Source organism: Pinus tabuliformis, chromosome 5_1 (genome assembly GCF_031772625.1).
Source record: "Pinus tabuliformis cultivar Carrire ecotype Pingquan chromosome 5_1, CPIR1, whole genome shotgun sequence".
NCBI lineage: Eukaryota > Viridiplantae > Streptophyta > Pinopsida > Pinales > Pinaceae > Pinus > Pinus tabuliformis.
The window spans coordinates 303,744,751-303,816,839 of record NC_142305.1 but is presented as its reverse complement, the minus strand read 5'-3'; the positions used below and the strand labels follow the sequence as shown (position 1 = coordinate 303,816,839).

Here is a 72,089-nt window from a genome sequence, read left to right as displayed (position 1 = left end):
CTCCTGGAAAACCAGGATTAACCGGACCGTACTGGGGTTGTTGAGGTTGTTGATAAGTGTACCCAGGATACGGTTGATACTGGTAAACCGGTTGTTGGACAACAGGACCGAATTGGTACTATCCCTGGTACTGTTGATAAGTGAATTGAGGTTGACTTGTTACAACAGTACTTAAACCAGGCTGCCCTACAGGCATCTGAACCGTGGTTTGAATCGTAGATCCGGACAACGGTAAAGATGTCTGAGGAGTGGTTGCAGAGACAGTAGAAACCGGAGCTGTCGATACTCCAGAAGTAAGTGCGGTAGATGTTGTGGTAGTTGCAGCAGTCGTTTGAGATGGAGTACTAGGTGCAATTGGCGGCTGAGTAACTACCGAAGTTACAGAAGTTTGAATATTTCACTGGACAGGTTGCAGTTGCTGGGGTGAACCAGAAACTACGGGTTGTCCAGTTTGAGGTAACAACTGTATACTTGGTTGCAACACCTGTTGACCTTGTGATGGATCCCACACTATCATTCTGGGGTATTGACCCATAACAGGTTGAGGATACTGAGATCCGTAACCAGGTTGAGGGTAAGATTGATAGTTGACAGGTACATTTCCTATACTTTGAACATAAGCTTGACCTTGAGGTGGTAGATAACCTTGAGTCGAGTATTGACCTTGAGGTTGATAACCTTGAGGTAAATACTGATACTGGGGTTGACCTTGACCTTGAGGTTGATACCCTTGAGGTAAATACTGATACTGAGGTTGACCTTGGGGTACATATTGAGGCTGGGGTTGACCTTGAGGAATGTATTGTACTATGGGTACATACTGTCCTTGAGGTTGCCCCCCAGACACAATTTGTGTACCTTGAGGTTGCCCCCCAGGCGTTAATTGAGGCTGCCCCCCAGGCGGTAATTGGCCACCTTGAGGTTGAGAACTAGGAGTTGAACCTGACATCATATAAATGTCTCCTACGGCCAACGGCTTATTACCATTATTTCCAGCTAATAACCCATGTTCAATGGGTTGAGGAGATGCTCCCGCAAAAGTACCAGAAAGTTACTGATACCCGGAAGGAACAGAAGGACCGCCGTACAAGAAAGATTCAGGAGATTGAGTGAACACGGACGACTGACCAGACATATTTACAGGAGTATAAATACCTCCAGGTGGAAAAGGAGTTCGAGGTGGAGAAAAACTTATCCCTGAGTTGTCTAAATAATTGGTTAACGAAAGGTACCAAGTAGTACTTCTAGGAGGACTGTAAAAGATAGATTCACGCTCCCTTAGATCAATAGTAGGTTGATCTTCAAGGATAGATACGCCTAATTCTTCCTCTGGAGCAAGTTCTTCAATAGCTATCAAACCAGTAGGAAGATTTTCGGTGATGACTCTTTCTACCCTAGGTGAATCAGGTGCATTAGAAGTTGGAGTAACAGGTTCAGATACTTCAGGTTCTTCGCCTATATCACTAGTAGATGAAAAACTACCAGCAAGCTCGGAAACCGCAACTGCTTCAGGATTATAACCTGTTTCTAGACCTTGGTAATCTGAATGGACTACCAACGACGATTCTCCTTCTTCAGGTGAACCTACTTTACTGCCACTAGGAGTTACAAGGACCTTTAAACCTTCGTAATGACTCGGGACGTCTTGAGGAGGCTCACCCCGAAGTCTACGGGATTTCCTCAACAATTCGGCCGCAGAAACAATCTCAGGAGACTTGCCCCGAAGTCGACGGGACTGTCTCGGTAATTCCGCCACAGTTAAAAACTTTTAACTACTGCACACGCAAACAAAGTAAAATCTCAAAACAAACCACCTAAAGTCTCTAAAGAACCAAACAAATTTGAATCACACACCTAAAGAATCTAGGGCGTTAAACCATGCACAAACAGTAGCCTTCCGGACCGAAAACACTAGTTGGAGATGAAACCCAACATCGCCGAATTCAGTACAGAAGTGGAGGGTGGAACAGTTACCCCGTCAACCTGCTTAATGAATAGACCGGCACAAGTTCCTCCACTTTAACCGTCTCGAGTGAAGTGAACCCCCCGGAAAATCCAAGTGAGTCTAGCCGACGTCTGCTCCAGGTACAGTGGGATCTTCCCTCCACCGTCACCTTGGTAGAATCCTAAAGATAATGGTCACTAAGGTTACCAACAACAACAAATGCACCTGGGGGAACAGTTTACACTCCGACAACACGCAAGGGCAGAGTATCAAGCTCAATCCCCTTGCCGGCTCCTTGACAATAATCCAAGGTTTACCGAAAAGTGACCCCTGGCTCCTCGACAATGGTTAATCCAAGGTTTACCGTTTGTAATACGTGTGTGTCTGGCGTCGTTCCCAACGAGGGAGGATTGATCCCCTCACTGGTTCGGACACGAGCTCGTGCTTCTCCTTTAAGAGGAGCTTTCCCAGAGTACAAATGAAACAATTGGATTTATCCTACCACAAGATGAGCTACTTGTTTGGTTTTGCTGTCTTGGAGAGTTAATTACTCTCCTACTCCAAGACACTAGCCTAATCTAAATTGGTGTTTCAGAGCCCTAGTAAATAAAAGTTACTAAGTTGATTTTACTTTAAGCGTTAATTTTATGGTTTTTCTTAAAGACAAAAAGGTAGTGGAGATGAAACTGGTGGTGTGTAGACTCGACTCGCAACCACTACAAAGATGCACCTAAGATGATTTACACTACTTTTCTTTTTCAATGAATCTCCTAGCTAAGAGAGTTGGAAAATGCAAATTTTATAGAAAACAACTTTCTTGGCAAAGACAATCAAAGAAACAATTTCTTTATCTTTTCAAAACATATAACTCATGACCACTAATTACTTCACGAAATTTTCTTTTCTCTCCCAAAAGACTACAAATGCTACCAAAGCAAACTTTTTCCAAAAGAATTTTTGTGTTTTTTCTATATTAATAAAGCATGTAAAACTATTTATCAAATCAAATTTAACAAATCTAAGACAATCAAATCAAATTCACTCAAAAGCAAATTAAAAGGAAATTTACCTAAAAGCAAAAATAATGAGGACAAAAGCCTACAAGGATAATTCCCGGATGTTTTACTCAGTCAAAATGCAACTAAGGATCAGTTCATGCAGTATCATAAACTAATCAAAAAACAAAATCGAAATCTTTTTGTTCTTTTTTCTCAAGAATGAAATTCAAAGCTTTAACCAACAAACTTTTTGAGATTCGCAAAGAGAAGACACAAAGACAGGTTTCTCACAAGGGTGAATTCTATGACAGGCCCGACTCCTAAGAGGGTTGAACAAAACCAGGGAGATCCAAAGTTTGACAACCTCTAACGCCAAAGTCACTACAGGACCAGTTAAAAATCAAACCCTAAGGCAAAATCTCTATGAATTCCACCAAAACCCTCGACACTAGCGGGACAAGTTCAGGTGAAGATCTCTGATAGTAAACCAATGGATCTGGGCAGTAAAACAAATTAAAAACAAAATCTAAAGAGCAAAAAGAGGAAAAATGAAATTTTCTCAAATTTGACAGGGGTACGCAGGTGATCAGTTTACACAGGTGTGGGTATGCCCTGTGCACAAAGACGCAGTGCGTACAAGTACGCACTGTGCCTAACTCAGAGGCTGCGTACTGCTGGCAAAGCTAAGAAAAATAAAAATCTAATTTAACTCTAAGCTAACCCACCCAAATACACAGTCAGACAGTCAAAAACCAGAAAATAAGCGATTTTTCTCAGACCAAAATATCAAATCAAAAAGAACTCAAACACATTCATGGATTCCCCAGTATGGTCGCCATTTTGTCATGCGGAAAGAGTCGTTAGTGCAGACACAACCGACCTCCCTAGAAGCCTAAGACTTTCTAGTGACAAACAAGACAAATAAGAGCAATCCTCCTCTAAATATGCATTTACAATATGAGAAATCAAGTGTTTAGATCCTACCTGTAACCCAACGCTGTTGTAGTAGTCCAGCTTCGTTGATCCGGATGAGCTCCTCCTTCTCTTCGAAACCTGCATTCACTAACAATCAAACGATTAAATAGCACCTGAATATCACATAAAATAAAACATATTTAACATATAGACCAAGGAGTATATGAAACAACTCATAAATAACAAATCGTTGAGAAGAATGGACTTATTTGTATTAAAAGGTAACAAAAGGAACCATTACAACCTGAGCCTTCGTGTTGTGCAAGTCCCTCCCAGGGTCCACAAGAGTTCTCCTTTACTCTGATCAGCTCACCCACTTCCAAATGAAACAAGCAAAGATGGTAATCTCTCCTCACAAGTTTCTACAAGGAAGTCCTAATTCCAGCAGCATCTACCCTTAGGAATGTTCAGCTTTCAACCTCCCCTCCCTTTGGCCCAATGCCTGTATTTATAGTGCTCTAGAGGAAGTTATTCAGGTCCACCATCAATGGGATAAGCCCCTCTTTGGATGGGATAGCTCCCCTCTTGATGGGATAAGTTCCTCTTTGGTAGGGATACATGAACCATCTAGAGGCGCTTCATACACGTCAAACAAGCTTCTAGAAGACTCTAGAAATGACCACAAGTAACTTTTTTAAGATGAAACTCGCGCCTTTTGACCTTTACAGGGGTACGCAGCCACCCCTTTACATACAGAGCGTACAAGTACGCAGGTATTGTGAATTTGGGTTGCGTACACGCAGGTAAGGCTAAGAGAAACTGCGTACCAGAGATAATTGACTTTAAATGACTTTTCTCTCTTTCTTGAAGTTTGACATGAAGAGCAGAGGCATGAGACTTGCCAATGAGGATAGTATGACAGTGGATGGAGCCATACTAACTGCAAATAGTCATGGTGACATTTTTTAGTGTAACAATGAGGCTGGTGTATTTTATATGTCAATCATGTAACAAAGACGTCAATAGAGAGAGCAACAACAACAGTAGGAGCAACACGAAGACACATACAATATGATCCGAACATGGCAAGCCAAAGAGAGGGAGAGGGATTTATACCCTTGCCTTATTATTGCAGTGACCCAAGTGCTCTTGAGGAATGTAGGCCTCCTCAAGTACTATGAGGAGGCTACATCCCTGAAGACCCACTTTGTCTTTTTAGCACATATGATCTGCAGATGGAATGTCTAGGAGCAGGCTTTCCATGTCAGTCCTAAGGCAATGTACAGGCCCACTAAGGATGACATATACTTTATCACTGGCCTATCTAGGAGAGGGGATGATTTTGCATAGTTCCTTGATGTCCCCCATGGGATTGCAACTGAGAGTCAACTTGTGTACACTATGAGATATGTCGGCCCTCATGCGGTCCATCCATCAACTTTTCAGGTCCGTGGTGGACAACTATGGATTTATTATTTTGCTACAGAGGAGGTTAGGTGCCTCTCGTTATTAGTCACCACCATTGCACACTCTAGTAGTGATGGGAAACACATTAGTTGCCCTCTTTTGTATTATATTGATTCTTTGATTTAGGTGCCACGTTGCATCAGATGGTCTGCCATTTTTTGAGACAGTTTTGCATGGCTTTAGATATATGTCGTGCATTTATACATGGGAGGGAGACCTTCCCTTTGGCTTCCAAGATTTTTTGTTTATTTTTAGAGATGTTTCTAGAGATGAGGCCTACATTTGTTCATCGCCCTCATAGGCCAATCACTGAGGTCCGGATACACATGTGGGGGCAAATGATGCCCAAGAGGGGCCAGAGTTTCCGGCCAGGATTTCTCGCGAGGCACTAGTGCTACTGGCCAGTGAGGATGATCATGTGTTTGTCATGTTGGCATTTCCATACGCAGGGATTGATTGCAGAGGGTGTCCCAACATCTTCTTCACAATGTCTGAACCTCCAGATGATAGAGGTAATATTAGTGTTTTCTTTAAATTAATCAGTTAGTTTCATTTCCTTGTTTTAATGAATTAGAATAAAATTTATTATATCACGTTATTTAACTTGTTTTATTAATTGTTTTAAATTGTCTAATTATTTATTTGTACTATATATTTTGTAGATATCGACACATTCAATGGCGATGTGCCTCCTCCCCCACCGGGTATTGGAGGAGATAAGGAGATGGTCGAGGCCTAAGAGAGTGAGGCACATCCTTATGGGGGCAGGGGCATCTGGGGTCATAGGCCTGGTTTGCGATTTTGGATGGACTACTGCGATAGATTGGCCAAAGTTTTATTTGATGCGGAAGTTTGCCCTGTGAGGTCTCGAGATATCACTATGGATCCTAGTTTCGCGGGTCTGTACAGGGATTGTCCGCGGGAGATGATGTCTCTTATGCGACATATCATGAGAGCTAGTAGGGTATTGACAACGATGAGGGATGCAGGCCAACATCATGCATAGGCAGATACATTAGAGGAGGGTGGTGATGATGATGATGAGGGTAATGATGATAATGATGATGAGGGTGGTGATCATGATGCTTCTTGTAGTACCACCCCATCAGATCATGGGTGTAAGGGTGTCGGTGATCCTTTTAGTAGTACACCTCATCATTAGTTCCTTGATGATGAGATGCCAAAGCTAGAGGATGTTCCTCATGTTTCTTATGACAGAGAAAACCAACCACCTCCTCCTCCACTTCAAAATTCACCAGACCACGTTCAGGGCGCAAACGTAGTTGACCATCCATTGTCTTCTACTCATGTAGACCAGCCACATCCTTCTCTACTTCAACTAAGTTTGACAAACATTGATCATGTAGTATTCGAACATCCATCGTCTTCTACTGGAGACCAACCTGGTACTACGTTTGTTTTATTGGATATTCGATTGTGCTTATTTGACTTGTATATATATATATATATATATATATATATATATATATATATATATATATATATATATATGGTGCATTTTTTTTGTTCATGTTTATGTACTTAATTTATATGTTGGTGTTGATATGTATATTATTAGGCCATGTTAGATATGTTCATTTAATGTGCTTGCAAATATATGTGTATGTGAATATAACAATTATTTGACATGAGATTTATATTAATTTGAGGATGTGTGTGGTAATGATATTAGATTAGAATGTTTGTGTTTTGTTAGATGTGATCACAATGATTATGCCCTGTTATATTATTAGATTAGTGTGTTAGCTAATGATGTTTATATGTGCTAGAGGTGTATATAATTAGATGATGGTAGTGAATTCGAATTTGTATCTTAGAGGATGCTTATTTTTATGAAATAATATTTATTATAGATCATGTATTGGTGAGAACTTACATCAAACTTTTATATATGAAATTGCACGCAAAACAACTTACTTCAAAAAAATGCAAATATATTTTTATAAATTACAAAGTTTAATATGGTTGAAACTATGATTGTAAAATTAGGCTGATATGGATTTAGGATGGTATAATATATATCTAGTTGACATTAGAATATATTTTTTATATTTCACATTCTCCACATTAAAATGTTAAAAGATGTGCCCTCATAATATTTTCCTATATGTATACATTTAATTATTTTAATTATTAATATTTTGTAAAATATTACATATCAAATCCATATTAAACATTGAAAAATTTATTAATATCCCTCATACATTGAATTAGAAAGCAACTGGTAATGGAATAAGGATTCTCTCAATCTTTCTCACTAAAGTGAAAATATAAGAAATTTTCAATTTAAATTACTTTATCTATATCAAGTATCTATAAAATCATGTTATTTAATATGGACATTGAAATATTTTACTTATGGTGTAAAATATTTTTTGTTATAAATATATTTTTGTTTTAAATATCACATGTAAATGGAACAGAGAATAAATTATACATAATGTAATATCAATAATACTATTTCTTGTCATGTGAAAAAATTATATTTCTTCCTTGCAGTGAAAAGAAAATTATATTTGTTTACTCATTACATTTCTTCCTCATAATAAAAGCTAATTTTTTTATTTTTATTTTTACTTTCGGTTACTTTTTTTTTTCCAAGGAAAAAAAACGGTAACCTTTTATTAAAGAATTAATGAAAAGTTACACTAGCAGATGCAATGAAGCATTCAGTAAGTTGCCACATGGGCTCGAGTGCTTTCGCACCCCACGCAACGTTAGAAGACTAACGTGCACAAAGAATAAGAAAGAGGAGAGAAAAAAGAAAGAAAAAGGGGTAAAAACCTGAATTCCGGTTGTGAGTAAGACTCACGCTTCACGTTTTTCTCCCCTTTTTCTTTTCGACCTTGCGCCACTCTCCTTGAGTGGGCTCGATCGAAGCAATGACTAACTGTGTTGTTGTCTTTAGAGGCCCTGTTTCCTTGTCTGAGTCTGAAGTATCTGAGTGATGATGCCGTTTGATGCCTCCCATGCTTTGATCCACGCTTGTCATCTCTGCCTGATTTTTCTGTGTCTCTGGCTGATTTGAGTGGAACTGAGATGCCTTGTTGTCTGCTACATTTTCCTTCTGGTTCTCTATTTCAACTTCCTCTATGGTGGTATCATCCTCTTCTGCTTCTGTTTCTTCATCTTCTGTTACCGAAGAGGCTTTCTTTTCCACGTCTCTTTTCTTTAGGACATCATCTATATTCTGCCATCCTTTGGGCTTCCTTTGTTGTGTCTTGCTTTTGTTGAGGCTTCTGCATGCATTGAACAGATGGCCTGTTTGTTGACATCCCCTGCATCTGAATGCTGTATTCTCATAATCCAGAGGTTGTTTCCACTGAGAATTGTTGAAGTTCAGAATGATGCTTTCAGGTAATCCTTGGCTAAGATCTACCTCGACACATATCCTAGCAAAAGTAAAGATTCCTTTTATGTGTCTCTCTGAATCAATCTTTAGCATTCTTCCAAGGGTATTCCCTATAGCTGATAAGGTCTTGTAGTGCCAAAAGTGTATTGGAAGATTATGCAGCCTTACCCATACTGGCATCCTTGATACCACCATAGTATTGGCATCAAACTCCGGGAACCATGGGGTAACAAACAATCCCGCATTGCCCCAGAACCATGGTCCTTCATCGAGAATTTTTTCCCTTTCTCCTTCTACGAGGAAGACTACTATGAAGAAACCCTTCGAGCATAGGTGGATCTGGCAGTTTTTTGTCCAGACCGTGTGAAGCCATTGATACAAGGCATCTGTTTTAGGCCAGAGACCGTTAAATCTACAAATAACAACATTTTTTTGTAGATCTGAGAATATGCACTTTACCTCACTTTCGGTTACTTTATATCTCTATATAAAGTTAAATAAGATTAAGGTGTAAATTGAAGTATTGTAATTATGACCAACATTAATTTCTTTTGTTATTACTAATTTTAATTTGTTAATTTTAATTATTATTTTACTATTTTTAAATGTAACGCTATGTGACAAAGAGCACAATTAGTTTAAATTTAATATAACTTAAAAATATATATTTTTATAAATTTAATTTATTGTTAAAGTTATGAAATTTTCAAGCAATTTAAATTTAATATTTATTGCAACTCTTACCAATTTAAATTAAAAATTTCTCTCTCTAAAGATGAGGATAAATAAATGTAACATGATAAGGCTTCATGTGAAGTTAGCTGTAGTTGGAAATTTCCTCTATTGAAGGTTCTCCCTTAAAGAGGCAAGTGATTTTTTTTTCTAGTAATGAAGATATAACAATTTGATGTTATTTTGGTTCTTTATTTGCTACTATACTTGTTTAAATTTAACTCTTTTTAATGATGAATATGAGTTAAATAATACAAAATGATATTAATTTAGATTTAAACTTTTGACAAATAATATATTTGATTATTTCTTAATGAACAACTTTGAAAATATTATTTTTTCCACATACTTATCACGAGATAGTCACTAAAATTGGTTTGCTCATCATCACTAGTATGTTTCTCATCATCAATATAATCATAATTTCAGAAAATATTGAACGTCATTAATACAATATCAATGATATCAGTGAGCACGTCAATGCAATTGGTTTGTTGAAATTACATTATACCAAACAATTATTACCATTGTTGATCCAAAATTGCAATTGGAAGATGTCATGTTCCAATTGGCAGGGTGAAGAAGTTGTCCATTTTTATCTACCAACTGCTTGCAATATGTTGCTCTTGATAAGAGCTTACATTTTTGAAAATATGGAGTGATATTTTCTACATCTGAACTCAATTCTGAATCAAGTTCGTACAAATTTGGATACGTTTTTATTCAAATTGAGATGGATAAAAATAAAAAATAAAAATTAAAGAATCAAAATATAAATAAAATCTAAACGAGATGGAAAGGGAGAACTTCGTGAAGGACTTTGATCAGCAATATGGAATGAGCTAGAATTTGAAGAATTGACCATTTGCAGACATTATTGAGATTTTGTCCTTGCATTTGAGAAAAATCAGAAATAAAAAATTGTATGCATATCCAAAATTAATCTCGACAACCATATAACCAAAATCTGAATTTCAATATAGTTTTCAAACTATTTTTCAAGAATAAGGCGACTTTAAGCAGAAAATGTATACTATGTGTTGTCCTCTGAGATGATTCTAGGTTAATTAATCATGCCATAACATCTAAAATGTTTTGTTTGTTTTAAAGTTTTTGGATGACCAATGTTATGAACAATTTGAAAACAGGTGCTTAAACCTTAACAATTGCCAAATAAAACGAAAGGGTTGTTTAGTTGTCTAAAATAGTTAATTGTTTTTAACTGAGTGAATAACAGAGTTTTAAGAAATTATAGCCTACTAAATATTCAAACAGAATATTTAATTGGCTATAAGAAGGAAAGCAGGTAAACAATGTTTGCCTCGTCAACAAAATGTATTTAATCTAATGCAGATGGGTGTGACAATTTATTGATATAGAGGAGTTTATAATAACAGACAATTTTATAAACTAATCCCTAGTTATTGTTTATAACTTCATAGGGGATTTAAGATGGACTGATACTCAGTTTGATCTTACCCAGATTTCTGCATAAAGACTTAAATACATGAAGAAAAACATAATGAAATGAACACATAAGAAAAACTTACAAGAAGACAAACTATTTGAGGCAAATTCAGAATCCTTTCATTAATTTGAAGCAAATCTCTAGCTCGATTACAATTATGCTTTGAAAGCTCATCCAAGGGTTCAACCCTTAATAACTCGAAGGAAGAGTTATTTATACAAAATGAAAGATCTTCTAGAGACATTTTTAAACAAAGTATAAAAAGAGTACAAAATTATAGGAATTCTAAAACTGTTGAGTGCCGACACTATCTTTAAAGAATCTATTAGTGATCTGGTCCCCAAAAAGTGCTGCCTAGTTGTCTGTCAGTTGGTGATGAAAGTTACTCGATAATTTCACATAGGTGATCCCACCTATCTTCACTTGGTATAGAAAGATTAACCAACTTCCTATAAATTTCATCAACCTCGGTATACTTTTCAAAAGTAGGCTTATTAACAAAAATATGTTTGATTTCATGCTTAATTATTAAATCAAAATCCAAAGCTTCTAAGATTTCCTTCCCTGTAAGGTGACCCTTTGTACCTGCAAATATAGCTTTATCAGTTGCAATTGAATAAAGCTTTTGACAATATTCCTCCAAACTGATCAACTTGTCATCTGGTGCCACTAATCCTGGTAGTCCTCTCTAGTTGAGTAAGTTGAACTTGAAATGAAACCTTTGGAAAACAGTTTTCAAGGCTTGGCACTTAGTCTCCAACTGAGTCACGAGATTATTTTTCTGCAGAACCTTCTTAATCTCCAAAATAGTTTCAGTCCTATCCACAATCTGAATTTGCTCCAACTCAGCTCTGGTTTTTGAATTTAGAACTTTAATCATGTATGTGGATTCACTTGGTTTATCCTTAAGAAGTTCTCTAACTTCTTCAATAGTTGTCTGGCACCTATCTATCATCTCTTCCTGTTCAAAAATAATCTGTATGGAGGGCCAAACTTCAGTTATAGCCTGACTGATATTTGCCCAAATACTTTCCTTGGCTTGGGCCAAGGTCTGAGCCATTAATGACTCATTTTCCAACTCTTCTATCCTTCTGGTCAATCTATGGGTCTTCTGCATCTCTTCAACATAAAGAGTGTCATTTTTAATCTTCTGAGTCTCCAGATTCTTAAATTTCTTGTGAAGCCTTTCATTCTCTTGTTTATGGAAAGACAACTCCTATATGACTTTGTTTAAATCTCTTATTATTGATTTAGACTCTACTGTTGTTGATGTCGATTCCCCTACTCTCCTTGACACTGTAATAGGTATAGTTGTAATTGAAGCTATGGCTAGTTGAGCATATTCCTCTTTTTCTTTAAGTAATTTCTCAATTTTCTCTTCCATTGTCTTTATCTGTACATTTTGCTCAATGACCAGCTTGATCATTTCTTCTTTGTGCTGCTCACTTTCTGTTATCTCTTTGGTTTGAGGATCCTCTATAGAGCGTAGTTTAAGCTGCTTCCTTAATGTTGAAACGTTTGCATTCTTCTTTCTAATAATTTCCTCTGCATCTTTAACATCAGTGGGATCATACCCAATTTTAATTACTAAATCTTGTAATTATTTTACCCTGTTATCCTTTTTCAAAGAGGATATATTTTCTATCTTTAATTGTGACTATACATTTGAAAGAGTTGTCCTGAGTTTTGATAATGCCATAGCAATGTTAGTCATGGTAGAGAAAAGCATCTCACCAGACTGCCTATGCATATCCATCTAATCGATTGGATGTATCTGGTTGGCATCAAAAGAAAATACAGTCTTCTTATAGTCTGAAGAAGCCTTTGGAAAAGGCACTTGGGCTTGTAGGAATGCCATTTGCATCCTGCCTTTTTCACTATCAAAAGTTGTTAATAACCTATGTTGTGAAGTTGATGTCTGTTTCCAAAATTGAGCATATACATTTGCCTTCAAAGATTCATTCTTCTGTTTAATTTCAAGGAAATTAGTGAAGATGTTTGGCTCCTCTTGCTCACTTACTCCTGCAGACTGGGTGATCTCCAACAAATTCTGTGAAACTGAAGAGGAAGATGGAGTGATTACAGTTTCTTCTGTCCCTGTAGAAACCTGTGAATCATCCAAATTGATGATTATAGGCTCTTTTTGACTTAGAGTAGTAGTGCCTTTGGAGTCAGTCCTTGATTTCTTCTGATAATGAATGAATTCTTTTTCACCTTTTGTTGATGATGAAGATTCTTCTTTGGGCCTCTTGTCATGTGTGCTTTGAGAAGTGGGAGTCTGGAGGGTAGAAGGAGGTAAAGTCTGTTCTTCTGCTTCCTGAAGTGTATTCTCCTCCCACTATTCTTGATTTATGTACTTTTCAATATCTGGTCTTGGAGTATGATTGTAAGGTGTCGTTTTGAGTTCCACCCTTATGTTGGATATTATACTCAATGGTTCATAAGACTAGGTGAAACTTGGTTGGAATCCCATCTATTTGAGGATTTAATCTGCTTCAATACCAACTAATATGGTATTGCAAATATATGATCCTACTTGTGACTTGATTTTGAACTAAGACTTACTCTTCCATGAAATGAAATGTAGTTCATCCATATTAATCATTTGCCTAATATATTCCAGAGAGAAAATTCTCATTGGAACATATTTGGGCAATTTGTATGGAGCTAGTTCACAACCCTACACTCTAATCTCTATATAATTCTGGTAAAGATAACAGACCCTGTCTTGGGTTGGTCACTTAGATGCAGGATACTTTTGATTTCTGGACTGATCATAGGCTCGGTTTGGCTGCTGAGAATTTGTGCAACTGGATGAATAATTTAGTGAATGCAATATGAAAACTTGAACTTAGTTGAGTTCCACCTGATCAATGAAGTCCACTGTGTGACTGCTTGAATCACTTGCTGAGCATTCTGCTTATGTAAAGCTATAGGAAACCTGTCTTCCTATTGAAAAAGAAACATATGCACTAGCACAAAGGAATATTTAAACACTCCTTCAGTATTAATTTTCATCAGTTGTTCATGCATACTTTCAGCCAAAAATTGGCTGTAATTATACATGAAACCAGGTTGGTTTTCTTTGGAGAAGATAGATATATAACCTAGGATAGATTCATCTACCCATTTATATGTTCGGTAACCGAACAAGCAAGAAATTAAGGAAATAATGTGTTTAGCTCTCTCAGGGAACATGGATGCTGGATAAGGAGGGTTCTTTTTAGGATGTTCAACATCTTCTGGAAGGAAAATCTCAAAGATTTGAGCTCTTTTGGGGAAGTGAGCTTATGGTATAGATCCATTAAAACAACAATGGAGAAAAAGCTAAGGGAATTGTTTTTAGGGATAAGAAGCATCTTGTTGATAGTTGCAAGGGTGATGGATATCAGAATGTCTCCATTTTGAGCTACCACAGTTCTCTGTAGGGGATTGTACTTTGCTTGACACCACATGACTAAATCAGGAAAAAGATGGGTCTAAGGAAACATGTACATGGGCAATAAAGATTCCCATAAGTTGATTTCATCTTCAGAGTCCTGGTAAGTCTGCTTTAACCAATGGTGCAATTCGAATATGTTGAATTCACACTCTGTGTTTGTAATTTTGAAGAACTGGTCAGCTAAGGGAATGTGATCAAGGTCTGGGGTATCAGAGACTTTGGGATTTTCCTGTGATGAAGTTTGACTAGCAGAGGGCTGGTCTTTTCTTTTAGGAGCCATTATTTGCAGAATTAGGAGGAAGAAATAACAAAAGGTTTAGGAATGAAAATACCTGATAGAGAAGAGGTTTCATTTTGATAGTAATTTTCAGTTATGTCGTAGAGCAGAAACAAGGAACAATCAAATTTAGGAAACCAGTGAATATGAATAAAAGACAAAGTCAGGGAAAATCCTATAACAGGGAATGAAGGGCTTATTTATAACAGAGAATACATTACCATGTGAGGGAAACCATTACTAAATGGGAGGATTGACATTTATGGGAGAAACCATTACTAAACGAATGGATTCTCATTTATGGCCACAAGAAAAATAGTAATGGCTGAAGAAACGGATAGGCAGATAGAACGCAACAGATATGGACACGTGGAGTGAAATGGTTGGGGAATGGAAGGTGCGGGAAAGGGAATGACGTTGGCGGGATGACATATGCATAGAGTGGATAAGTGGATTTCGAGGGGGGTAGTGGTAAGTAGTAATGAGCGCGAGGGGGGGGTGGTGGGTGAGGGAGGGGGGTGTGTGAAGTGAGGAGGAGTTGCCACGTTGTGAGGGGCCCGCATGAATGAAAACCACTTTTCAGACCCCCTTGCCCCCCTGGCCATCATCGGGTAATGATGGGAGGGGGTGCGAAATGGCTTCCCCGCCGTTGATCTGGGCAGGGAAGCAGATCACCGTCCAAAAGTGTCTGGTACTTAACGCTTCACGAAACAATTGGTTTGTCATTTTATGAATTTAGCTTATAACATAATAAAGTTTAAATATGTACAAAAATTAATCACCCTTAAGAGGTAATTATCTACTAATCAATCCAATCCTTAATCTAATATATCTCTTGGCCAAATTTTGAGAATGTTAGACCAAATTTATTCTATTCTATCCTATCTAATAATGTTCTACCAAGATTAAACAATTTGGTGAACTTATTCTCTAATCTAAAACATAAATTTAAATGATTTGATCATGATTAAACAATATGATTCAAATCAAACAAAAGGTTGTGGAATTTAAACAAGCTGCACACAAAACCTTAATTTATTACAATGCAATTTATTTCTTTGTAGTGACATTTAAACAGACTCACTTATACAAATTTTGATTTTCTTTTGATGGGGTTTCATTTCAGCTTTTTTTTTTTTTTTAAATAAAAACTAACATATCAAAAATAAAGGATGTTACAACACTATGAACTACTGCAATTCATGTCGATGCATTCTAAAGGATAAATTTAGGTTAATATGCCATTTTATGTGAAAATAAAATTTTAGATAGCTTTTAAACCAAACCGGTGCGTTTATGAGAACAAAGCGCACTGATGCGTTTAAAAAATTAATAGTACTAGGGCATTCAAATAATACCTGCACCGGTTTCCGGAATTCCAAAAAAAATATGTTATCATATCAATGCTCTTCTACAAAAATGCACCGATGCGTTAAAAATAAACAACACCGCTATGCACATGGTTCCTGATTTTCAAAAATAAAAACGAATTCAACCAACTCGGTGCTCTTATAACAATTAGAACACTGATGCTTTTAAATAGAAACCATATCGTTGTGTTAAAAAAACTAATCCCACTGTTTCGGGATTTGAAAAAAAAATATGTATCATGTCAGTGTGTTGAAAAACTTTGCTGCCCCAACAATGTCGGTGCACTTTTTGTATAAACACACGGTTGTGCTTGACTATTGAACACACTAATGTGTGGAAAATTTGAAAAAAAAAACGTGATTTTTAAAAATAAAAAATAAAAAATGAGTGGCAATTGAGTTTTTAAAATCTAATTTCATAAAGTCTTTTAAATAGTAAAAAGTTATTCACCATTTCATTATTTTACCAAAAATTTCAAGTTAGCTTTGCAAAAGAGACATATTAGGGGCCCCATGCAACAAAAAAATACTTTGGAGCAACAAAACTATTCAGAAGATCGGAAGTTGGAAGGTATGGTGATTCAGTCAAAAAACTGCATACTAAATTTTTTTAATTTTATTGTTTATTTTACCAATATTTTTTTTACAATTTCTGTTAGGGTTTAATTAAAAGATCAAAGGTTGAAAGGTACGGTGATTCACTCAAAACCCTAGATAACAAAAATCTTAAATTTACTGTTAAAATATTTTATAATTTCTCTTAGATTTATTCACAATTCAAAAAAAATAAAATTAAAAACCCTGTATAATAAAAAATTACTATATTTTTTACTAGTAAATTTTTTTACGATCTGATTTTCTATTTGAATTTAATTAAAATTCAGAAAAAATAAAAATAAAAATCAATATTTACCTTAAAACCATTTCTTCTTCCTGCAAAATTTCATCTTAGGGTCGAACTTCTTCTACAACTTCACAATTAGAGTTTTTGAATTTAGAGATTTTAGATTTAATGTGTTTGTGTACTTGCTATATATATGGTGTTTGACATGTAAAGTAGGGAAATCAATTATTGAATTAGATCCAAACCTTATTGACTGTCTTTGTTTTTTTTTAATGGCTATATGTTCCACGGTGTGCCCTCTGCAATATAATGCATCAATGTTCCCTGTGTAATAAAATACACTGGTATATTATAACATTCTTTGTTTTTGTTAATTGTTGCTCCTGGTGTGATATAACGCACCAACGCGGCTCTTCCAAATTGCACCATTAAATCATTTTGGTGTGTTTATTCTTACAAATCAGACCATAATAAATTAAAATTATTTAAAAAATTATTTTTCCATCATGGTGCACCTAAACTATTAAACTCTCAATGCGATTAATGTGCTAAGCACATCGGTGCGTTTATTTAGACAAAATGCACCGGTTACTAGAGTTTTTTTGGCTGAAAATTATTTGATTTATTTGTAAAATATATTTGATGACTTCTATATTGAATGCTACAGGTTGTATATTGATAAAAAAATGTCTCAGAAGGTCTCAAGTAACAAAAATACTGATCGACACAGTGATAGTACATAAAAAAAAAAACAAGTTCTTTGTAAATTCTCTACAAAATTAATATGTTTGAATTATATGTAAGTTTAACTAATATCAATTGGTTGATGTGTGTCACGCAGAGCCGCAAAATGAATAAGGTTGATAAGATTATTTATAATCTAACTGCAGAAGAGCGTAAAAGCACGATAAAAAAATTGCATAATGATGAATTAGGTGAATGAAAAAATGTTATTCAATATGAATTTTTTGTTGTTGTTGAATTTTTATTAATAATATACTTAAGGATATTAGATAACATGTTCCAAACAATCTATTAATTCATATATGTTTAATGTTCTATTGGGAGCAACAACGATGGAAAAGATCAATGTCCTTCTAAGAAAAGAAAAATTATAGAACATGTAAATGAGGATGAATTGGTCCTTAGCTCATCTGGAGTGGTGATGGAGGTTAATGAAAGGGAAGATTTTTTTTACAAAACTATAAGGGATCTAGTGGAATGAATGTATAGACATACTTTCCAATTACAAGACAAAAATGAATCCAATGATTCTAAGAATCAAATTATATTTAAATTACAGGAAATGTTTCCAAAACAATGGTCAATGAGACATGTCACGCTTGCAGTAGCAAAAACATACAACAACAAATAAGAATCATTCATAGTGGCAGCTACGAGGATTGATCCTAGGTCTCCCTTAGATTAGGCTTGGGAGTTACCGATTCACCACTTGGTATAAAAAAAATAAAATAAGAATCATTCAAATGATAATATTCCTAATTATATAAAATGATTTTCTAGAATTATATGTATATATTACTACAAACCATTAATTTATTAATATCGATTTTGTTGTATTTAGCTTTCATATATCATTATAAAAATAGTTTATTACTTTTTCTAGGAAGATTATAAAAATCTCAAATGATTAACGCGTTGATATGCGAAACATGGCAGTAGGAATGTCGAAAAAAGTGTATAAGGAGATAGGAGGAGTCATTTCAACAACAACGTGCTTCAAATGTATGTAATCATGATTGACTTTGTACATATAAAAAAATAATTTAGCATTAAATATTAATTTACAAGTCTTTTCTTGCAGAAAAGAGAACAAGATGGAACTCATTCAAAACATAAAACATGACGATAAGGAAGAAAATGGTTGATTTCAAAGTCTGTGAGTAATTGTTAATATTTTCTTATAACAACTCAAGATTTCATTTCTGTATATTTTAAGTTGTTTTGCAACAACCATCCTTGAATGTCTTCAAATGGGTGCTAACATACAAAGAAGAGCCATCAGAAGAATTGATTAACATTGGGTTAAATAAGGGTTGTGAGTATATATTGACATATCAAAAAAAATAATTGTGGAATTTGTAAGTATCTATGTTGTTTTACTTCTCTGAGTTTATAATTAATGGAACAAAAAAATCTTTTATATTGAATCTATGATTTATAATGGTTTTTAAAACATGCAGGAAACAAAGTATGAAACTATTCTAGCAGAAGACTTGTTGCAACAAGGCATGAGACTTGGTTTTGAAACCATGTGCACTATTTACGAGTCACTTTTTTCTATGGTACATTTCTACTCGATTTACATTGATGTATATTATTTATTTCAATTTTCATTATTCTCAACAATGTAGATACACTCATTACACTTTATTTTAATGTTTACAGATGGAATTGCAAAATCAAGAAGATGAAAACAATCGACATAATAAACAAAATGTTCCTCCAAATAACCCAAGTATGGAAGTAGCTCGCGTAGTGATAACAATTCCAGAGAAAAATGATGATCGATTTGGATACCAATGCAACTTGTTGTATTTTTTGAAATAATTATCTGTGAAAATCATACATTTTATTTAATGTAATGAACATAGTGTCCCAATTGAAAGACATGAGGTTACCAGTAACAATCCCATTTTGTATGATAAAGAGCCTTTTATTGATATATAATAAAATACATTTTAATTTATTCTATTGTGTTATCCAATGTCATTGTGAAATGTTACACCATTGATTAAATATATGGATGATTAAATATTATAATGAAGAGATGCGAAATCTGATAATATAACAAATTAATCCAAACATCATATACAAATGCACTAATGAAATTTTAATTTATATGAATACTATTATAAGATATATGTCGATTTTTCGATGAATAACAGATTTAAAAAATTACAATAATTGCACTGTCACAGGTCGATCTTTCCAAAAAAGAGAAAATCTCATTCAAAAAATCGGTGCATCTATAACATAAAAAATCACCGGTGCCTTGTGTTATATAAAAACACTGTGACAACATATTTTTGCATGCCTGTGCCTTTTAAAAAAATGAGAGCACCGATGCATTTATCACTTCAAGCACCAATCTTGTTTGAGATTAACACCCCGATGCATTGTAATTCTTAACGCACTAGTGCTTTCATATAACTAACTCCCCGATCCTACAAAATATTATTTCCAATCCATTGCTTTATAAAAACTAACAGCACTAGTCCTTTTGTATAACTAATGCACCGAGGTCTTAAAAAAAAATCACCGACACAACAATTTTTTTGCGCGCCTTGGTGTCATTCTTTTGAAGAACGCCCCAAGTTTTTATTTATTTATTTATTTTTATCTCTTGGTACCGTTGTGGCATATATTACACACTGATGTTCTTTGCATTCAACGCCTCAGTTCTTTTAGTTATGTATGCCACCCGGTGCTTTTATGTATGTAGCGCACCAATGCTACTTGTTCCATTAAGCGCAAAAAAAAAAAAAAAAAAAAAAAAAAAAAAACTTCTGTTAAAACCTCCACTATCCCAAATTGATGTTTTAGTGGATGTTTTTTTGACAATTTTTGCCAATTTTATACGACTAAAAATGTTTAATATAACCTCCACTAGAAGATATTTTCCTTGTAGTGATATGACATTTAATGATTTATCTTGATGATTTTTTTACTAATTACCTTGAAATATAAATAAGTAGTAAGGACCATGTGTCAATTGGCTGTAACTCAAGTCATAGAGAATACTTGTTATCTTCCCCACATGAGTTTAATACCATTTGTGACATGTTTTCACTTTGTGAGTTAATTGTTGATTAGAGCTCTTTGCCAGTTAATTGTTGATTGGTGTTCCATACTATGAATCCAATTCTCACCTAGGTGTTAGAGGGTGAGAACATGACAACATGTAAACAAAGCAGTAGGAACCATGTGGTGCTAATAGATTGCCTTAGACGATGTCTTCCCCAAAGCATAAATACATAATGAAGGCTATTTTGTTGCACAAAGAGAACATGGCAATACAGAAACAAAGTAGTAAGGACTATGTTGTGTTAATAGTTTGCCTTAGAGAGTGTTTCCCCAAAACCCAATGAGGGTTATTTTGTTACATAAGAAAATCACAAAGAAGCTAAGTGCATTATACAATCCATTATAGGTGAAATACTTAACATTATAGAATATCGATAAATTAAAATGCGAGATGATGGTGTAAAAGTGAAAATACAAAACTAATTCATAATAGTAAAAAAATAATATTAAAAAATCAACCATAATAATAAAAAATAATATAAGGAAAATGGGCCATAACTATAAAATGAATTGATATAAATTCATTTTAATGTGTGAGGTGGGTTTAATTGATATAAATTCATTTTAATGTGTAAGGTGGGTTTAGTTTGAGCGATTAAAAGGGAAAAATGTTATTATCATTATCCATAAATTAAAATGTAAGATCATGATGTAAAAGTGAAATTACAAAACCAATTCATAATAGTAAAAAAATTAATATTAAAAAATCAATCATAATAATAAAAAATAATATAAGAAATTTTGAGAGTAACAATAAAATGAATTGATATAAATTCTTTTTAACTTGTAAGGCGGGTTTAGTTGATATAAATTCATTTTAATGTGTAAGGTGGGTTTAGTTTAAGTGATTAAAAGGAAACATTGTTATTATCATTACCTAGATTTAAATCCCATTTTCACGTGTGTTGCCTTTCATAGATAATGGGTAGATTCTAGAATGTCATGGATAAATTGGGTGTGATTGGACATGTGAGATATTACTTGTAAAAAAATGATCTTAACCTAGATATTTTAAGTACTAATAAATAAAATAGTAAAACTATTGAAATGATTGAAAAATTAAAATTTATAATAAAAAATAAAAACACAAAAGTTATAAATATAATAAATAGTATAGCAAAGAATCTATAATATAAACAGATCATGATAATAAAATTGGGTATTCTAACCTTTTTTATGTTTTGTGCTTTCATAACACAATTTTGATGAAATCATAGTTTTTTTTGGTTTATTTTAATTGTTTTTATTAAATATATAAATAATAAATAAAATAGTAACTGAAATGATTGAAAAATTAAAATTTATAATAAAAAAATAAAAACACAAAAGTTATAAATATAATAAATAGTATAGCAAAGAAACTATAATATAAATGGATCATGATAATAAAATTGGGTATTCTAACTTTTTTATGTTTTGTGTTTTCATAACACAATTTTGATGAAATCATAGTTTTCTTTGTTATTTTAATTGTTTTTTAATATATAAATAGATTTAATTATCTAAAAAACCTCTAAAATATTTTGATTATGCAAATTTTCCATACTCTAACATTTTTTATATTTTGTTTTGTTTTTTGTTTTAATCTAATAGCCCAATTATGATGAAAACATGATTTTTAATTATTTGAAATGTTTTAATACCTAAATAAATAGAATTATCTCAAAAGCTTCTAGAATATTTTGATTATACAAATTTCATATCAAATTTACAATACTAACAAAACTATACTAAACAAAATTAATAAAAAATTATATATAAAAAAATATAAAATATTAACATACAACTAATAAAATAAATCATCTTATTTTTTTTTTAATTATTAAATAATTCTTTATTATTATTAATTTTTAATTCATTTTAATTATTTAATAATTCTTTATTATTATTAATTTTTAATTCATTTTAATTTCAAGAATATAATATTTAAAATTAAATGATCTTAACAACTGAGTGGAAAATACAATATTTAAAATTAAATGATATTGATGAATAAGTTAATAAGCAAATAATGTCCATTTTTTTCTCCCAATCCAATAAAGAATGTTAAGTTAACTTTTTTAAATTAAAACAAGTTCGATTGATAAAAATTATTTTAGATTTTTTAATATATTTCAATAAAACAGAAATGTAATATCCTAACTTGATAAATAAACAAAATAATAATTTTTATTTACTTTAAATTATATTTTTTATAAAATTCATAAATCAAAATAAAAGTTAAAAATAAATTTATATTATTTTTATAAAAGAATTGACAAATCAAAGTAACCTTTAAAAACCTAATTTTTTTTTATAAACAATTAATCACTGAAAGAGGGTTGCTTGGTTAAACAAATAAGCCATTTATACTGTCCTAAACGAAGCACTTAACATAGTTTTTTCGAGCTTGGTGCAACCGTAATTCAGTGGGAGTTAGGTAGTTGATCAATTTGACCGTACAAAATCAATACCCAAATTGAATTTTATTCACAGATGGTCGAGGTGGGGAATTGTGATTGAACTCCAATGACATCAAGCCACTGCCATCGTCATGATTTTTAATGGAAAACACATTTCAAGATTTGATGCAGTGGATTGTCAGGGCATGAACGCCGTAGCGTATACAAATTAATCTTCAAGTCATGGTTTTCACCTTCAGTACTCAGTTTTTCAATTCCACGTCAAGGTAACAGATGTGCAGGTTTCCGACAGCAAGTCCATGGAAATTCGTGAAGACTCTGAGGAAATTGCGAGACAGATAGAGGTCCACTGGATTCAAAACTATCCAAGCCATTCCTGCTGAAGTGGCCTGGAATTTTTATTTTATTTGCAGTTTTGTCCACAAGTCCAAGCTGTTGCATTTTTCCTTTTTCTTCTGCTCTTTGATTCCCTTTGCTTTTATTTACGCCTTTATTCCCATTTGCCCATGGCCGGTGGCTTTCTCATTGTTTTTTATTCACTGATTGTGAAAAAATTCTGCTGTGATGGCGTTGAAAGCGCCACCCAAATCTGACAGATTTCACCACACAGGATTTAGCGTTTTGTGCGTGTAAAAAACAAATTTTATTCCGCTGTAAGAAAAGTGGGGTCACTGTACACGAGGAACCAGCTCACCATCCTCAGTCACTGTTACGAGATTCCTTCTTATTGCATGCATCATCATTCAGCAATTTTCCAAATAAAAAAACTTCTGCTGCTGTCATTGAAATAAATCCATCCATTATTATTATGCTTGCATGGCTGCTGGTAAGCCACACGAGTTTGCAGCCAATCTTGTCCCTCAAGCCTTCATTCACCTTACCAATACCCATAAGGGCTTTTGTTAAAATTGAACAGTAGTATACCTTCAATGGAAAACTTGTGCCCTTCTCTTGGCTTTTCCTTCAGATGGGCTCCACCGCCTCAATTTTACTATTTTAATCTATGCTATCTCTTTCGCCCATGAAACTTCCTCTATCTTTCTGGAAGCGGGGTCGTAGTAAACACTGAGTTTTGTGGCTAATGGTTGAGTGTCAATAACCATTACATGTCATGCTCTTTCCTTGAAATGGGTTTTTTGTGAATTTCTGACTTTTACCCTGTTATCATCTATTTCTCCTAGTGTTTCCTAGTAAAGTTGAGCATTTCTGCATTTTAGCCCTCCCCATTAATAACCCTTGAAGGTTTTTCTTTTGCTGTTAGTGGGTTCTTGTTTTTTTCCTATTCTTATACCTCAAGCATCTCTTTAATCCAGCATCTTTTAAGGTCCTTTGTTGTATACAGAGAGGCAATCTATTCTACCAGTCGTTGCTTCCGTCATCCTGACTAATTTTTTAGTCTCGGGCCTTTCTCTTTTCTTTTCAGGCATAGATGGTACTGGAAGATATTTTATTTACACTCTTATATTCACAGGGCGAGCGAGTGGCTGGAGCATGAATCTTCAGGCTTATTGGAATAAGGTATCTTCAGTTGCAGAGCGTTTAGAGGAGGCTGCTGAGTTGTTTCCATGCGTAGTATTATTCGAGATGAGAAGATACGGTGGAAGCCAGTTTGAAGTGTGCGTTATTGTGCCTTCCAGAGGAGTTTAGGACCTGAAATTGGGGAAGGCAATAAGTGTTATTATTGAGAACTTGACTGTGGCTGAGATTTTCAGGGATGGACCGTTCAAACTCTGCGACTGGAGAAGAAGATGTACTGTCAAGATGCAGGGAAAGAAAACGTTTCATGAAGCTGGCAATTGAGAACAGGTATAAACTAGCAACAGCTCATGTGGCTTACATGGATTCTCTTAGGCGTATGGGCACCGGTCTTCGGCTTTTTGCTGAAGGCGAAACGATGTCGGAGTCTTCCTATTCCACATCACCCATAGGGACTTCTGAACTTGCTGTTGTCTTGCCTGAGAAATCCGTATCCCCATCTCCATTTCCATCCTCATCCCCTTCACTTTCTCAACCTCAAAGTCCCCGTTCAGAGAGAGCAGAATCTCGATCTCCACTCGACAGCCTCTCTTCTCATGGCAGTGGTTCTCCTGCATTTAATGCAAGTTCCCTGCGAATGAATTACATGAGATCAGGGGTTATGGAGCCGAAGACCTTCAAAGAGCAGCCTCCATCTCCAGAGAGTGGTAGAGTCCAATCATATTCAACTACCCCTCGGTATGGAGTGGATCCTGAATCTCCATTCCCTGTCTCTCCTTCCTCATCTCAGAAGTCGATCCCTCCTCCTCCTGCTTCGTCGTCTTCGGCACCTGGAACGTTGTCATGGGAATTCTTCAACATCTTCTCTCCTCTTGCGCCTCCATATCACTTTTCAGCTGAAACAGGAATGAGCCAACCATCGGAAGGAGATTCAATAGATTTAAAACATGCCAGGGACGAAGAGGGCATTCCTGATTTGGAAGATGGTGATCAGGAAGAAGAGTACATACATGATGAAACTAAGGACGCAAATCATCTTGAGGAAAGTACATCAAAAGCTTCTTTCATTGATTCAGATAAAAGGCACTCTGAAACTGCAGCTATGGATACTGGCTTTTCTGTGGATAAGCATGTTCCAGTTTCAAGGACCGATGGCATTACTAAAGGTCGCACTGATCCATCTGTGGAAGCAGTGGTTCAGCCAATACGTGAAGACGTTGTGGAGGGAATTAGCTCGAGATATACAGAGGAGGGGAATGAAGAAGCAGCTAAGAATGCAGCTGAGAAAGTCGATGCTTTGATGAAAGACAAACAGTTTGCAAACAAAGAAACCCTTTTAGAAAAGGAAAATCCCACTGAATTTGTTGCTCTCAGGGGTAGAAATTTCTTGAGTAGTCTAAAGAATATTGAAGATCAGTTTATCAAGGCATGCGATTCTGGCAAGGAAGTTTCTAAGATGCTTGAGGCAAATAAAGTGCACTATTATCCAGGCTTCACTGAGAAAAAGGGTATTGTTTTCCTTACTCTATCTATATGTTTTATTTGCAGAGTTGATCTATTTCATGTACATATTTGATTTTAATTATCTTGTGATTTCTTGGACATTTTCTCTAATACTCCTTCCATGATATTCGTGCACTCAAAGTTCTGAAACTAGTATCATAGTCCCCTACGATTAGTTTCAAACCACGTGAATGACCACCAAAACAGTGGCTGGTAAAGCATCATCTGCTTATTGTTGAAGCAAACACTGGCCCTTGCTGAATCGCTCTATGTATAAGTAGTCTACGTACCAGTCACATCTGACTTAAATTATGTTAGTGATCGAGAATGTAGCATTGAGGTTAGACCTGCTTTTGTGGTGAAATGTTGATATGCTTGATTATTTGGAATGCTACGAGGGTTTTGCATGCTTTTTGTTTGTTTCAGTTTATCACTTTCTTGGCAATTTATAAGCTGTATTTGACAACTTGTCAATGCAACAGGAAAATCGTGGAAATGCAGATTCGCAGTTCCCTGCGGCTTATCTTGTTGCATGCAACCCACAGTGCTCGAGTCCCATGGTAGGTGGATCCAATAACTTCAATTTAAAAGAATAAAGTTGTAGCCTTATTGTGTTTTCTTTCGAAGCTTTATATGATTCCTTGCATATGTGGCCCAACTATATGCATATCAATCCTATGAATGAGACAGCTTTTCTTTTGCATTTGTGACAATTCGTAGTAAATTTTCTTATTTCATGCATGTCAATGCAGAACCTCCTTCCCAGGCTCTGACTGTAACAACATGGCATCAATCTACACCATCCCATTCTTCATCATCCAAGACTCCTTTTGCTTCAAGTTCAAAGGATGATATTGATGATAGCAGTAGTGATTTCGTGGAGGACACTTGCATGATTTCCGGCAGCCATTCTTCAACTTTGGACAGACTGTATGCATGGGAGATAAAACTCTATGAGGAGGTCAAGGTATTATTGTACTGTCCTCTGTCTGTTATTGAAATGGTCCCTGTTGGACTTGAGACTGTAGCTGTCTTAAAAGGTTTGCCCTGTATTATCGATGCTATCATATTTCAGGGAAAAATATAAAGTTTAATCACGGCTTTCTCCCACAACAAATGAAGTTTCCAAGCTTTCTGTGATACATGCATTTATTCATTTTTCAATTTATTATGTAAACCATTGAAGGAACTAAACCAAGCTAGTTAATAAATCAACTAATGCAGCCTGCATTTACAAATACAAAGCGTAGATATTATAAAAGAAAATCTCCATTCATCTCAAGTGTTGTGGTTTAAAATTTAAATTGAGACTGGTCTATCTGCTCATGCTTGGGTTTGTTCACATGCAAAGAATGAATGGGTCTCTAGTTGGTTTAAAGCAATGTCACCAGAAATGGAAGACTGTTTCTGGGTTAAGTTTTCAGAAATGACACTTTTAAAAATATAGGGAATGCATAAACACCATATTAATTGAAAAAAAGAATTGTAAAATAAAAAATCTAAAAAGTTTGTAGTTTTTTTTTGTTTTGGGAGTTTTTAGAAATTTTCTTTCTGTTTTAGGGTTTATTTAAATTCAAACAGGACATATATAGGTTCCATTCCTTTTGGGGAGCCTTTTTCATCTTTTCCCTGGGAAACATGTAAATTTTGATATTTTTAGACAACAAATGTCTCAGAAAATTTTCAGGGGTGTTTCCAGATACAAAAATGCCCCAGGAACGTTTCCAGGGAGTTTTATACCTCTTTCAATTTATGAAACTTTTCCTGCCTGAGAAGCAGTTTCATGTGGCCTTGGTTTAAAGGAACAAGTCAGAAATTGTTCTGTTATTGAAGACAGACTGATCAATTCTTCTTGAATTTTTGGCTTTGCTGTGTGATATCACATCTTGGTGATAAATAATTCTATTGTTTCTTAGATTTCAATTATAAGATTCATGAAGAATATTTCCTTTTTGAAGACGTCTCATCACCTTAAGATTTGTCACTGTTTTGTTGAGGAACAATGTAGCCACATCCTTAAATTCTGTGAAGATTGTACCGGGTGGTAGACTCAACAAATATCGTAGACACTTTAATAGCAACAAAGATTGCACAGGCAAGGTATTTTACCATACTTGGATTGTTCATGTGGCAGTTTATCGGCTCTTTCACAGTGATATGACGGCAAGCCCATATCCAGGTTCCCACCTTCGCCCTTGGTCATTAGGACTTGCAGGATCTGACATTTTCTATCTCCCCTGCACAGTACCTAGATCCGTAGTGTTGGTTCTCCTTTTTGTATCATGGCATCCACTCTCTGAGTTCTTTCTTTCTGCTGGGCAGTTAGTTTTCTTTTAAGTTCTTTGCTAGATACTTAGCTCTCCTTTTACTTTCAGTATTGATCTAGGAGTTTGCACTCTGACATTGTATCTACACTAGATTGTACCTGGTAGTCCTTTTGACATACTTGTGGCCCCTTGTTTGACATTAATAAATTTATCTTATCTTAGCTTGTAGCCATGTTGATGTTTTGGGAATTGAGATTGGATTGTCGTGTCACAACTCACAAGTCTGTTGGTTTTTGTGTAATGGTTAATAATTTTGTTGCATTGACATTTTAATAGTCATAGCCTGCTTGTGTAATTGGATAGTTATTGCTAATCTTTTGTATTTTGGTTTATATGTTATGTCAAATTTGTATCTGGTCTGGTTAGGACTGCCTTGAAACAAGAAAAAAATAGGCACTTGAAATGGGCTATAATTAAAGTGTTATGGCCACAAGAAATAGCCACTGTTGGTGCTTGATTGTAGGAGAAGTACTAGATTTAAAAGAAATACTGGCTATAACAGGCTTTATTTGACTACCTCACTGGTGATTAATCTGCAGGGCATATTACTCTAGTGAGTGGAATAGAAGTTGAAAGGGCTGATATAGCTACCAATAAATATGCAAAAGTACAGTGACCAATATACCGAGCAATTGTTTCTGACTAACATCCATTGTTTGCAACCCTGTGCACTGATTTCGTGGTTACTACAAACTGCATTTGCATTTACAACTTTCAGAGATTTTTGAACAACTTTGGAATGGCAAATTAATTGATCCAGCAGAACTCTTGTTTCCAAATAAATTTGATAGCTAGGATTACTATCTCAAAGACTCTAACATGTTTACACCCCTGAACATGATTGATGAACCTGCACGCAATCTTTCAATGCCTTCCTTATTGGAAGTGTTTAGTATGGTGTTTGAAGATTTTAAGTGAAAACCTTTTATCTTCTTAGATGAAAGAATTTTGGAAATATTGTAATGCTAGCTCATGCACAAACTATGAAGGCAGTGCTATAGAAGGCCAATAAGCTTTTGGGTAATATGCATCATGCCTTTATCTTGCAACTCTTTGGTTTCTCTGATAAGATTTCTACACCAGTCTTGTAATATTTGTTGTTTACGAGTGCAAATATATTGTCATGCATGTCCTTTGTGAAGGTTTTAAGCATGCCAGTGTAGATGTTTAAATTGCTCTCTCAGGATAGATGAGGCATGCTTTCCCCGTTCCACTGTCATGTTTGTTAACACTTGACTTTTCAGGCAGGAGATGCTATAAGAAGAGTGTATGAAAAGAAGTGTGTTCAACTAAGGCACCAGGAATCCAAGGGAGCATCTTCTGAAGTGATTGATAAGATAAGGGCTACAATAAAAGATCTTTACTCAAGAGTCAGGGTTGCCATCGAGGCAGTTGACTCAGTATCAAAGAGAATACAAAAATTGAGGGATGAGGAACTGCAACCACAACTTATGGAGTTAATACAAGGGTAAGCATGGTTTTTTTTACCTATTAAATTGCATCTTATGTTTTGTATGGTTTTGTTCTTGGTCTATAAATGATAACACTGTAGATAATAAAGTAATGGTTACTGGTGTAAGTTTCCATGGGAATGAGTTTGTACAATTGGCATGTATCACTTGCAAGGAGTGTTCATGGTTGTGTATTTAGAAAATATTTTTTCTTAAAGACCTTGTTCTTCTCATGTCATCATACAATGTACTCTTTTAGGTTACCATGCCACCATATTTCCAATGAGGGTTTTCCAATCAGGGTCTGCAGATAATTCAGAAACCCTTAGAGGCTTTAGTATTGGTTTGAGGAACATATTTAGGTTATCCTGGAACAATCCATGGCCACTGATTCCAAGCAGTAGACTGGGAAAATATTGGCAAATCGATCTGGTCATCTGATCTCAGCAATCTCTGTTTAGATTGAGACCTGTAGAAATATCATACTGGACATGATCTCCTTTTCAACAACAATCAGCTTAGGTGTAAAGGTTGCAGTATTTCAAAATTCATATAGATAGCTGAAGGTTGATCTCTTGCTTGGTTACCACATGTATCGTACCTACTATACTTACGTTCTTATGTTATTCTTATGTTGTTTTCTATTTTTGTATTATTTTCGGCATTTTCTAAGAGTTACGCTGGCACTCCCACATTGTATTCATACTGGTTGTACTCTTCAGTCCCATTGACCTATAGGCTATTTTTGTGGTCATTTGTTGGACATTAGTAAAATTATTTTATCTTATATCAGAATTGTTAAAAATCATGATTATCTTATTTGTAGATTCCAATTCACTTCTTTTGGAATAGTTTACTATTTATCTCCTTTAAAGTTTAATTGTATTCAGCCATTTATTATGCATTTTTTAGTCCCATAGTGTTTACTTTAGATGTAGCTCTTAGTCCCATTAACCTACTTTGTGGTCATTTGTTGCATGCTGTTAAAATTATCCTATCCGGTGCCTAGCTTCTGCTTTCTCCAATAGCATGGACTTCTTTCATCCATATTTCTCTGTTCAGTTTTAGCTCGGCACTTATGGTTAGGTGTCATGGTTTTGGCATTTGCTCAAACTATAATGTTTATGAACCAGAATTATATGGTATTGACATCAAAGTATTACCCATGTCATGGGAAAAATAGCATAGTTCTGGAAAGTAGTAGCAACTGTATAAATGACAAAAAAAATGTTAAGTGGAGGACAAAAATTCAAGCATACCCAAAACTATATTTTCTATTGTCTCAAGTAGAAATATTTTTTGGCAAATTGTCAAAGGGGAGCATCTATGGTCTGGTAGAATTCCTTAGGTAGAAAAGTTTCAACCATCACATATGGTGAGAATATGCTTTGCTCTGGTGGTATGTGGACTTATACGAATCTTACAAGAACAAGTCAAGAGTGAGAAAATTAGTGGGCATTAAAATTGCAGTTTTTGCAAAGTTATGAGTTTTTGACTTCGAACTCAACTACTGTCTAAGAAGCAGACCATAGTGCAAGAGAGGATTGGCAAAAGAGATATAAGAATGTAGAACAAGCATAGAAGGACCAAAACTTAATTGATAAGACATTGGAGCAGGCAGCATTTCACAGGCATTTGTTTTCAAGCCTACAAGTTGTACGCCAGTTTGCAAAAGCAACTCTGGGATTATTTCTGCAAACAAAGCCCTTCATTATTTCTAATTATGGTTAAATACCTACTAGTCACTTCTATCACATTGGTTAGGCAGAGATTAATGATGCATTTAATACTTTGCTTGTTTCGATCTGTTTTGGAATTATTCCTATTATACCTAGAATGGGGAAATAGGCAGGGAATTGGGATGTTTGAAATGGGGTGGGTTTTGAAGTGCCACTTTCAAAATTTTAGAAATGGGAAATTGCATGTGTTATCATGTTCTCCAAAAGAGAAACAGGTTGATTTACCTGGAAAATAAATAAACCGCTTTAGTGTCCAAGAAGATGTTAGAACCCCCAACCAAACTAACATAACTATAACTTAGGCATGGAGTTATAATAATATTCTTTGCCTACCTACTCTTGAACAACATTTGCCCTAACTATCGTGCCCTGAGTCTGTTCCTGTCCTTGAAGAATTTGTTGAAAAGGTTCACAGTAAGGATAACTTAGAAAATATTTGTTGAATGTAACGTGTTGATAGCCATTTGTTATGACTGATGAGAGGGGGCAATGAAATGAAATCAATATGATCTTAATTGTCAATGAAGCAAGGTCATTTGGATTGGATTATTATATAATTTGTCATCTATCTTGGTAGTTTCTGGGTGGAAAAATTGGAGGAATTGGCTTCCAGGACCCATTTTAGTGGCATGTCCTGATTTGGAGAAAGATGCAAGTGGATATGCTATTGGAGTGGTCTTGATGGCCAGGGGGTAAGTCGGCATGCTATCATTCTAACATGTATCATAGGGGTTGTGGGGGGCGGGGAGGTTGGTTGTCCTGAACTACCTTACATATGATAAGGAACTCTATGCCTTGGTTCAAGTTGTTAAGGAGTGGAAGCACTATCTGATGGGCAAGGAAACCATTATCCACATTGATCACTAACCATTGCAGTATTTGCAAGCCCAAAGTGAGCTTCAACAAACTAGACATTACAAGTGGATGGGCTTTTTGTGGTAGTTTCATCTAGTCATCAAAATAGAAGAAGGTAAGTTGGTGGACATGCTTTCAAGGCCAACCACATCTAAGATTACAACTTTTGAACTCTTATGCACATGGATACTTTTACTCATGATGTATTAATCAAGCATCCATAGAAGATGCAAACTCTAAAGAGGTGTTTCAATAGCTACATGATCAAAATTTTGGAGATGAAGGTGACGATAATGCTCACTATTATCTCTAGAATGTGTTGCTCTACAAGCTAGACAATCTTTGTGTCCCTAAAGATGGAAGGTTGCAACTTGCAACTTATCAGAGAGGCTCACACCTCCACGGTTGTAGGACATTTTGATGTTGGGAAGACAATTGCCAAAGGCATGTGTATTAGAGGATGCATACTTCAATGTACCAACAAGCTTAGTAATAGAAAGCAAGGTTTATACCATCCCTAACTTGTACCTACTTGAACTTGGTAAGGAATTTTGTGGATTTTGTGGGTGGTGTTAGCACTCCGTAATTCCTCTAGGCCGAGGAGAGGAACCCAAAGGTAACCACAAACCACTTTGAAACTGGAATCTAGCCCTTCTAGTTTTAGAGAGGGCTCTCTCTGCCAAATGTTCAGTCACCTAGATGACTGATTGCCTTAGGTTTTTAGGCTAGGTGTTAAGATCAAATGGGAATAAGATTTAACAATTTGCTGGTAGGGAAGAGGGAAAATCCATTGGGCATATGGTTATGTAAAGTTGATTGATTTTCCAGTGAGAGGATGAAGAGATGAGGGATCTTTCAACAAGGGCAAGGTAGGCAGTCCTTTTGGTGTTTTCAATTAAATTCGTTGTAGAAGGGTGAGTAGAGGAATGGTGGAAAAATGACATATAAAGCATCTAACTGAAGGATGAATTTTAAATGTCATTAAAGAAGAAAACATTAATTGTTTAGTAAGCTATAACAGAGCACTTTGACAGTGAATTTTGAGATAAATCCTTGCTTAACCAAACATGAAGACATACGTTCAAGCATGGAAATGACAAGAGAGAAAACTTACAGCATAAGAAAGCACATCACCATTAGGAACTGACGTAGGAATCCCTATAAAATCTGATCTCAGTCTTTTTCATTCATTGGAAAAATATCAAAAAAATACAATGCGCAATGTTTCTTCTCCTAACCCTGATCAACTGTTAAATTGGCAACTAGGGCCAAACTCCATGTTGGTCAGCTTATTTATGGCAGCTGATATTTTTATTGGATCCCTCTCGTCGAGAGGTGTAGGATTGATCCAAAGATCATCCGATTCCGATATGTATTTATGGAGATATTAATTTATTTAGGTTATGGCTTTATTATCTAGCCGACCAGCATCTTACGTAGGCTCAGAAGCCCAATAGACGTGTCTATTCATCATCTATGTTTTTAGTATAAATAGATGAATATTTGATGTCATTTGAACATGTATTCTTGAGTGATCTCCTCCTCTCCACGTCTTGGGTTTTTGGAGAAGGAGTGAGACACCAAGAGTAACATGCTTATACGTGGATGATGCCCTAGCTATATACGCAGCAAACCTGTTACATGCACAGCATGCCCTATAGTCTACACGCAGACATGCAACACAGCTAATATGGATCTATACGCAGCTATGAAGCCAGCGTAATGAAGCAAAGAATCAGAGTCATATAATATAGATCTATATGCTGGAATAAAGAAGCAGTCCATACGCTGGAATGAAGGCTATATACAGTATGGTAGAGATTATAGTTGGAATGAAGACGCAGTCTCGTAGACTCCTTATACACAGTAAAAGGCAACCACAATAATAAAGAGAAGGCTGCAGTCAATCCATAGTCCCGCAGGTATAGATGGTAGCCACAGTAATGAAGAAAAGGCCACAGTCAAGCCACAGTGAGCCACAGTGATAAAAGGAACAGCCGCAGTCATAAGAAGAAGAGCAGCCGCAGCAAGCCGCAGTCAATGGAGGTTAAGGAGCCACAGATCAGTGGGCTATAGAGAGCCTAGGTATATGAAGCCACAGGGATAGAAGAGCCGCAGTCAGGTACATGGAACCACTGTAAAGACAAGTAGCCACAGTTATCTGCTGTCATGAAGAAGAACTGAAGTTACATGCGGTTATAAAGACATTCATACGCAGCAATGGAAACATATATGCTGATATATGTAGTCACCTATTGCGCTGTAAATGGTAACACCTTATACACAAGCAGAGGAAGGATTGCTGTAGGTAATAGCATGACAAATTAGGTCTGCTGGCAGCATGATGTATGAATGGACTGCATGATGACATGGAAAGCATCTTGAATGAATTAAGGCAGCAGCAATGTCACTTTGATTATCAGTCCCGGATGTCTCTGAGGTACAGTTGTAACCTAACCTAGGAGGTGTGATGAGGACGCTGTAAACAATAGTAATGAGGATTATGTTGGATGTCATCTCAATAAGTTTCAGTGTTTCTCATACCTGTAAAAGGAAACATACAGTCTCAACAGTCATTACTATATTTAGATCTAGTATCAAGATAACAAATCATGGGCAGCATGACAGATGAGATCATGGGCAGCATAATGTATGAGAGCATGGGCAGCATGAAGCAGGATGATTAGTGCAGCGTGGTGCAGTACACTGTAAGGTACAGCAAATGGACGAGATGCGGAATGATGATAGGTGAAGGAGTCACCTTGAGAATCAGTTGAAGCAGAATGTCTTCAACTGATCTCATCATTATACACTATGATCTATGCTAGATCTAGATAAGTCAAAGTGTTGACTTCTGTTGTGAATGTACTCTCTCTCTCTATCTCTTTCTCTGCTGAACTTTGAAGATAAAAGAAGATTTGATCAAAGGGTTTCCCCACACATTGTGGGGTTTGTCCCTGGCTTGCGCCATATCTTGTGTCCTCTTGTCTTGGCTTGTCTTCTGCGTTTTATATCTATGTTCTATCTGCAGTTTATCGTAATGGTGATGTGATTGCTAACTGTGAAAATTTAAATAAATTGCTCTAGCATAGAACATACCAAAAATTAACATGGTATCAGAGCTGAGGTGAAGACAATGCCCAAGCAAGAGTGAAAGAGCAATCACCGAAGACAGTTGGGACAAGACAGAAGGAACAATGGATTCCTCATAATTCACCTAGGGTGAAGTCAAAGCAGATAATGTTATCAGAATGGCGCAGCGGAAGATTTTGATGGTCCATCTGAAGATCACTTCATTGGGAAGTTCGGATCTAAGGGTGGAAGGAAAGGCGGATGCCTTGTTGAAATAAGGAAAGGTACGTGTTTTGAAAATAGATTTTTTGAAAGATGTTTTTGAGTTCAGGGTTGTATCAAGTTGCAGGAAGTCCACTGGGGACCATTTCCATTGACTCAGCACCGGAGGTCTGTGAGTCAGATGGTGACTAGGATGCCTGAATTCAAAAAGAAGCATGAAGGTACATGTACCGAAGGAAAATATTATAAGGGGGCCATTCCCCTCATGCAGCAGGTTCACAGGTTTGGAACAACCTGAGGAGTTTGAGAATCATGATCAAGGAATCTCATGTGTACAGGTGGAAGAAAGCCCTCTATGGCTTGAAGACAAACACCTCGGGCATAGTATGAGAGGATTGATAGCTATCTAATGCAGCTGAGATTCACTAGGAGTGAAACCGATCCAAACCATTACTCAAAGGTTGTGGATGATAAACCTCTCATACCGACACCTATGTCTAACAGGTGCAAACCCTCTCATTTATAGGAGACAGAGGGAGTTGGATTCTGAATGTGGGAAGATAAGCTGCAAACCTGTGACTACCTCAAGGATCTTAACTTTCAGAAGTTATATGGTAATGATGTCGGACCAGATTTGGGAAATGCCTCTGAGTTTCATAAACTCATTTGCGTTGATGTTCTTGGAGAACCTCCGTCCGGACATCTGTGTTGCAGTTAGCATGGTGAGCTCATATTTGGTTGAGCCTCACTAGATTGGTGCCAAGAATCTTCTAAGATATCTTCAGGGCACAATCTCTCATGAATTGAGATACACTGCCGGAAATATGAAACCACATGATTATTCGAATGATGAATGGGCAGGAAGTATGGAGGATCACTAGAGCACTTCTCAGTGCTGTTTGGATGAGCAGGAAGCAGAAGTCGATGACTCTGAGCACCACCAAGGCAGAATACATTGCTGATAGTATGGCCTTCTGTGAGGCAGTCTGGTTGCTGAAGCTCTTCAGTGAGCTGTTTGTACACATGATGAATACCACTGTGAATCTCTGTGACAACCAGAGATGGGATTCGATTATTGAGGAATCCCGTATTTGACAATTGCTCCAGCAGATAGACATCAATTACTGCCTTATCTGGGATATGGTAAGTCGATGATCGAGGAGGCTCCATCACACTGAGATGATGTACAGGACAGAGCCCTGAGGAAAGATCAAATTTGTGATTTTCCCGAACGACTTGGAGTCGTCGAGAGACCTTTGTAAAAGGGTCCTGCATGCTGCATACATTGAGCTCTAGGAGCTTTGGGGGCTTGCAGTTCTATTGGAGCAACATATGACCACAGGGTGACTCACCCTCCCCTGGTGGTGCGCGCTGGAACAAGATGATTCGCTCTCTTGTGGGACAAGATGATTCGCTCTCTTGTGTAGCAGGATTGATGTGTTCTCCTGTGAGGCCTGGATTGATGTGTTCTCCATGGCAGCCTGGATTGATGTGTTCTCCATGGCAGCCTGGATTGATGTGTTCTCCATGGCAGCCTGGATTGATGTGTTCTCCATGGTGATTGTAGCAGGATTGATGTGTTCTCCTGTGAGGACAGGATTGATTAAGTTCTCCTGTCGAGGCTTCCTACCCATGCAGTCTGGGACTCATGGGAAGTACCTCTCATCTGATCAATGAGCAGGGAAATGAAGTTAGGGACCATAGTAATACCGATGGACGCATCGTTGTATCTACCGTACTCCCTACGCTAGGATGTCCTCCATTGATCTGGGATCAATGATACTGGTCTGGGACCAGTGGTAGGAGTTGTACATGCTATGACGCTGACTTCGGGTCGGCTGTGACTGGTCCGGGACCAGTGGTACATACTCCGAGACTGACTTTGTGTCAGTGCAGTACTGGTCTGGAACCAGTGAGAGTGGTACATACTATGACACTGACTTCGGGTCGGTTGAGACTGGTCTGGGACCAGTGGTACACTCTCTGAGACTGCGACACTGGTCTGGGACCAGTGGTAGGAGTGGTACTTACTATGACGCTGACTTCGGGTCAGTTGAGACTGGTCTGGGACTAGTGGTATGCACTCTGAGACTGACTTCAGGTCAGTGGAGAATGATATGACTCATTCTCGATCAATTCTTCTTCTTCATAGTTCAGCGGAGATGAGCAGAGCAGAGCAGAGCCAGCAGGGCTGAGCCGAGTTGGGCAGAACAGTGCAGGGCACTGATGGCAGAGATAGTACAGTCGTTCACATGGATTAGCGGATGGAGTTCTCCCTAGTTGAGAGGGAGTGTTAAATTGGCAACTAGGGCCAAACTCCATGTTGGTCAGCTTATTTATGGCAGCTGATATTTTTATTGGATCCCTCTCGTCGAGAGGTGTAGGATTGATCCAAAGATCATCCGATTCCGATATGTATTTATGGAGATATGAATTTATTTAGGTTATGGCTTTATTATCTAGCCGACCAGCATCTTACGTAGGCTCAGAAGCCCAATAGACGTGTCTATTCATCATCTACGTTTTTAGTATAAATTGAAGAGGATTTGATGTCATTTGAACATGTATTCTTGAGTGATCTCCTCCTCTCCACGTCTTGGGTTTTTGGAGAAGGAGTGAGACACCAAGAGTAACATGCTTATACGTGGATGATGCCCTAGCTATATACGCAGCAAACCTGTTACATGCACAGCATGCCCTATAGTCTACACGCAGACATGCAACACAGCTAATATGGATCTATACGCAGCTATGAAGCCATCGTAATGAAGCAAAGAATCAGAGTCATATAATATAGATCTATATGCTGGAATAAAGAAGCAGTCCATACGCTGGAATGAAGGCTATATACAGTATGGTAGAGATTATAGTTGGAATGAAGACGCAGTCTCGTAGACTCCTTATACACAGTAAAAGGCAACCACAATAATAAAGAGAAGGCTGCAGTCAATCCATAGTCCCGCAGGTATAGATGGTAGCCACAGTAATGAAGAAAAGGCCGCAGTCAAGCCACAGTGAGCCACAGTGATAAAAGGAACAGCCGCAGTCATAAGAAGAAGAGCAGCCGCAGTCAATGGAGGTTAAGGAGCCACAGATCAGTGGGCTATAAAGAGCCTAGGTATATGAAGCCACAGGGATAGAAGAGCCGCAGTCAGGTACATGGAACCACTGTAAAGACAAGTAGCCACAATTATCTGCTGTCATGAAGAAGAACTGAAGTTACATGCGGTTATAAAGACATTCATACGCAGCAATGGAAACATATATGCTGATATATGTAGTCACCTATTGCGCTGTAAATGGTAACACCTTATACACAAGCAGAGTAAGGATTGCTGTAGGTAATAGCATGACAAATTAGGTCTGCTGGCAGCATGATGTATGAATGGACTGCATGATGACATGGAAAGCATCTTGAATGAATTAAGGCAGCAGCAATGTCACTTTGATTATCAGTCCCGGATGTCTCTGAGGTACAGTTGTAACCTAACCTAGGAGGTGTGATGAGGACGCTGTAAACAACAGTAATGAGGATTATGTTGGATGTCATCTCAATAAGTTTCAGTGTTTCTCATACCTGTAAAAGGAAACATACAGTCTCAACAGTCATTACTATATTTAGATCTAGTATCAAGATAACAAATCATGGGCAGCATGACAGATGAGATCATGGGCAGCATAATGTATGAGAGCATGGGCAGCATGAAGCAGGATGATTAGTGCAGCGTGGTGCAGTACACTGTAAGGTACAGCAAATGGACGAGATGCGGAATGATGATAGGTGAAGGAGTCACCTTGAGAATCAGTTGAAGCAGAATGTCTTCAACTGATCTCATCATTATACACTATGATCTATGCTAGATCTAGATAAGTCAAAGTGTTGACTTCTGTTGTAAATGTACTCTCTCTCTCTATCTCTTTCTCTGCTGAACTTTGAAGATAAAAGAAGATTTGATCAAAGGGTTTCCCCACACATTGTGGGGTTTGTCCCTGGCTTGCGCCATATCTTGTGTCCTCTTGTCTTGGCTTGTCTTCTGCGTTTTATATCTATGTTCTATCTGCAGTTTATCGTAATGGTGATGTGATTGCTAACTGTGAAAATTTAAATAAATTGCTCTAGCATAGAACATACCAAAAATTAACATCAACCCTTTGCTTCATCAGAAGTACATCATAAATAGATAAAAACAATCAGTTACCACCCCTAGGAACTGAATTCCCCTAAAATATTTCTGTTTCTGCCCGCAACAGTGAATATAGAACCACTTCTCTAGAAACTAGGCACTGTTCTGACTAAGGATTTTTCAAACAAATTACATTAAATACAAAGCCTAAATCGAGCTTCAAAGCTCCTAAACACCTCAAAATATTAACCATGACCATAAAAATTAATTACATAAGATTTAGACACAAATTATTCGGTCAAAGAGCTTACTGTGTGGAAGCGTAGTGCCGGCGCTGCGCTACTTCCTAATCCAGCTGAAACATAACACAGAAGTGCAACAAGTTGATGGTTTGACTAGTTCTAACCACTTTGTGAGCCTATGAAAGAGTCATGCATGTAGAAAATCACCTGGACATCATCAACTTCCCCTTGAGAAACCTCCTTTCATTTTGCAAACCTTCCATCTTTAAAAAATTCCACCTACAGTAAAAGCACAAGGAAATCTGTCCTTCATGATTCTAACTAATGCTGAGGTCTCTGAACAAAATAAACAACCTGCTGATGATGTTGACAATCTTGAAACTTGAAAGTCCTTTTCAAGTCCCCACTCACCAAAAAGATGCCAAAACTTGACTCTTCCATAAACTATAATGCCTTGTCAGAAATGCAGCATGGCTGTGTGAACTGCTCCCTTTGGAAAAAAGTTTCATAAGCTTCAAAAATTTGACGATTTGTGCTACAAAACTGTTTCAATTACCTACTTCAAGGCTCATACTTTGGTTGCTTCAACCAAAAAATCAAGCTTTCCCTTATCCTTCTCTTGCATTTCTTGCAACTGTTGCTTAGCAACCCTTAGCTCCTTCCTCAAGGTGATATTCTGTCTGCATATGTTTTTGTGCTGCCTATGCAAAGGCAGAATCCTTTTTAGCGTATACTTAGTATTTGACAATGCTAGCTCACACATGTTCAAATGGCTATATATCTTTTGCCTGGCCCTTTCATCTTGTTTCTTAAGTCTAGTGATCTCATTTTGGGCTTTCTCCAACTACATCCTCAATCTCTAAAAAGTATGCTTCCCTTCATCCACCTCAACCTTCTTCTCTTTCTGCACCGACTCTTCTTTCTGTAGCTACAACTTTCTTGATGAAGACCGGGTCACAATAACTCTTGCTGATAAAGCCTCTAACTCTTGAATGTCCTCTGTTACAATCTTCTCTTTGCCTTTGGACTTGGTGACAGATGGTGCTTCCTTTATCACTGGTTCTGTTTCCCCAATCTTAGGTGTCTTTTCTAAAGCACTCTTCTTCAATTCCCTGTTGTCATGCTATAATTGGGCAATGACCAAGTGTGCCTTCTTCAGTTGTTCTTGCAGTTCTATGATCTCCTTGTCTTTATCGTCTGGAACAATATCCTCTGGTATGGTATTCAATATGTCAGTTGGCTGCTCAAGTGTGTTCCAAAGGCAATTTCTTTGTGGTAGCTCTAGTGAGTGGCTTCTTGGGAACCTCCACTACCTCGGGAGAAAAGTGAAACTTTTTACCCTTTTTCTTTTTTGATGGATCAACTGAAGTTGATGGCCTTTTACTGAACTTTCAATTGGTGATTGCACATCTCTTGCCACAAATGAAGGTGTATCTTTTTTACTCCAAGGGCTAGTTGGTAACTCTGCTGCCAACTTTGATGAATCTATGAATGCCTGCCATGTCTGATTTTTCTTGTTCAATTCTTCTACCACCAATAACTTAGTCAAAGAGAAATGGAAAAGACTGGGCTCCACTTGGCTTTGCTTACCTTGAACCTTATCTTCCATCTTACTAAGGCTTCTAAACAAATAGAAAGGCAGATTCAATGTGTTTTTTTCCTGTGAAGTGCATCAATAGCCTAAAATGATACTGATAGATCCTCCCAAATCTTCCTTCACAAGTGAAGTATCTCTGGATTACCTTCAAAAGTTTGTTGTAGGGTTCAAGCAGGTATTCTCTAGGTACAATAGCTCCATATCCCTTGTTTCTGTACTTTGGTTTTAAGAAATCCTTGTAATTGATTATGTCAAGGGGCATGCCTTTGAACCACTGTTCTCCTTGAAGAAGAATTTCTGTAGCAGCTGAAATGGTGACATTTGACACTGAAAAACAACTCTCCAATCTTAACTTCCACCCCGGTGAAATTCAAAGCAAATTCTTTGGTGAGTTGCACACTATATCCTGGGATCATCTCACAAAATTTGATGCAACCATCCTATTCAAATGCAACTCTAATTGCTGGGTCTGAGTTGATCAAGGTAAGGTCTTGGGGCTCAAACCTGACAATGTCTCCTTGTGCTTCTTTCTATCTAGAGTTGTCATGACTTCACAACAGAGGTGAATCTTAGGGTTTTTGAATACAATTTCAGTGTTTGCCAATTGAACACAACAATAGGGTAACAATTATGAGAATAGGGCTTTTAGATGAGGGATTTATGGCAATTTAGAATGAAAATCCCTACATTAGTAGACTCTGACAACAAAACCCATTTCTCAGATCCAAAGCAACAAATTGTTGATTTTTGCTTACAATGGAAAATTAAAAACACAGGCGCAACGAGAAAGCGTAGTGCATGGGGGAAGGTTCCTTGATCCTTGAGGGCAACAACAACAAGATGTGAGGCTCCAGACTAGTTAAATGGTGACAGGCTTCAAAATATGGTGGCAAACAACATAAAATACAGTGAGTGAAGGAAAGTGCAATGTATTTTTCAGACACGACAAAGAAAACGCAACGTACTAAGAATTTGAAGCGCGCAAGGTCATTTGTGTGTTTTCTTCGACTGGTAAGGACAAACTAAACAACATGCAAGACAAACCATCCAAGAAAATGATGAATTGGAACCTGGAAGTGGCGATAACCCTTTGTGTTGAAGAAACACAATGACTGTCTTTGAGCCCAACGCCTTCCCTACAACAAAAGCATAGCAAAATTCAAACGATTTCTAAGAAGATTTCAATGGAACCAAGAATGGATCTCCGATATTTTAGATGCTAAAACAAGTGTTTGAACTCTCAAGGTGACCAAACCCGACTATCAAAGATAATCATTGCGGTTTGGAGCCTAAATCATGAAAGTGCAACAACTGAAAGAAGTGCAACGCATGCCTCATAGTCGTTGTGCTGCTAGTGATGTCATGGCACAATATGATTTAACAACCTATCCGACTATCCTGACCTCGCTAATTTGTACCAATGATGAGAAGATAAGACTCACTATGACCTCGCTCATGATCTTGTATGAGACATTGACCCTAGACCTACTTGACTCAAGCTTTAGAGAATCCATAACTATTTTTACATCACTTTTCACACACTAACATAATTACGTCAATAATGAAATCTTTCATTCTATACTAAGACCGATAGCTTGATCTTTAAGAGATCATAGCAAAACCTTTACACTTTTGCCAAAATAAATTTAAAAGACAACTTGTTTTTGACTACTATAATATAGGACACTAACAGGTGGTTTGCCAAAATCGTAGATGAACATGATCATCTATCTGTGGTAGTTAACAAGTTTAGCAATATGTGCATTCTTTTGCCTTGTAAAAAGGCCAACAAATGACAAGAAGTAACAAACATATTCTTTGAACATGTTTGGGTGTAATTTGAGATACCAAGGAGCATCATTTCAAATAGGATATCGGATTTCTTAGTGCCTTTTGAACTACACTTTGGGAGAGATGGAGACTAAGTTGAAGAGATTTAGAGCATTTCATCCACAGACATATGGGTAGATAAAAGTAGTCCATAAAACTTTGATACAACTTTTGAGGGATTACAATTAGAAGCTTTTAAAGACCTAGGATGGAAATTTGATCTACATTCAACACTTGTATAACAAAACAATCCATACTTCTATCGATAAGTCCCCCCTTTCGAAACTTGCTTTGGATATTTGCCACTGTCTCACTTGTATGGATGTTGTTTATGGAGAACAAGGAGCAAGGGAAGACATAATAGGAGAAGCATTGGAAGTGGAGTAATTTGTTGAAAAGATTAGGCAAATCCATTTGCAAGTGTAGGAGATTGAAGAAATTACAATAAAAGTACAAGGGCCAACATAATTAGCATAAAACTAAAAAATCATTCAAAGTTGGAGACAACATTTGCTTACAATTGAACAAGGAAGACTACAAGGTTGTGTTAAGAAGTTCAAGGCTCTGTGATATGGTCCTTGTGAAGTATTGGAGAAGGTGGGTGATAACACCTATACACTCGGTCTACCCCTATACATGCACATTTACTTAAGAGTGAATGTGGAAAATTTGTAACTCTATGAGCCTTCCATGATGGATCAGAAAACTAAGGAGCAAGTTCTACATACCATAGAGGACTAAGCACTAGAAACTTAGATAAGGTTGGTAGAGGAGTTCAAAACTACTATACAGGGGTAGCATGACCTTTGGCAAATTGGGTTGATAGGACAATTTCTAGGCAAGGAAAAATGGCACCCCAAGTAGAAGGTAAAGGAAAAGCAGTGAAGCATGACCCTTATAAGACTCTTGAAGGCTCACTAATCTTCACGAGTCAAATGTCGAAACGAGTCTTGAGGCCAAGACCCTCCCATAAGACTCAGATCCTCCAAGACTCGTCGTTAAAATTGGCAACCATGGCAAAACTTCATGTGGGTCATCTTATTCATGGCTGATAATATTTTTATTAGATTCCTCTCGTCGAGAGGTGTAGGATTGATATAAAGATTGTTCGATTCCGATAAGTATTCATGGAGATATGAATTTATTTTGATTATGGAATTATTATCAAGCCGACCTACAACTCATGTAGGCTCAGAAGCCCAACAGACGCATCTATTCACCCACCAACGTTGTGTATAAATATAAGAGGACTTTTCCTCATTTGGACTCACTCATTTCATCACATCTCTCTCTCTCTCTCTACTGCGCAGATATGAGTCTCTTCTCTACTGCGCTGAAATGGGTCTCTCTCTCTCACACATGCGAAGCCGGAAGCTGTTGAATTTGAAGCTGCAACTGCAAAAGTAAAGATTGACTTGCGTGGCCTAGAAGATCTCCTCTTTGGAACTGCGTTGTAGGTTCATCTGAACCTCCTTTGAAAGCCGCAACTTTTGGTGGTGGAATGAAGTCAATCCGACGAACGGTTTGCAAGATATCGACTGCCCTAGTTTGAAGCCGGAAACTGCTGAAACTGAAGCTGCAACTGCAGAAGTAAAGATTGACTTGCGTGGCCTAGAAGATCTCCTCCTCTGAACTGCGCTGTAGGTTCATCTGAACCTCCTCTGGAAGCCGAAACTTTTGGTGGTGGAATGAAGTCAATCCGACTGTCGGTTTGTGAGATATGGTCTGCCCTAGTTTGATAATGAAGCTGCTAATGCTGATGCTACTGATCTAGGGTTTGCTACTGCTGATATGAATCAGAGTTATTGTATTGTTTCTCTCTGCTGAATTATTGAAGATAAAATAAGATTTGATCAAAGGGTTTCCCCACACATTGTGGGGTTTGTCTCTGGCTAGCCGCCACATCTTGTGTCTCTTGTCTTGGCTTGTTTTCTGTCGATCGTTTAATGTTCTATCTGCACTTTACTTTATGTACATGTGATTGCTAATCAGTGGAATATAATAAGTAAAAGAAGTAAACTGTTATAAGCATAGAACATACCATAACTTAACATGGTATCAGAGCTGAGGTGAAGACAAAGCCCGAGCAAGAGCAAGAGCAATCATTGAAGAGAAGATTGGCAAGGCTATCCTAAAAGAACTGTGGGGTCCTCAACACTCTTTCCTGCCGAAGACAAGCTCCGTGAGAAAGCTGACTATCACGGATGGAAGATGTCTATCGATCTAACCCTTGAAGATCAAGGAGTGCTAGACCATGTAAGAGGCAATATTGTTGAGCCTTCATCAAATGCATCTGCTGCTGCCTGGAACAAATGGAAAAATGGAGAAGTCAAAACAAAGAAGATCATCCGGGACTCTATCGACAAGCGCTTGGTGGCCTACATCTCTGATCTAGACACCTCCAAGGAAATCTATGACAGACAGGTGACTTTATTTAAAGTTAATGATGCAAATCAAGTTTTGTTTCTTAGAAAGAAGTTGAGGGAAATCAAGAAGGGTAAAGATGAAAGTATGCAAGCATACTTCTTAAGAATCACCAAGATCAAGAACGATCTCCTATCTATTGGGGAAACCATTACTGACAGAGAAATGGCACTCGCAACTCTCGGAGGATTACCATCTGAATGGTATGTGTTCAGGACTACTCTTCTGAACAATAATGTAATTCCTAGTTTCGAGGAATTAATGGCTAGATGCATTCAAGAAGGAATCAAGGAAGAGGACAAGCATTCAAGAAGGCTAGAAATTCTAGGATGTATTAAATGCACCTGACCTCAAAAGGAACCTAGTGTCCATCTTGGCAATGGAAGACAGAGGTTACAAGGTAACCTTCAGCAATGGCAGGTATGTATATGGAAAAATAATGTTAAAGATGCCTTTACTCTTGGGTTTAGTGTTGATTCATTATATTAGGTCGATGGAAGTCCGCTAGGTGTCATGTCTTGTGACACAACTCTTTAGTCCGAACTTTGGCATCGGAGGTTTGCCCACCTTCATTACAAAGCTCTACCCGATGTAAGACAGATGGTAACAAGGATGCCCGAATTCCAAGTAGAGAAAGAAGGTGTATGTCCGGGATGTGCCAAAGGAAAGCTCAAAAGGGGCCATTCCCCTCAAGCCAAAGCAAGACCTCCGGTATATTACAATTGGTTTACTCAGGCATACCTGAGGTTGGCGTTAAGAGGGAGACTACTACACCACATACTCCTGAGCAGAATGCTGTGGTGGGAAGGAAGAACCGCACGATGATGGAAGCTGTTCGGGCCATGCTACATGATCAAAGACTTCCAAAGTTTCTATAGGCTGAAACTACAATCACTGCCGTATATGTACAAAATCGATGCCCTCATCAAGCATTGGGTTCCAAGACTCCTGAAGAAAATTTCATCGGTAAGAAACCTGATGTTTCTCATTTTAGAATTTTTGGAAGCCCTGTATATTTTCATGCGCCGAAAGAGAAAAGAAATAAATTGGGTGCATCTGGAAAGAAGGGAATTTTCGTGGGCTTTGGTGAAAATACTAAAGGCTATAGAATCTATGTAGCCGGTCAAAGGGAAGTTGTAATTAGTCATGATGTCACCTTTGACGAAGATATGGCTCTCAGCAAGGTGAACAATCTTCCGACTTTGAGGAGCTCTCAAGAAGCTGTCACCAAGGAACCGAAAAAAAAGGATGATGAATCAATGCCTGATGTAGAAGAACCCATGGATCTGATTGATTCTCATCCACATGAGCCTTCCTCTTCTTGGAAGAGGCCTTCATGGCTTAGGGGGATACTTGATGATGCTGAAGGACATGCTGCACCCTGAGGAACCTTCCGTCAGAGTAAGCAACTTAACAGGTATCAGGGATACCTGACCATCATGAGCACGAGCCTTTGTCATTCTCAGATGCCGTCAAGCATCAAGTATGGAAGGATGCTATGACCGAAGAATACGAGTCTATCATGAAGAATGATGTTTGGGAAGTAGTTCCCAGACCCCAGGACAAGACAGTTGTTACTTCCAAATGGCTTTACAAGATAAAGCATGCAGTAGATGGAAGTACGGAAAAGTATAAGGCTCGTTTTCTTGCTCGAGGTTTCTCCCAAAAGGAAGGTATAGAGTATGATGAGATATTTGCACCTGTTGCCAGATATGCGACCATCCGCTCGATCATAGCTCTTGCCGCTTCACAAGGATGGAACCTACATCAGATGGATGTCAAGACTGCATTCTTGCACGGCTCGATCAAAGAAGAGGTCTACGTAGAGCAACCTGAAGGATTTGAGATTTATGATCGAAAATCTCATGTATGCAGGTTGAAGAAGGCTCTCTATGGGCTAAAGCAAGCACCCCGAGCATGGTATGAGAGGATCGACAGCTACTTGATGAAGCTAGGATTCACTAGGAGTGAAGCCGATTCTAACCTTTACTTTAAGGTTGAAGATGACAAGCCTCTCATACTGGTGCGGTATGTGGATGACCTCTTTCTAACAGGTGCAAACCCTCTCATTCACAAATGTAAGAGGGAGATGGCTTCTGAATTTGAAATGAAGGACCAAGGACTTGAAGTGTGGCAGAAGCCAAGGGAAATTTTCCTATCTCAAGGAAAATATGTGGTAAATATATTGGAAAGATTCGGTATGATGGACTGCAAGCCTGTGACTACCTCGAGGATCTTAACTTTTAGAAGTTATATGGTAGTGATGTCGGACCAGACTTGGGAAATGCCTCTGAGTTTCAAAAACTCATTCGCATTGATGTTCTTGGTGAACCTCCGTCCGAACATATGTTTTGCAGTTAGCATTGTGAGCTCATATTTGGTTGAGCCTCACTGGATTGATGCCAGGAATCTTCTGAGATGTCTTCAGGACATAATCTCTCATGGATTAAGATACACTGCCGGAGATGTGAGACTACTTGGATATACTGATGTTGATTGGGCAGGCAGTGTGGTGGACCATAAGAGCACTTCCGGGTACTGTTTCACCTTGGGATCTGCTTCGATATCCTAGATGAGCAGGAAGCAGAAGTCGGTGGCTTTGAGCACCGTCGAAGTAGGATATATTGTTGCTAGCATAACCTCGTGTGAGGTAGTCTGGTTGCGAAAGCTCTTCAGTGAGCTGTTTGGTTTTACATTGGATACCACTGTGATTCTTTGTAACAACCAGAGGTGGGATTCGATTATTGAGGAATCCCGTATTCGTCAATTGCTCCAGCAGATAGACATCATCTGGGATATGGTACGTCGATGAGCAAGGAAGCTCCATCACATTAAGATGATGTACAGGTTGATACACCTTGTCAAAGCCCCAAGGAAAGATCTAATCTGTGATTTTCCCAAACGACTTGGAGTCGGCAAGAAACCTTTGTACAAGGGTCCTGCATGTTGCATACATTGAGCTCTGGGAGCTCTGAGAGCTTGCGGTTCCTACTGGAGCAACATATGACCACAGGGTGACTCACCCTCCCCTAGTGGTGCACACTGGAACAAGATGATTCGCTCTCTTGTGGGACAAGATGATTCGCTCTCTTGTGGAACAGGATGATTCGCTCTCCTGTGTAGTAGGATGATTAGTTCTCCTGTGAGGCCTGGATTGATGTGTTCTCCATGGCAGCCTGGATTGATGTGTTCTCCACGACGATTGTAGCAGGATTGACGTGTTCTCCTGTGAGGCCTGGATTGATGTTTTCTCCATGGCAATTGTAGCAGGATTGATGTGTTCTCCTGTGAGGACATGATTGATTAGTTCTCCTATCGAGGCATCCTACCCATGTAGTCTGGGACTCATGGGAAGTACCTCTCATCTGATCAATGAGCAGGGAAATGAAGTTAGGGACCATAGTAGTATCGATGGACGCATCGTTGTAACTACCGTACTCCCTAGGATGACCTCCATTGATCTGGGATCAATGATACTAGTCTGGGACCAGTGGTAGGAGTTGTACCATACTATGACACTGACTTCGGGTCGATTGAGACTGGTCTGGGATCAGTGGTACATACTCTGAGACTGACTTTGAGTCAGTGGAGAATGATATTGGTCTGGGACCATTGGAGTTGTACTCACTATGACGCTGACTTTGGGTTGGTTGAGACTGGTCTGGGACTAGTGGTACATATTCTGAGATTGACTTTGAGTCAGTATGATACATCCTCGATCATTTCTTCTTCTTCATAATTCGGACAAAAGCAAAGCAGAACAGAACAATGCAAGAGCAGAGCAGAACAGAGCAAAACAGTACAGATTAGTGCAGGGCAGAACAAGACAAAGCAGAACAGGCAGAATAGAGCAGAGCAGGGCAAGGGTCAGGCTGTACAGGGCAGTGCATTTGATGGATGAATAGTAACGACCGATAGACAAATTGCAGATGAAGTTCTCCATGGTTGAGAGGGAGTGTTAAAATTGGCAACCAGGGCAAAACTTCATGTGGGTCATCTTATTCATGGCTGATAATATTTTTATTAGATTCCTCTCGTCGAGAGGTGTAGGATTGATATAAAGATCATCCGATTCCGATAAGTATTCATGGAGATATGAATTTATTTTGATTATGGAATTATTATCAAGCCGACCTACAACTCATGTAGGCTCAGAAGCTCAACAGACGCATCTATTCACCCACCAACGTTGTGTATAAATATAAGAGGACTTTTCCTCATTTGGACTCACTCATCTCATCACATCTCTCTCTCTCTACTGCGCAGATATGAGTCTCTTCTCTACTGCACTGAAATGGGTCTCTCTCTCTCACACATGTGAAGCTGGAAGCTGTTGAATTTGAAGCTGCAACTGCGGAAGTAAAGATTGACTTGCGTGGCCTAGAAGTTCTCCTCTTTGGAACTGCGTTGTAGGTTCATCTGAACCTCCTTTGAAAGCTGCAACTTTTGGTGGTGGAATGAAGTCAATCCGACGAACGGTTTGCAAGATATCGACTGCCCTAGTTTGAAGCCGGAAACTGCTGAAACTGAAGCTGCAACTGCAGAAGTAAAGATTGACTTGTGTGGCCTAGAAGATCTCCTCATTTGAACTGCGCTGTAGGTTCTTCTGAACCTCCTCTGGAAGCCGAAACTTTTGGTGGTGGAATGAAGTCAATCCGACTGTCGGTTTGTGAGATATGGTCTGCCCTAGTTTGATAATGAAGCCGCTAATGTTGATGCTACTGATCTAGGGTTTTCTACTGCTGATATGAATCAGATTTATTGTACTGTTTCTTTCTGCTGAATTATTGAAGATAAAAGAAGATTTGATCAAAGGGTTTCCCCACACATTGTGGGGTTTGTCCCTGGCTAGCCGCCACATCTTGTGTCTCTTGTCTTGGCTTGTTTTCTGTCGATCGTTTAATGTTCTATCTGCACTTTACTTTATGTACATGTGATTGCTAATCGGTGGAATATAATAAGAAAAAGAAGTAAACTGTTATAAGCATAGAACATACCATAACTTAACACTCGTCCAAACTCTTCAAGGCTCGTGGACCCACATAAGACCCTCATAAGACTCGTGGCAGACCAACGCAGACTGAAATTTGATTTTTATAAATTTTTCTTTGTTTTTTTTGAGATCCGGTGGAGGGAAGGAAATGCTTTATAAGCACCTCCCTCCCTCTCATTTTTCATTCACTTGTCATTTGACTCATTTCTCATTCATTGAATGTTGACTGAAGGAGCTGAGTGACTCCATTTCATAGTGAAGGAGCTCTTGCAGGAAGTTGAAGGAGGCTTCATTAGATCCACCTTCATCACAAACAGGTAGGCTTCATGAAGTTTGATTATTTGTTTCAAATTTCCTTTTGTTTTCCTTTCAATTTTTTTGGTTTCACTTTCAATTTTGTTTGTTTGTTTTAGATTCATTTTTTTTAGACCTTGTGGCTGAGTTTCTCAGTCGTATAGGGCTCTAGATCCAATTTTATTGGATAGTATTGATTTAGAGTTTGATTGGGTTGTAGAGGAGGATCCCCCTGATTTGGGTTTGCTTGATGAAGAGATTGAGGATCTCTCTAGTTTGCCATCTCAAATGGAAACTCCAAATACACTTGCCTCACAGGTGCTTCAACTTTCCCATGTTGGCATTAGCTCCTCGAGGGCTTATTCTAGGTTTAGTCGTGCATGAAATTGAAGAATGTTATGAGAATATGACTTATCATTTATGACATACGTATTTGAACTTTGAATTTTGAACTTGTTGCCATTTTTTATTTTGATTATGGAATCATGATTCCTTTTCCTATTCACTATCTAATTTTTTTGCTTACAAAAATCGAATATGTTATGTTGTACTATCATAGATATGAGATGATGTTATGAATTATTGCATATACTGTGGTTTTATAACTTATAAATATTGGAAATGTCATTAGTTTCTTTTTTATGCTTAAAATTTACCATATTTTAAGTTTTTTTTTGTATCTTGTTGAGTCTTATACGAGTCTTATATGAGTCATTCCCGATTCTTATATGAGTCGCCAGATCAATAGCCAGACGAGTCTTATAAGAGTTCGAGTCTTGCAACATTGATGAAATTTTTTCTCACCTCATTTAGTAAAATCTTTTAGGGACCAAAAGTCTCTCTAAATGGGGAGGTATTATATGGATTGGATCATTGTATAATTTTTCATCTATCATGGTAGTTTTTGGGTTAAAAAATTGGAGGACTTGGCTTGCAACGCCCATTTAAGTGGTAAGTTCCAATTTGGGGATTTGGGGGCTGAAACCTTCGAGTGCCACAACATTTTTGGAGGTCAAAAATTTGTGAGCATATTTATTGACCCCTCAATGTTGTTTTACATGTTAAGACCTTTCCCATGGTGCAAAAAGCACGTAAATCAAAGCTCATATGCAAACATTATGCCTCTCGCAAATTGACCTACCTTGTTGACCACCATGGTACCGAGTGGATGCCATGTCACCCCTCATTACTCACACATGTGGGGCTAGCTACATGTGGACTTTCAAGAAGATTCTAGAAGGTCCAAAACCTAACACTAATTGAGGGTTGAGACATGCAAAAACCCTAACCTAACCCTAGACGACTATTAGGCTATGTTAAATATTGGGCTCTTAAAAGGAGAATGGATTCCATTCTATAGCTTTATACTTGATCTATAGTTGAGTAGAGCACCTAGGAGTGGGATTTGAGAGCATAATAGAGGAGGAAGAAGATTCTGTAGTAGCTATTCAGGGTGCAATGTCAAAGGCAACTCCATAGTGAGTTCCTCTTTCTTTGTATTTGCATTTTCCATAAATGGAGGAAAGAGAGCAGAGTAGAGGTCTCACCTTTAAGCTGGGTTTTTTGAGCTAGGTTTTATGTAGTTTTGGCTTTTCCAAGATACATCTTGTGTTCATTTTTATAGTAGGTGTGTTCTTTCTTTTTCGTACTTTAGTTATGTTCATAAATTTGAGCAATGAGCTAGTGCTAACAAATTTGAGATCTAAGGAAATAAACTTGCATAATAAAAGATTTTAGTATAATACAAGATATGTTGTGATGATCTGCTCCAGTGCTGTTAAAATTGACAACTAGGGCCAAACTCCATGTGGATCATCTTATTTATGGCAACTGATATTTTTCTTGGATTCCTCTCTTCGAGAGGTGTAGGATTGATCTAAAGATCATCTGATTCCGACATGTATTTATGGAGATATGAATTTATTTGTATTATTTGACAAATTGTCAAGGTCGGCCAGCGAGCAAATTACCCCAGCTCAACCTCAACGTGGCATTATAAATAGAGGAGGCCTCAAGTCATTTGTCACACACACTTCTCTCATGATCTCTCTCCACTCGTTTGGGTTTGGTGGCAAGAGAAGTCAAGAGGGAGAAGCCCTAGTCGCAGGTGAAGAGGAGACTAAGGGAGAAGCCCTAACTGTTGTTCAGTTGTTCCCTAGCCGTAGTGAAGGAAGGTCTAATGCTACCCTAGCCACAATCAAAAGGAAGGCTCATATACACAGTCTAGAGGAAGCTTATATCCGTAGTTGAAGAAGGCTCTTATATGCAGCAGAGGAGGCTCTCATCTGCATCAACAAGGAGACCCTACACGCAGCAAAAGAAGGATCTAGCCGCAACCTAGAGAGACCTAATCCAAGGTCATCTATCCGCAGTTAAGAGGCCCTAATTCGCTGTACAAAAGGAGGCCCTAATTCCACAGCAAGGAGAGGCCATATCCCAGCAAGAGGAAAGGAAGAAGAAGCCCTTAACTGCAGCAAAAGGAAGCCCTAGCCGCAACAAGGAGAAGACTGGACAACGAGGACACTTGAGGGCTATTTCTGGGATCCGTTTAGAGGACAGAGTGACTGGTTGGAGGGCCGAGGCCCTGTTCTTGGAGGCAGAGGCAAGGAGGGTTTGCTGGAGGGTGCAACAACTGTTTTAGGGTGTCAAGTCCATGCGTTGGGCTTGTAACTGCCCTAAAGGAACAACGTGGAGGGCAACATCCTATTGAGGGACAACTGCAACAAGAGGAAGGAATTCTGGGGTAGTTTGAGGGATGTTAGGGACTGTGGTTGGGTGCCCTAACTAGTCCAGAATTGCAACAACCTAATTACCCTAGAACAGTGAGCTAGTGCACACATTTTTGGAGTGTATCTTGTATGTGTTGAGACAGTTTGATGGGCAACTTGTAGGAGTCCTTAGGACAACTAGTTTGCTGACAACGTGGAAGGTTAAGGGCTGCCTATTGTGCCCTAACCGAAATTGCAGGAACAACAAGCGATCAGAGGAATGTTGCAGTTGTATTATGTTGAAGGCTTCTAGATTGATGATCTCCTAAAAGGGTATGCTTCAGCATTCTTAGTGATTGGTTGCAGACTGTCATGAGAATTCAGGGCTGCATCTTTGAACAGTCATCATTAGCATAATGATGGACTTTCTACTGTTGTCATAAATATCAGTTTTGTATATTTGTACTATCTCTCTCTCTCTGCTGAACTATTGAAGAATATAAGAAGAATTGATCAGGGGTTTCCCCACATTGGGGTTTGTCCCGGGTTGGTGCCACATCTTGTGTCATCTTGTCTTGGCTTGTTTTCTGCTGTTTATGTTTATGTTCTATCTGCATTTTACGGAATATTACAATTCTTGACACCATATGCAAGTCTCCTTGGAATAGGATTTCTTCCATGACCCTTCTCCTTGCCTTTGTTGGAACTGGGAGCATCAACATTTCTTCTTGGCTTCTTCACATCCTTGTTTGAAACATTATCATTCTTGCTTGAGGATTCATCTGCATAGCTAAGACTTGATTTATCGAGGGGAGACCTTTGATGACTTAGGATGTCATCTAGGGTTTGAGAACTTTTCAAGTTCTTATTTAGCAAGTCAACTTCATTTTTAAGAAAGATAATTTCTTCCTTCATTTTCTTATATTCTTCATCCTTCTTTGATAGAATGATATCCATTTCTTCCTTCATCTTGGTTGCTTCACATGATTGGGCCTTAAGAGAAGTGATTTCTGATCTTAACTTGGTGATGCCATCATCCTTTTCTTCTAGTTGGCATATCATGGTGTTTCTCTCCTTTTCTGCTTCATCAACTTGTCCTTTTATGAATGCCAAAGCTTCCATCACCTTCTCAGCGCCTTGTTCTTGTTTCCTTGCTTCTTCTAGTTGAGATCGAAGGGAGGAGACCTCTTCCTTGTATTGACCAATCTCTGCTTCAAGTTTGTTCAAGATCTCGAGTCTTTGTTCAAGGTGGCTTGACAAAGTTTCTTCCCTTTTCTTTGCCTTATCCAATTGATTTGTCATGGATATGACTTCTTCATGATGCTTTCTTATGTTTTGATGAAATTCCTCCTTAAGAAGTTTAGTGAGATCCTCATCTCTTTCTTGTACTTGAAGCTTGAAAAGATCAACTTCTTTCCTTGTCTTGTCCTGGTCACCATCTTGCGCTTTCTTCTTAGGTTCCTCATTTTCCTTTTTCAAATTGTTAATCTCTTCCATAACAACTCTAAGTTAAGTCAAGGGATCTTCTTCAAAGTCTTCTTTACTTTCTTCTTCTAGGTCTTCTATGGCCTTGATGTCATCACTCTTATTTTCAACTTCCTTAACGGGTTCTAGATTTCCTTCTTGCTTTCCATCATCTTCTTGACCAGAGGCCATGGTCAATGCTCCTTTTGAGTGAAGGTCTTGAAGATTGTCCCATATATTTGTTGCTGACAAACATTTTTCCAAATTGGTCTTTATAGAATTTGGTAACCCATTCAAAATTGTCTTCATTGCTCTTGTATTGTACTCCTTGGATTCTTCGTCCATCGTGCTATCAATAATTAATGATTCCCATACTCGAATGCCCTGAGCCATTAAGAAATTTCTCATTCTTACCTTCCATACATGAAAGTTTCCATTGAACAATGGAACCTTCCCAATTTGATTGTCTTCAGTTTTCACGATTGAGTAAGAGACCTCTTTAGGAGGATTGGACGCTTTCTTCCTTGGCTTTTCCATTTGTGTTCTAAGGATCAACCTTCAAGCTGTTAGGCTTGTGAGAAGGTACTGACTCTGATACCAATTGTTGGAAACATTGAGAGGGGAGGTGAATCAGTATTTATTTTCAATTGTTATTTTTACCAGTTAGATCACTTATATTTAGAACACAAATTGAATAATAAGAATAAATGCTTTTATTAATTTCTTCTTTACAATAAATCAAGTACAATATATGTAGGGCTCCAACCCTAGATGAAGACACCGATCTTCAATCTCCCAGGCTCCAACCTGTAATATGTCAAGTAATGACTTGGACTTCCAAGGTTCCTTGTCAATTTTGAGGCTCCAATCTGTTGGGCTCCAACCCTCAGTTTACTTCATCAAGATATATTTGGTTATACTTCACGGCTCCCAATGCCTTCTTCAACGAGCCCTATCAATCTTCAGCTATCCCTTCACTTTAGTCTCCACGTCTTGTCATTAATGACAACCTTGTTCTTCACATAAAGGTGTCACCACTGCTCTTAATGTTACCCAAACAAAACTTCTTCAAGGTCACCTCATGATGGGTTCAATGTATCGTGGTCTTCAACGATCTCCACAAATCTTCAATATGCTGCTTCACAAAGTTCTCCAACTCTGCCCTATTCTGTTCTCAAGAGAAGACTTCAACAAGCTCTATTTGTCCAATCCCAATAAATCAACACTTTGACCACGAAAACTATGACAACTTTGACCACGACAACTTCAACATTGGTGGAACATTGGTTTAATTGTCTCAGGATAGTGTGTACTTTCAGAATCTTTTACAAAATGAGGGTGTTTACTTGGTTGTTGATTTATTAAGGTTTCCATTCAAGAAGTGACTAGCAAGAACATGTTTTGTAGATGACCTTTGTCCTCACTGTGGTGAGTTTGATACTATGCATCATTTATTTTGGAGCAGCAGGTATGTTCAGAATTGCTGGAATTTTGTTTGGGATACTTGGCTGCATATTTTCTTCAGCAAAATTTCTTGTAAATCACCACTGATAGATGATGTTGACTCCATTAAAACTCTTCACTTCCAAAGTGATTGTCATTCTACTACTAGAGCTGTTTCATTGTATTTTTTGTGGAAGCTTCAATGTGAAACAGTGCTTAGTGGTAATGTGTTTAACACATTCTTCCTTAAGGGATGTGAAAGGTTGTGCAGTGGAAAATCCATAGGACCTAAAGGGCTTTTTCTTGGCCTTTAGGTAGTCTGCTGTTAGGTTGTATTTTATGTGTACCATATTTTCTGTTAATATAAGAAGCATTTTTCGTAAAAAAGGAAAGAAGAAAGAGTATCGTACTTGAACCCAACACTGCATTGCTATGAGCTCAAATCTCTGAGTCTCTGGATAGAGACAGTTTAACAAAGGCTGAAGTTAAATTGCTTTTGTTGCCACACAAGTGAATGGATAGCTCTCCGAATGTGTGGTCTTGAGGGAAAAATATATAAGAATTTGATTGAAGGTGAACATTAAAAGGGGCACTGTTGAACTGCGGTAATGGACCAGTGAGAGGAATTGACACTCACACTTAGCCTTGGAAATTAGGTGTTCAGTGTTTTGTGTTTCATGTTAGGTTCAATTTTCCCAGCTCCATAGTACTCGCACATTGCAGAATGTTCATAATGCACTGTAAATATTAAATATTCACTAAAATGTCACTTTTCCTAGAAATCCTCAGCTAACCTGCAAATAACATATATCATTTTATTCCCACCTAGGTGTAAGATAGTCAGAGCTTCCTAGAGTCCATGCAGGAAATCGAATGGGATGTAGACATTCCTGATCAACTATGCTTGTACAAAGAAAAAAAGAGGTGTTAAAGTGAGGACCAAGGAGGAGCAATGGAACTGTGACTGAAGTGGAATGAAACCATTATGGCTTGTACAACTGCAAATCTGATATCATGAGCACTACATAGAGGTTTGGATGATCACAGAAGGGCATCATAAATTTCAGCATATATGTAAACATCTAATTCTCGCTTGAGTGCACTAGTGGACACTGCCAAATTTTAGCAAGTATTGGTTTGGCTACAAGCAGCTACAGATCTCATTCACACCTTCTTGACGAGGACAAAAACTACTTAATAATCAATAGCATGACTCATTTATTGGTTCTTGGTTCACTGCATGCAGTAGTGTAAAGAAACATCAGCACAACACTTTGACGGCAGTCAAGGATAGTAACTGGAAGTGGTGGGATTGAAAGTAGGCAAAGTTGTATATGGATACCAGTCCCTTCAAACTCTTGAAGATGGCAGCTAAGCGATGCTGACATTGTGGTGAAAATTGCTCTGGAAGATCTCAGCAATGAAATTTGGCTGCTGCCAGATATGGAAAAGGGACCAATCTGAAACAAGATAATGAAACAAGTGGTTCATCCACATCCACCGGTATCAAAACAGAACAACATAGTGGGAAATATCGAAATGCAAAAAGTTGTTGGAGAGCACTCAAGTAAGAATGAGGAAAAATATTGAATGCTGTGAAATCTCATTGCTGGCTTTCAACTTTAACATTGCAAGAATCTTTGCATATATGTCTCCATGTAAATTAACTTTTGGACTGAAAGTGATGGACACGATTGAAATGCCCTTCCCAGCCACTGGACCATTGCATCTTCACCAATGATATTTTACACAAGACGAACATGACAAAACATGGAAAAATAAGAAACAATTTCTGATAGAAAAAACATACAAAGTTGGTAAGGAGTGCCCAACTACCTTTGAACAACATTTTCCCCTCACCATCAAGTCCTAACAATATTTGAAAATTTTAATATTCATAAACTTTGGGAAAATGAAAAATGTTTGAAACAAAAAAGATTAGGTTTATATCTTATTAGTTAATCTTATATCAAAAAGTGACTGGATAATGTAGATTATGCCCATGCCATACATGAATGACACTAAATGTCCAGATCATCGAGCTGAACATTATGATACATTTGATACCCAAGATTAGCCAGTGTCATCCTTTTATTCTAATAAAGATGAGTCATAACTGCACTGCATTGCAATGAGTAGACATAGGATACACATCCAATCCATTGTCTGGATAATGTAGATTATGCCCATGCCATACATGAATGACACTAAATGCCCAGATCATCGAGCTGAACATTATGATACATTTGATACCCAAGATTAGCCAGTGTCATACTTTTATTCTAATAAAGATGAGTCATAACTGCACTGCATTGCAATCAGTAGACATTGGATACACATCCAATCCATTGTTGTCTTTCTTCCCAGAGTTGAGCTGAAGCCTAGACTGAATGAAGGCAAGAGCTTCTGCCATCTTTGATCCCAGCTAGAAAATGGGTGTCTGTAGTCTAGAAAAATTCCCAAGGTAAAAGAGGAAATTAGGCATCAAAATCACGAAGTTTGCAAAATTAATTGACTATGATAGTTCCCAACTTTGAAACAAGCTGCACGCTAAGAAACAGCCCAGTAATTCCAAGTGATGTTAATTGTCACTGTGAACACTAATTAGTTGGCCAATGGTCAATGATACATTTTATTAAATTGCCTGTTTTAGTCTGTTCTGAAACTATTAGAAATTCCAGAAGCCGAATCATTTTCCCTTTAATCATGATTTATGTGGCCAAGCTCGCTTCTCAGTTGTTGACTAGAGAGGTTTGGCAATGTTTTTAACAAGCCAAAGGTTTCACCTCATATTTTCCACATTGATAAAACTGTGTCATATTATGAAATCATTTCTAAATTGGAGATCAAATTTTAGCACAGATGGATATTGAATTCTCTCCTTGCTGCCATTTTCAAGTCTTAGAGATTTCTATGTTGCCTTAGATTACATTAGGGCAGAATGTGTCTATTTTCTGTTTTATTCAATCTACTTACATGAGTATTGTTCTGAATTTACATCTTGGGATGTGTTTCAGGTTGATGAAAATGTGGGATAAAATGGGGCAATGCCATGAATTTCAGTATCATATCATCAAAGATGCAAATATTTCTGGCCGCCTTGCTGATAGTGTAATATTCAACGATTCATATCGACAGGCAACCATTCATCTTGAAAAGGAGCTACAAAATTGGCAGTCATGTTTCATGGATTGGATGGGTGCTCAAAAGGCTTATGTCCTTGCACTGCATGGATGGCTTCTGAAGTGCATCAAGCTTCCTGAACGCTCCGCAAGGGGAAGGTCAACGGAATTCTCACCCCACAGAGCTGGTGCTCCACTTGTAGTTATTATCTGCAGTGATTGGAGTAGAGCATTTGAAAATCCAAAGCAAGAAGTTGATGTTGTTGAGGCAATTAAAACATTAGTTGGAAATTTACAAGCAATTTCGGCACATTGGGATGAGAATCAGAATGGAAAAGATCTTGACAGGAAGGTATCAATACGGAGGGTGGGGAGTAGGATGCTTGACACCCAAGGTCCGCCACTTGATAATAAAAAGTCAAATTCCTCAAGAGCTGGTAATTCCATTGCAGATGACAAAAACTTATCTGATTCACTTAGAAAACAAGCAGAGGCGGGGTATCATAAGGTTATGCAGCAAACTCATGTTGACTACTTGAAGAAATTACAGAAAGGTTTAGAAAAAATATTTGAGGCTTTGTTTGATCTTGCTTGTAAATCCCACGAAATCTGCAAAGGTCTGCACGAAAATAGTGGAAGGGCACATTTTCCATCTGAGAATGGCAGGAGGTCATATAGCTAAGATATTTTAAGGACATGGCATATCTTTGTAATTGGAATGCTGAAGAGTACTTTATTTGAAAATCTGTACTTTTCTGGATTTCCTTTGTGGAAACCTCAAATATACATAAGAAATTAGAATTGTAATTTGTATTTAGTTCTTACCACTAAGAGAAATGGGGGAGCTATGTGTTTTCCAAGACAAGGCACAGAATGATATAATGGAGGATCTTGAAATTGTACAAAATTTATGGAAGACACTGAGGTCTGAGATTGCAAATGATGCAAGACTTTGTGGGTTTAAGTTTTGCACAATTCATTCTTCACCTTTGTACAACAGATGGATTCGCAGGACTATTTCAGCCACATGGCAATATGTCAGAGGTTCAGTGGTTTAGATGTTTGGGCAATGAAATGTAGGAATTTACTATGAAGCAGATCAAGTCAGTGTGCAAATTGTAAGTAAGAGTGTGGGTTTGTGAAATCTCATGTTAGATTATTATCTGCTAATGACCTATGCCTGTTAAAATATGTTCAACACAAACTAGCATCCAAGAGAGATTTCCAAGTATTGCTTAGGATCTTGTAATAAGTAGGATTTGGCCAAAGTTGTTTTCCTTTGGAATTGGATATTGTTTTCATTATTCCCCAAGTTATAGATCATAAGTAGCAATTTCATCTATGAGCCATAATCAGAGAGTCAATAAAGACTTATAATAAATTTCTTTAGTGCATCATGTCTGAATATTCTCTGCTCATGTAATTCTCAGATAAAGTTCACCCTTAGGTGAAGATTGAGTACAGTTCTCTCCATATTGTAACTTGTGGGCTGTCAGTATTTCAACCAAATTATTCAAATTTGTATGAATAAGCAAATTTTAGTACACTGGCTTGGCTGAATGCAAAGACATTATTATTGAAGTTCCATTTATTTGAAATGGTAAACTTCAGGAGTTACGAATGAGAAGAATCAAGGATCATCTAGGCATAGAGCAGCTCCCTCTGAATTGGACATTTCATTATGGGATCTAAAGCATTTTATCGTGGTAACATGTGGATGATTAATGATTAAATATATCCAACAAGTGGGGAAGGCCAGATGTGATACTTGGATTATTTTGTTTGAAGTGATGGCGGAAGATGCTAGTAGCAAAATAGTTCTACATGACAATTACGTTATGGACCCCTTTTGTAAAGGTAGCACAGTGAAACAAAATAGAAGTCACAAAAGGCAGAAGCTGTGTTGGACAGTTTTTCAGGGATGGTATCTCAGGTTTCTGCGGTCTGTTAAATTGTCCATAGATTCTTCAACAAGGAACCATGTCAGTGGTATGTTGTGTCAGTGTTTCGAATCCCTGTGTTCAAAATGCTGATACAATACACCATTGACGCCGTTCCTCATGAAGAATCTGTGGACAGGTTCTAAGATGTTATGCATAATTGATTAAATATCCGGACAATTTGTAGCTTTTTTAACTCTGATATATCAATAGCTTTTTCCATGAGAGGTTCTAATCTCACGATAATGACTGGTTTGCACCTGTAAGGGGTGGCCAAAAGGCAGTAGAACCATCATGGCCATTAGGTGGGGCTGCGGCCTCACACTTCTTTGGTCGGAAAAACTGCAAATGGTATCCACCTTCAGGTGAAATCTTAGATTTCTGGCATTAAGGATCACGCATTATTCATCTGGAGTCTTCGGGATTAAATATCAAGAAATTTAGCCTTGTACATCTTCTAGTGAACGACAAAACCCGAACTGGAAGAATGCTATTTCCAAAAAGAGACTTCTACCAGCATAGAGTTTGCACATGAAACTGATATTTATCAATTGAAAGCAAGAGCAACAACGGGACTCTGGCGATCATTGTTAAGATAAAAATCTTCAGCCTTTTAGTTTTGTACTATATTTGCAAACTTTTGTATGAGAGTCGGTTTCCTTCAGCCGGTTGAATGGTTTTTAAGTGGTTATAGCCTAATGCCATTTTGTAATACCTTTTGGTTAATAGAGTTTTTCCTCTTTCTAAACAAAAAATCAGGTATAAGGAAACTAGGCAACCTTCCTAGATTGTGAAAGAGCCCACAAACCCCAACTTGTTAGTCAACTTGGGGCACCTAGGGCCAAGATGTCCGAAGACGGGTGCCTACCCTTTCAGTGAAGCTATGACAGGACAACATGGTCATTTTCCTCTAATTGACCACAGTATATCATTTACATGAGTTAAACCTGGAAGGAGAGAAACTAACTTCATGTAATCATCCAGATTATCCCTTTTGACTAATAAAATTTCGTCTTCACAGAAATAGTTGCGTTCATTGAAGGCCCAGAAAGGTCTATAACCGTGGGGCATTACCAAAATAAATGCAAAATACTTTCCTACTCACGAAAGATGTTTCATTCAGCAACTGGACTTTTGGAGATCAATCTCAAGATAATTTCTTTTGATTTCTAGTTTTATACTATGTTTGCGAGCTTTTATACGACAGTTTTCTTCTGCAGTTTTCAGGGTGTTCGGTAGACAGTAAACTTCCTCTCTCTAATTCATTTTGGTCAATAAAATTTTATGTTCACAGGGATGTTTCTTAAAGGCCCAGGTTGGTCCAAGTTCAGGGCAATTCCCAAATAAATGCAAAGACATTCCTCTCATTGACAAAGGTTTCATTCGCGTTAAATGTCTACTCTTGCACCATTAACCCAACCAGAAGATAACGTTCTTTTTTTTCCGTTTGACTGGAAACGCCCCAGGAGCATCCCTGAAACACTCTTCGACGTTTAAGAACTGGATTTGAAACGCCTTCAAAACCCCAGTGAAACATTCCCTCCTGTATCCATTTTGTGCAATGGCGTTTTGAATTTCAGTTAGACCAAAAACGACATTCCCGCCCCCTCCTGAACTGTTGTGCGACATTCTGAAACGTTTCTGGTGCACGAACCCATGTTTCTTAAAAACAACAAAGCAAATGCCCCACAAGCGCCCCCACCCATTACATTATCGAATTAAAAAGACTGGACCATAGCCCTAAAATAAATGAACCCTGTTGGGCCTTTCTTAAAGCGCCTCAATACTCATACTTCAGAGAATTTGTCATTGGGTGTTATTGTTGCAGTGGAGAGTTGCCGACGCTGAATTTGGCAAATTTGTATTTTGTTTTCTGTCTTTTCGGTGTATGGTATGTATGTTTATTTATTTTAAGGTAACTTAGTTTTTAACTGCGCCTAAATTAGTTACGGATTAGTTTTTAGCATAGATTCATTTTGATTCTAGCCATTAGTTTTAGAAGAGCAGAGATTCATCTCGACTCTAACTAGAGATGGGTAGAGATTCATCTCGACTCTAACGAGAGATGAATAGTTAGATGAAAGTACAGAAGAGAGGAATCAAAATATTTCAAAATGTAATATTTTTTTTTAAATGGAGAAAAATTGTGCATGAAAAGATTTGATTTTGATTAAATAATTTATATAGTGCGCAGTGAGGACAATTATTATTAATTGCTATCTACTAATGTACATTAATTTATCATCATTATTCAAGGAAAACCATGCCACTTGGAATTACTCCCGTGATTAGTAAGGGCATTTTTTGGGTGGTTAACTTGTTTTTTTATGTCTTAGAGAAAAGCAAAAATATTTTTAAGCACATTGCAAGCTCAATATATATATTTCACATATTTCTTCATAATAATATTATTTTTCTATACAAATTTAATAAAAATATGCTTTTTTAATGAACACTGATATATATATATATATATATATAATTGCATTTTTCTTTAAAATATTTAATAATTTATTTTTTCAAAAGATTATTATAAGTATTAAATTTCTATATAATTAATTAAATTCAAATATCTAATTATGAATATGAAGTATTATTTTAATTTGTATGATAACATAAATTTTCATTTATAGTATTATTTATATTTTATATATATTTTATCTTTCTAAATATAAAAATATTTTTATTTTTAATTATATTTTTGAAATATCATAGTTATAAATATGAATCATTATTATTTATTATTTAAGTTCATTATTAATTTATTTTGAGATTTATTTTTATTAATAAAAATAAATTACAATGTAGTAAATTGAATGGAATGAATATATCATTATTATTATTATTTTTAATTAGGTCTATATTATGTTTTATTATTATTTTATTTATGTATTATTACAATACGTTTTCCATCAACTAAAGTGTTTACTAAACCAAAGATCTCCATGTTAAATTTGAATAAGCTTCGGCTAACTCATATCTACTAAATGCTGCAGCAGTCCATCTGAGGAAGAGATTTTCCCTCTGTAATATCTGCATCCATAAATAATATAAATCTTGTTCAGAAATTTCCGCAAACTTGCAGTATTATCTACATCTGTAAAACGTCTTGTAGTAAATGGTGTCAGAGCCAAGTATTGTTTGAGTGGATTTTGTATGAGTGATATTGTCTGAGTGGATTGCGAATTCGCTTGAGTCCTGAATAGCATTTGTAGCCTGTTGTTGACATTGAAGGTGTTGAAGACGTTGGACGAGAATTCGTACTTCGGTATGCTAGGAAGCCGCAATTTCATCTACAAAAGAAAGCCGCAATTCTTCTTAAGTATCATTCTGCAAGTCTTTGAACATGTATTCATCTTATATCTCTCACTATGGATGCATCTTCTTTTGAGTCTATGGGAATGTTCGGTTCTAAGCATTTTAAATCCATAAAAACTGAAGATGAATTAAGATCTGGCTTGGAAAGCTTATGTCGTTCTGACTCTACTTTTGGTAATTCTGCACTTATTGAAAAAGAAGAAACAGACCCCTCTGTTAACTGGAAACTTCCCCTTGTTTCCCCTTCAGATGTATATAAAGGATTGCATGCTTTTAATTTCCATGCCCTTAGTCAAATAAAGATCAAGGAAAAGTCTATCAACGATGAACTCACAATCCCGCTTATTGAGCCAAAACATGTTAAAGTTGCCTTAACATCGGGATACCAGTATGCCCATCTGGGGATGGTGAGGATAGGACTGAATGCGTTGCATAGAAAAGGCCAGAAAGCCTATGTTTTCTCAGCTCTATTTGATAATCGATGGACTTCATTTAGACAAGCTATGATAGGAGGAATTGAGACCCGTCCCTCTCACAGTCCAATTCAATATGATGTTTTCCCTGACTTTTTTGTTGCATTAGACGATCCAAATATCCTGCAATGCCTAACTTTAGGTATCCAGACTGCCGGATATGAAAATTTCAAATCAAAATAAAAAAAATTGGCCATCTTTTATATCACTTGTGTCCGTTTCTATAACACAACAATTCCTGCTGTACTACATACTCCTGATAAAGATGAAGGCCGAGTCACCCTCATACAATATGACTCTGCTTGCAACCCTGTAGCACAAGTGTATGTTTCCCGTAATGATTTATGTCCTCCTGATGATTGGGTAACAAATTGGGGAAAACCCATAAAGAAACCTGTTGCTGCAGCCCAATCAATCATCACTGAGATAGATGGCAAGGTTACCACACGATTTCCCAGAGTCAACACAGTTCAGCGTGGTGGACCCTCTGTCTCTACAATTCCAACTACAATCAGCCAATTGCATCCTGTCCAAACTCCTGTACCTCCGCAGTTTGCAATTGACCAAGCAGTGTATGATTCCATCAGAAGATTATTTTCACAACCAGGCCCCTCTCAGCCATTCAGCTCAGTCTGTGACCATCCACACTGCTCTAAAACATTTTGTCAATTTTCTTCAGAACCACCCACACCACATGGTGAGTCATCAGACCGTCATAAAATCAATATGATCAGATTTACTCCTCCATCTGATTCTTCTGAAGAAAGTTACAAAAGAGTTGTATTTTTTAATCCACAAGAAGAACTTCTTGTACATACAGTCTCTGGTTCTTCTACCTGTGGTTTAGGTTATGTTGGTTCTTCACCTATTCCTGAATATAGAAGGAATCCCATTGACAAGATTCCAAAGCATGTAGAAATTCCTTTTGATTCAGAGATAATTGCTTTTTTAAAAATCTCTAAAGGAATTAGTCCATATGATCTAGAAGATCAATGGAAAAAGAAAATGTTCAATTGGGATATGTTCACACATGAAAAAGAACATTTGTACCTCGAAGAAGTAAGACTTCCTCCAAAAGATGATCGTCCTGCCTTCAACAGACATAATGTTGAGAAATTGAAAGATTGGATGAAGGCAGAAAACCAATGGATATCATTCTATGAATGGTATTATCCTTTTGCAAATATAGTAGAACAATCCTTGATGAAGCAGTTCAGAAATCAAGCCAAGCAAAAGAGAATCAAGGATCCAGAGAAATTTGTGGAAGAAAAATTAAAAGAAAACACTGTAGTAATTCCTCTACCTTTGAAAGCCCATGTTTTCCAACCAGAAATTCAGGATATGATGAATAAGCCAAATATTCCTAGATCTCTGATCGCTGTTCAAATAGAAGGTGAGAAATTACCGAGAAAGATTTGTTCCCAGCTCCATGTAAATATGATAAGGACTGAAACTCCAAGTAAACACAAGTGGGAACTCCTTGATGGTAATCTCTTGGAAACAGATACAGAATTTCCTCCTTGGAAAAATTTTGTGATACGAGGTCAAGATGGAAAATTATACAAACTACTTCCATCACATTCTGATGAGCCTACCTTAGCAGCAAGAGACTCGATTGCTGCTACCAATTAGACTAATCTAGCCCTGTCCAGTCTTGAAAAATTTGTGAGATCTAAATTTGAGAGTATTGAAACTGCTAATTTTGAAATGAGGACTATGCTTGAAAGTATTTTGCGAAAGTAAGATTATAATACAGTTTTTCTGAATAGCAACGTAACTACTCTAGCAGAAAATGATAAGGCTCTTGCTAAAAGTCTTGACAGATTATCTTTACAGACAGAAAGGAAGATCCATGATGCTGCCTCTGCTCATGGAAAAGAAATAGACAAAATCAGCACTTCACTGGATATTGTTAAGAAAAAGGTATGGGAAGTATCTAAAGGAGTAGAATCTCTGAAAAAGAAGCCCCGGGTAGAAGCATACAAGTCTGCAACCTTGTTCTCCGAACCCAAGACTTCTGTTCCTTATTCTATTACTCCTTCTGTGGAAAGCCTCATAAGAATGCCCAGTTCCATAACCTTTCCACCCCCTACTTCTACTCATCCCTATTCTTTATTTGCCAATCCCAGTTCCTTCAGTGTGAGCCAAGTCGTCTCCAAAACTAAAGAACCTGAAGAAACCAGCAAAGAAAATTCTGATTTTGTATTTGGTTCATCTTCTAAAGATGAAGAAGAAAAAGGAGATTTTGATACAAGTATTCATAAAATAGATGTTGAACCAGAAATTGAAGACCTTGAAGCTTGTATCAACAATTTCTCTGTCTCAGACAAAGAACAGTCTGATGAAAATGAAGACCAGGTAAATGCTACCTCCTCCAGATCTCGATGGGATACCACCTTGAATCCTGCTCCTGATCGCAGAGACCTTATGAAATCTGAATATGATAAGGACTGGTCTGTTAATGATACATATTCATGGAATATAGATAATTGCACTGACGTTGAAATTATGTCTGTTCTACATTCCATGCTTGTTTGTTATAGGACCTATCTTGTAGATGATATAGGTCCCATTAATGCAACCAGGAGGATTATTGGAGAATTTGAGGGCACTTTGGATTCTTGGCTAAAAGCAGAAACCCTCAAACACCCAAATCTTTTGACATCTTGGGAACAAACTGTTGTCCTTAATGAAGATGGATCTACCCACATGGATCCCATCACCCATATGCCTATTAGTAATATGATAGGAAGTCTCCTCTATGGCATTACAGTCAATTTCATTGGTTTTCCTCAAATAACCAATGACATTACAACAATCACTTTGCTTGCCATGAAACTGCATAATATGCAGCATTTTGAAGAATACTTCAATGAGTTCCTCTACAGGCTCCACACCTTGACTCCAGATCTCATCCTTGAGCCAAAGTGGAAGGAAATTTTTGTAGCATCTCTTCCCCAGTGGGTCTCTTCTGCTATTGTTAATAAATTCCTAGGGAAGGTTGGTGATTACAAATTTGGTATAATCAGGCAAGCTGTTAAAGCTATCATTGTTGAATTATGTTCACAAATGAAGATTGCTAGAGCAACGACTAATCCTAAAAAGCTCCATGGCTATCAGCAGCTCTGTAAGAAATGGCGCCTTGGCAAATCACAAGGCAAAACCTTATAAACATACAAAGATGTTTTCTAAAGACAAAGAAATCATTTGTTACAATTGCTCACACAACTCCAAATTGTCCAGAGAAGAAGAAAGATAAATCAAAGAAGAAAGTCCAGTATAGAAACAAAAAAGGAAAAATTAATTTCTTTGATCTACCCAGTGGCTGTGATGAATTGATAACCTCCGACTCAGAATCTGAATATGATTTGAATTTTGTTGATTCTGAAGACACATCTGAAGATGAATTTTGCAGGGATTTTCATTGTACAGAATGTAGAGATTGTGATTGCAGTGACCTTGATGTTTGTAAATGTAATGCAGTCAGAATGATGAAATCTGACTATGATGAGACCAGCAGGAATATATTTGCACAAATGATGAATGCTCTTGAGCCTCAAACAAAGAATATGTACAAATCTTTGTTAACAGAACATTTGAAGCAAGCACCTGCTGAATCAAAGAAGTCTCCTAATAAAGGATATGTACCTCCAGCCACCTTATTCTCAGTGGAAGCTCTGACTCGCCAGTTCAGGAATGAAAATTTTGGTGAAGATCTGCCGCAAACATTGCCCGCAGTTCATCAAGCAATAAAAGAACTGAGAAAAACTATAAAATAAAATAGAAGATTGTGCATAGAAAAACATGAAGAATTGAATGTGAGATTGATGAATGCTCAATGGGCTTCTGCCTCGACTTCACAAGGTCCTGAACTTTTAGGAAAAACAGAAAACTGGACTTTCCATTCAGAACCAGTCATCACAAAACCCACCAAAAAAATAGTCCAGAAGAAGGAGAGGAAGAGAAATATATGATAGATTTTGGATGCAATACCATGAGCCGAGATGTAATGTATTGTGTCAAAATGAAGGTAAATATTGGTGGACAGTTTGAATATTGGAAGGTATTGTTGGACACTGGCTCTAGGTTGAACATTGTCAGCGATACTGTGGTCAGTGTGCATCTACGAAGACCTACTGCCTGCCCCAGAGTCATTACTGCAAGTGGTGAAATTGCCACTAAACATGAAGCAGAGATAGATGTGTTCCTGACTGAAAATATTGGAGTACATCTAGTCTGTCCAGTAGTTCCAGGTATAGATTGTGCTATGTATCTCAGAACTCCTTTTTTCCAGAATTTCAAAAAGCACGGAGCAAAACTTGATGAAAATAGCCAAAGGTATGGTTATTTTTTCAGCTTAGGAAATAAAGAAATCTTCTTTCCATTCATAAACTCCAACTCACCTAATAGAATAAAGAGAATTGAGAGATTGGAGAACCTCTTAGCAAAAATGGAAGTGAAGAAGGAAATTTTAAAAACAAAAGAACATTTGGACAATGGGAAATATGCCTTTGAAATAGCAGACCTCACTGCTAAATTCAAAGAGTGTTGTTCAGATGATCCGAATGCATTTTGGCATATCAAGAAGCAGGAAGTAGAACTTCCTCTTAAGAAAGATTTCAGCGGAAAACTGAGGAGATCTAAAGCAGTGGCAATGAACGAAGATCAAATGAAGATGTGTAAAGCAGAAATCAAGGATCTCTTAAAGAAAGGGCTCATCAGGAAAAGTAAGAGCCCCATAGCATGTTTTGCGTTCTATGTTAATAAACATGCTGAGATCGCCAGAGGTAAGCCAAGGCTAGTTGTAAACTATAAACCTCTGAATAGCATATTGGATTACGATGCATATCCTTTGCCCAAACCATCCTCTATACTTGCCCAAATATCAAAGTCAAAAATATTCTCCAAATTTGATCTCAAATCTGGTTTTTGGCAAGTAGGAATCAAAGAAGAGGATAAATGGAAAACAACATTCTCTGTGCCTGAAGGACATTATGAATGGAACATCATGCCATTCGGCCTAATCAACGCCCCTTCAGCCTTTCAGAGGATAATGGACGAGACTTTTGAAGGAATGGAGGAATTCCTGAAAAAGTACATTGATGATTTACTGATTCATTCTGATAATATTGCTGACCATATCAAACATTTGAAAATCTTTCTCCGCAGGGTCAAAGAAATGGGTATAGTATTATCAGAATCCAAATTGAAGTTGTTCCGGCCAATGATAGACTTCTTGGGTTACAACATACAGTATGGTTCTTATACTGTAATCCAAAGAAGTCTGAATTTTGTTGATCATTTCCCTGATGAAATTAAAGATAAAACTCAGTTGCAGAGGTTTTTGGGAAGTTTGAATTATATTTCTAAGTTTCTGAAGCATTGTGCACAAGAAAGGAAGTTGTTAAATAAACGACTTCAGAAAGATCCAATTCCATGGAATAATGACTGCACCCAAGCAGTCAGGGCAATAAAAGAAAAGGTCAGAAGCATCCAGCCACTCTCCCCTATCAGAGAAGAATGGGAGAAGATCATAATGACAGACGCTAGCCATGAAGGATGGGGAGCAGTTTTGTGCCAGAAGAACCCCAGTAGCAAAAATGAGATAGAAGTATGCCAGTATGCATCTGGTCTTTGGGCAAAAAATCAATTGAATTGGTCCAGTCTGAAAAAGGAGCTTAGAGCAGTTTGTTTGGGAATAGCAAAATTCAGAGATTTTGTTATCTACACAAAGTTCACTGTTAGAACAGACTGCCAAGCATTAAAATTTGCCATTCACAAATGTGACTTTGAAGACGCCGCCATGGTAAGATGGATTATGCAGCTCAGTCAGTATAACTTTGATATTGAATTTGTCAAAGGAGACAAGAATAGTTTTGCAGATATGTTAAGTAGGGAATTTTTATCTGAGCATTCAATAATGAGTCTGCAATGCAATTTCATCAGAAGAAATGAAGACACTGTGGAAATTGAAACTTCTTCTGGATGGATCTCATATGATTTGAATAAAAGCCTTTTAGATCATGATGAGGATTGGCGACCAATCAAAGAAGTCAGGTATAGAACAGGCATTGATTTCCTCTGGACAGATCCTCACCAGGATGAAGTAAATGATGAAGCTCTTGAAGCTTTAGACTACCTAAGACAGATTGGAAGCATTGCCTACAGGCTTGAAAGAGATCATGAAGATGATAATAGAATCACCAACTGTCATATAACCTTCAGAATATTTGACAATCATCTTCACAGAGAAAATTATGATCCTGACAGGTAGCAAGAAGCATTTTATGCAGCGATGAATCTACAAAATTTTTCCACTAACATGTTTTATTCTTTGCAGTTTTCTTTTCTGTTTGAAGATACTCCAGTGGAAGACATGGAAGAAGATGACCCGCTCCCAGATTGGTTCAT

The 72,089-nt window shown here is 37.4% G+C and overlaps 1 protein-coding gene across 1 annotated transcript; it reads left to right on the top strand.

Annotated features, from left to right (window-relative positions):
- The first annotated feature begins 24,089 nt into the window (after positions 1–24,089).
- Positions 24,090–61,069, top strand: LOC149164576 (uncharacterized). The gene is made up of 5 exons (XM_089432106.1): positions 24,090–26,045; positions 26,523–26,600; positions 26,793–27,007; positions 29,612–29,835; positions 59,843–61,069. Exons 1-5 carry the CDS (start codon positions 24,776–24,778, stop codon positions 60,627–60,629), a joined length of 2,574 nt encoding a protein of 857 aa, XP_089288232.1. The 5' UTR covers positions 24,090–24,775; the 3' UTR covers positions 60,630–61,069.
- Positions 61,070–72,089: the final 11,020 nt, after the last annotated feature.

Coding starts and splice junctions, on each gene's coding strand:
- LOC149164576 (XM_089432106.1), top strand. CDS start 24,776: ATGGACCGTTCAAACTCTGCGACTGGAGAAGAAGATGTACTGTCAAGA. Junction 26,046..26,522: donor AGGCTTCACTGAGAAAAAGG/GTATTGTTTTCC, acceptor TCAATGCAACAG/GAAAATCGTGGAAATGCAGA. Junction 27,008..29,611: donor AACTCTATGAGGAGGTCAAG/GTATTATTGTAC, acceptor TTGACTTTTCAG/GCAGGAGATGCTATAAGAAG.